This window comes from Acartia tonsa, chromosome 2 (assembly GCF_053477335.1).
Source record: "Acartia tonsa isolate MP-2025a chromosome 2, ASM5347733v1, whole genome shotgun sequence".
Classification (NCBI taxonomy): domain Eukaryota; kingdom Metazoa; phylum Arthropoda; class Copepoda; order Calanoida; family Acartiidae; genus Acartia; species Acartia tonsa.
Genome location: NC_137261.1, coordinates 8,248,840 through 8,320,928, shown reverse-complemented (window position 1 = coordinate 8,320,928; position 72,089 = coordinate 8,248,840). Strand labels below are relative to the sequence as shown.

At 30.7% G+C, this 72,089-nt stretch overlaps 2 protein-coding genes across 2 annotated transcripts; both read left to right on the top strand.

The window, feature by feature from the left end:
• Positions 1-39,566: 39,566 nt before the first annotated feature.
• Positions 39,567-54,492, top strand: LOC145312383 (uncharacterized). Its single transcript, XM_080151620.1, has 8 exons — positions 39,567-39,605; positions 40,364-40,448; positions 42,901-42,947; positions 44,463-44,583; positions 47,106-47,160; positions 48,434-48,507; positions 49,037-49,109; positions 54,360-54,492. The coding sequence occupies exons 1-8, from the start codon at positions 39,567-39,569 to the stop codon at positions 54,490-54,492; spliced, it is 627 nt and encodes a 208-aa protein (XP_080007746.1).
• Positions 54,493-55,065: 573 nt separating this feature from the next.
• On the top strand, positions 55,066-66,756 carry LOC145312380 (uncharacterized). The gene is made up of 21 exons (XM_080151619.1): positions 55,066-55,204; positions 55,715-55,836; positions 56,681-56,829; positions 57,621-57,733; positions 58,010-58,095; positions 58,460-58,509; positions 58,922-58,993; positions 59,194-59,334; positions 59,517-59,582; positions 60,452-60,506; positions 60,785-60,832; positions 60,965-61,041; positions 61,368-61,429; positions 61,658-61,749; positions 62,323-62,428; positions 63,116-63,253; positions 63,518-63,577; positions 64,032-64,120; positions 64,581-64,704; positions 65,656-65,823; positions 66,283-66,756. Exons 2-21 carry the CDS (start codon positions 55,718-55,720, stop codon positions 66,379-66,381), a joined length of 1,914 nt encoding a protein of 637 aa, XP_080007745.1. The 5' UTR covers positions 55,066-55,204; positions 55,715-55,717; the 3' UTR covers positions 66,382-66,756.
• Positions 66,757-72,089: the final 5,333 nt, after the last annotated feature.

Genomic DNA, 72,089 nt, shown 5'->3' with positions numbered 1-72,089 from the left:
AAGCAACAAAGCTACTCTTTAAGTGTTTGTTCTGTCATGTCCGTGTGTTGCCTTTTTTTGTTAGAAGAGCAGATAATTAACTTGTCTGGATTATTACCCTTGTCTCAAAAAGATGGCAGCTGAAAAAAATGGTGGCTGCCGAGCCCTGTAATTATCTTTTTTGTAATACACTTGAGTAATTTCTTTTACATTTAAATTTGAACCTAAAATACAAATACTTTGAAGCTAGACTATTTACTAGTTTCCAGTTAGTCAAAGCTAACCACAATAAGCCAATATAGTTATCATACAAAGTTGCTAAATAAATGTAAAATTATCCTATAATAAATGTCTATAATGAAACGTAGTAAGCAGTTGATAAATATAACAAAAAAGTTTTTTAAAAGCTAGGTTTGGTTTATTGAAGGTTTTAGACTATTTTCTTTATATGTACATATATTTATTTCTTAATGACGGTTATATTTTATGAATTTGCTTAAATGTATGAGAACCCAAACGGAAGTATTTAAGTTAACATGGAATTATACTTAGGCTAAATAACATACTAACTAATAGCATTATAAATAAATATAAGTATATTGTATAACTTCATGTGAATATACCAAAATTTCTTAGTTTCAAGAATTAAACGAATGTCAATTATGACCATAAGTAGCACAGCAATAATAAGGTATCAATATTCAAGAAATAGTTACAGAAAAGTACAGTGATTGTTGTTAAATCTTTTAATATGTCATTAAATATTTTATTAGATGTCAAGCAATTCCAGTTTTCCCAGTTATAGAAAAGATGAACTGTTATATAACATTGCAAAATTGCTGCCGGTTGCGCTCCTAGCATCCAATAACATAAAAAAAGCTTAAAACCATCTTTAGGCCAAAATATAAAAATAAAGTAGCCTAAAACTATCCCAAGACCGCTGTGAAGATTCCCTTAAATCAATAAGTTATGCAGTTATGGAAATTATAAGCTTTAAACTAAATAATCTTTATTCTTTGTATAATAGGATAAGTTTAATGGGTTTTGCTCGAATGTTTTGTTAAATTCAAACTGCAATTATGCAAAAAAAACCTGCAATTTTTCTCGTGGTTTGAATATTTTATTTATTCTTTTTTTTCTCATGTACTGAAAATAAAATATGCTTTAAAATTAGACTGATCATAAACAAAAAAGTAGGTACAAACGTAGATAATTTTTATATGCATTTCAAATTAATTTCTATATATACATAATTCATTGAAAAAGGTCTATAAAGTCAAAGTTTAAATTTGTTAGGGGGGGGGGGGGGTGAGAGGTATTAGATGAAATTCCTTCAAAATAAAGTATCAAACATGGATCAAATGATATCAAGTGCTGATAAAAGAATCTAAATTGTTTTAAGTTCTTTAAGAATTTGGAAAGTATCTTCTAGCTCAATTGTAAAACTGGAAGATTTATAAACCTTAAAATAAATTCCTGGCTTGCCTGCGGGCTTTCCTCAAACATATAACTATATGTCACATAACCTTGGACACACAAAATATAAAACCTAGGACCTGTACTTAAGTTGTGTGTGTCTGTATGTGCTTGTGAAAATATAATCTTGATTATTAAGAATGCTCTAAAAGTCATTAGGAAATTTGTATCTCTTATTTTTATCTGAAGTCGAAATTTACAATTTAATTATGTTTCAAATTAATATCTCGCCCTTGTTGAAAACCAATGTCATTTTTATTATTTGATAAAATTTTGTTATTCTTTTTTATAAACTAGCGGCTTCGCCCCTAGCATCTAGGGGCTTTGCCCCATGAGGTATACCAAACAACAAGAAAAAATAAATAAAAAATTGGAGGTGACCCCACTATTTCGATTTAAAAAATTTGAAAAAATGAGAGGGACTTTTTGTTTTTTGTGTCCCATCCCCCAAGAAAATAGCCTAAAACCACCACTGGACCAGTAGGTATTTTCCCTGAAGAGTATAATAAAATCGGTTCAGTGGTTACCGAGATCTTGAGGGACAGACGGACGGACAGACCGACATAAAGCTACTTTGTATTATAGATATTTAGTTGGAAAAACTAATCAGATGATAAAATGTCAAAATCTTCAATAATATTTGCTAATAAATTAAATGATAGTATGAAACTTTATCTGACTGTCTGACCTTGGGAAAGAAAAATATGATGAATTTGTTTTTCTTTTCCTAGATTCTATTCTGTAGAAATGAAGGAAGTTAAGATAAAGGGTATCAGAGTGAAAAAATGAATAACTTTAACCTATGGATAAAGCATCATTAATATCTTCAAACTGATTTTTATGGAAAGAATATGCAAAATATGTTGTATAATTCTATCAAGGCACTACGGCCTAAATTGGCTAATTTTAAACCGGTCTTAAGATCTTAAATAGCAACGGAGTCAATCCCTCCACTAGGATAAAGTATGTTTAGTAAGTGAAGTTCTGATAAACAGATTTATTCTTCTCAACAATCCATGAGACAGTTATGCAAAAAAATAAAATACAATTACAGAATAGTAAACATTAATTAACATAAAAATGCAGATACCTTTAGATTGACTATTCTTTAGTATTAGATCAATTAAGATCACAGTAGAAGGTTCAAATTAAAAAAATAAGATCATATCTTTGTTGGGACATATCTTAATGGAATTTGTCCAAACCAGCCATAATAAAGTCAAATATCATAAAATGACAGTAACAAACACTAAACCTTAAAATTATTTTATTCGGCTTTGAATTGAATATCAAATACTTATACCTATTTTCTCCCATCTTAAAGAACTAAATGACTAGTTGGCAATAATATAAAATCTATGTTACGCATGAGAGTTTTTCTAAATCTTCTGTTGCTTCATCCTCTGTTATCTAATATAAGTTTAAAATGTCGTTGTAAAATACTAAATGCTCTTTCCAGTGTTATTAATTCTATTGCAAGTTTTATAACTTGGATAGAAGGTTTTGCATAACATTATACAAATTCTTTTTCACCCTAGGGGAATTCATCATGGTCCTGCCTTAAAGTGCCTCTACAACCTGACAAAAATAATAAGATCAATTGTTTAGAATAGTTACGAAACACATGAAAAGATTTAAAGTTTTGTGTTGACCCTTACAGGATAGTAGCTAAATTTGCTTTTAAAATCAAAATATATATAGTTCCCCAGTTTGTTTTTTCTTTCTTTTTATACTATTAATTCATCTTAATTGTTTATTTGTTTAAATTTAGTTTTACAAAAATTTATTATTATTCTAGCCAAGATTAATTTGTTGTGTTGTATTAATGTATGAACATCTAAAACTAATACTTCCAGGTTTATACAGGGAAGATAAGTTTTTTAATATTTAAATTCAGTACTTTATTAAGTACACAAAAAATATGTTTTAACATAATAAGACCTCTATATTCCCAAACTTGTTTAACTTAAAGATTAATTTAATTGTGTAAAACTAAAATTATTTTCCAAATAATAGTTTTCATATAACCCTTTAAAAGTAATCATTATCCTTTCTTATCTAATTGCAAATAATGCTTAACGTAAAATAACTTCAACTGTCCATTCCAAGGGTGAATTAGATTAGGTAATATATATTTAGGAAGGGAGGGGACATTGCGCTGTTTAATACACTGGTACCCATAGTTTTATAATAACTTTTTTCCCTCTTTGTTGTCTCAACAGTTTGGAGACTTTTAATGAATTTTAATTGGTTGGTTCATTACGTTGAGTGTCCAAACGTTTTAACAACTAATTGTAATTTACAGAAGGGGTATTTTGTTTTTAATCATTTGAAATTTCATCAATTTATCGCTCATTGTCCTGTTCATTTAGATCACTGTTACATATTAAGGAACAAAATGACTGCAGCTTCTGTGAATGATGATTTGATTCAAACATGTGACAGCTGCTATGGGCGAAAAACTTGCATCTTGTCTGCTACAATTTAAGGTTTTTTTTCTAGTTGGTTGTCTTAGAATAACTATATTTTATAAATAGATTGGGGTTTAAATTTAAACTTTTATCTAGGTCCAAGTTAATATCACAGGATATTGAATGAAAAAGTTTAGTTAAGCCACTATACGGTAAACCTGGTTTTTACAACAAGATTAAATTTAATATCTTTTTGTTGCAAAGCTGCTCTATATGATGGTTAGTTCGCTTATTGGCATCATTTTGGTAAAATGTTGATTTATTGTAAAATTTAGCGTTATTGAAACTTTAAAAAAATAGGATTGGTAATATCACATAGTATCGTCTGAAATAGTAAACAAGTTCTAAGATCAGATTTCTGAGTTAAAATTTCAGATTTATTTTCTATGGATCAATATTAATTGTCATTTTTCTTTGAAATGTACGTTTTTAGTTCTAAGAGTTATAAGAAGATGGATAAAAGTGAGAATTATTTAGGCAAAAATTGCATAATCAATTCAAGCAAAGTCAATCAAATTATTTTTTGAGGTAAGAACAGAGATTGACAGCAAACGATAAATTATTCTTCTCCGAATGTATATTCGCCGAAGTTTTATGATAATTCCTGGTAATTTCATTTTTAGAATAGGGGATTGATAATCCATATATTACTACTTAGATGTTTCGCTTCAGATTTTCATGTACTCTGAAAAAGTGATGCTTGCAGCTGGCTAATACAACGATAATCCCCATCCACCCCATTTACCCTATCCCCTCCCTCTTACTAGACGAACTGACTACTAAATGAGAACATACATATTATAGATGTATATTAGCAAGCAAAATTGACGACAAATTTCTCCCTGTCAATATATCCACGTATATCCTATATCCATTGGATTGGTATATAATTAAATCTGTATTGTCCCCTCTTGCCCTGATGAATAACAGCAAAATAGAAATCCATTTACAAATGCAATTAAAAAAAAAATAGACACAAATTTTGTAGACAGAGGTAAAGTTTTCAAATAAAAATGTGCAAAGCTGCAATTTAAAAACATTTTCCATTATGAAATTGAAAAGTTTGTTGGCATAGGATTGAATATTGTATGATTGGACCTTTCCATCCATAAATCAAGAGATAGTTTTGTTTTTAGTCTTTCAAAAATGTATGGATTTTCTAGTATGGCTTCGAAACCGATTAATATCCGCTGGATTAACACCGATTCTGAGCCATAATGAAAAATCAAGTATCGTATCGTGTAATAGACAAAAACTAGTAAGATGAAAAAGCAAAATATTAATACCAGTCTTGTTTCCGGTGCAAACAACACCAGATTTAATCTTATAATTATCGTTTTACTATCCGCGGAAAGTTGTCTACAATTGGATGCGATAAATTACTTATCTGCTTTTTGAGTCAAGATTATACATTTAGTGAGTAAAGGGCGACAATTAGAAAGGACTATCGAGCAAAGCATCTCTATTTTAAATTCATAAAAATATAGCACATCCAATTTAATCATCTTTTATCTAAACAATTTTTGGTTTAATATTTATATTGTTTTTATCTTTCATTATTTCTTTATTCAAAAGTCAATTTTTGCGTAAATAAAAATAGACTTTAAATCTAATTTTAATTTGCTAGAATTAAAATTAAAATTTATTCTATGTTTTGTGAGTTGAACGATGACAATTTCATGTTAAAAGAAATAACCATACTTTTTTTTATAAATAATGGAAATAACTTTATTGTAGAATGGAATTTTTTTATAGTTGACCTATCTACCTGAAAATAGCATGAAACCTACCAAGAGTCATGTAAAGTTCTATGAAAATAAACCAATTCCTAAAATATACAAAATTTTTTTATAGAAGAGTAGAGTGTTAAGAAAAATGTTATAAAAAAGCCTATATTAATTGAATATCTAGGTTTCACAATTTCAGTACTTAAAATAAAAGTTTTTAAAAAATTATTTGAAAAAATACTAAATCATTTTTCGAAAGCTATCGTTACAAATACATAAAATAGAATTCTCAAGAATTCAGTAGTTACCAGGGATTTTAGGTAATAAGACAATCGACAATAAATTTATTTATATGATGATAAACAAAATTACCCCTTCTGTAGATTGAAATTGTAGGTTGAAAAGTTTGGATGCTACAAGTTTGAAACCAACCAATTTAATTTAATAAAAGCATCTAAAGTTTTGAGAGTATAAAAAGATAACGAAGATGTAAAACTTTGGGTACCAGTATAATTCACAGTCCAATGTCCCCTTCCTCCCTGGTTTTATCCCCTTAATAAAATCTATTTTTCCCCCCATTAGGAAAGCCTACCCTCTGTGCGCGCCCCCAAGTACATGATAAATCTTTGTAAAGTATTTCAGAAGTTGAAACTCCATAAACATAAACTTTTATTGACTAAAGCTTTCAAAAATGTTGTCAATTCCTTTGTAAATTGTGTGACAATGTAAGTGTTTGTGTATGTTTGTGTGGGTATGTGTGTGAGTGTGTGTTTTGGCTCGGGCCTGCTGGACTTCAATCTAAGCTGTGAGCTTGCAATATTTTCACATTCTATTGGATACTTTCATCAAGTTTATAAATTACTTCATTTAAAAGAAAATTCCTTGCACTCAAAGTCTTATCTATTACAAATGCATTTTAAACTTAGCCATTTCAATTGCTTATTAAATGATTTTTTTGAACTTTATAATCATAGCTTACAATAATTTTTATGTCTCTCTTTTATTTGGTATTAGATTTCCTAATAATCAAAAAATAGATAATCTGTACTTTTTTCTCATCTTTTTTTTTGCATAATTGGTGGTGGTATGCGTGTGAGGGAATGTAAATACAAAAATATGTGGGATACTTTCAGCAGGGGTCTTCAAGGGGGGGGGGGCAGGGGGATAGTTTGCAGTGATAATGAAATGCACACTGCAAAACGCTTTGTCATTCAAACGCACATACACACACACACACACACTTCCACACAGACACAAACTCACTGTTACACACACCAAATGTTTTGACACAAAAAGGCACAAACAAACATTTTCAAATACAAAGTGTCTTAAAATTATTTTTTATTGTTAATTCTTTTGTGATGACTTTTTTTTCTTAAGTCTGTTGTATGGTTTATAATATAGTCGACGAGCTATTTGTGGCTTTCCTTTAACTTATGTTGGTCTAAGTTTGTGCCTTTAGGCTTTTAAGAATTGTTAATATACACGCATGCGACGAATGAAAATAAAATGCACTAAACAAAATTTGCATTCATATTAGGATGGTTCTCTTATAATCTCTACTAGTGGCTTCGCCCTATGAGGTAATGGAAAGCCAACCATCCTATAAGATTTTTTTTAGAGTTATATGGTGCAGTGGGGTTCCCCCAACCCAATTACTGGTTTTTGTTTACAAAAAAAAATTTCAACTTGGAAATGGAGATTTTTTTTTTTTTGGGGGGGGGGGTGTCGCACTCCCCAAGAAAACCACTTAAAACCACTAGAGGACCAGTAGGTATATTCTCTAGAGAAGATATTAAGAGTAGAGCCCAATTTGTTTAGCAGTTACTGAGATTTTATAAAAAATGTAAATACTTTTTTTTTTGGGGGGGGGGGTGTTTTTTTTAACTTTTGTGGGGGTTGGAGGTGTCCTATCCAAGAAAATAGCTTAAAACCACCAGAGGACCAATATGTATATACCCTGAAGAGTAAAATCCGATCGGTTCAGTAGTTACCGAGATCTTAAGCTTCAGACGGACGGACAGACAGACATCAAGCTACTTTGTATTATAGATTACCCTTACTAAAATAATTACAAAAATAATGATAACTGCTGTTTTTAGATATATTGAAAACAATTTTTTGAGAACACCCTTTAAAGCCCACTTATCTATCTCGTTCAAACATAATTGATTTCCCTCGTTTTTCCTGCAAAAAACTGTTCAATTGTATTTGAATATCAGTTCAAATCACACATCCTTTGAGTTAAAACAAGAAAATATTGTATGTTAGTTTGCGTTTGCCTAGCAAGATCTTTAAAAAAGGCCGGAAAGAAATAATCACAACTGTAAGGGTATGATGACTCGGGTACATGTCCTCTTCACGTCACTTTGAACATACTCTGCATTTTTAATTGCAGTGTAACGCGCTCAATCGCCCAGGGTAAAACTCATCATACAACCAACTCTTTGATTGCACGACCTTCGTCTGAGAAGTCATAACTGTGCATGGTAATGAGTTGCACCTGTTTTAGGGCCAAGGCATTCTCCCCACTCTAACTATTTGTGTCGCCTATTGCTGTTTCGACCAAGAACAAGGAGTATTATGTTATATCGTAGAAAACTTATTGAAAATATTTGGACAGATAAAGAGTACCTTTATCAATGATCTGAAGGATGGGCATTCTTTGATAATTGATGGACACTGTTACGTTGTACAATCTAATCAAGATGTTGTCATTTTCCTTTCATATCTTTCTAGGAGCAAAAATAGTATCATATATAGTATGTATGCTTCAAACATAAGGAATCAATGGGATATTTGATAAGCAACAAGGATAACAACATTCATAAGTAGCGCAGCACAAAAAATATAGGAATGGACAAACAGACAAAGTTAGTTGTAGAACAGAAAGGAATAAAGTAAAATATGCAAAAACTCAAAGAAAATCACAAAACTTAAGGCTCATGTCTTTTGAAGCATGATCGACTGACAGACAGACAATATACAACTAGATGCGCAGTGTGCAAAGACAGACTGACTGACAAACAGACTGACAAACAATATTAATTAAAAAGTAGCTTTGCTACTAAAAAAGGGAATGAGTGAAAAAATAGGGAAAATGTATACACAATGTACTTTTGAACACATATTAACGTATTATGAAACTGAAAGTAGATTTGCTACCCAATAGAAAGAAAAATGAATATGAGTAAAAAGAAAATTGATATAAAGTTTGTAATTTGAATAATAGAATGCAGCTGATACCAACAACGAAATTAATTCGAGAAAAAAATCACGAAACCTATACGTAATTTCAGCTGTCGTTCGGGGTCAACACATAGTAGAATTTACTACCTCTACACCTACCACCCAAATATTATTTTAGATTTATTTCGCTTGTTGGTTATACCTTATTCCTGAAATAAGATGCATAGCATATTAATCAATGTCGTACTTGACATGGACGCATGGCAAGGCTCACTAGAAAATATGTAAAAAGAGTAAGAGTTTAATTTATCATTAAATTGAGCTGATCTTTTCGGCTGTTTATCAGTGTGGACCTTTCGGCTTTTAGACCATTGCTGTTAGCTTTAAACCCCCCCTAAGAGGACAGTGGCTCAGAAGCTCGTATTTAGTACTAGGGATTTTTATGGGTGTTTTTTTTCATTCGCTTTAAATGTGCGTTTTAAAGGAGCTTTTTATTTGTATTGAGGTTTTTTTGACGAATCAATGCGACTAATTTTTTTAATTTGTCTGAAATGTTTTTCTATAGGCGAATTGCAAAGGTTAATGCCATTCAGATAGAATTTAATCCATATCATATACTACTTGTATTTCAATAAAGGTATACTATGTTTTGATTACTTTTAATTTATAAGAAAACTATTTTTGGTCCACAAAAAAGTGTTTTACTCAAGCTTGAAGTAATGCAACCTTTATGTATTTGACAGCGTATGCGCCCGTATCATCTATGGGCTATGTATCCCAATGGGTAATAAGGGGACAGGAAATAGCATAAAACCATCCTGGGACATATGTAAAGCTTTCATTAAAGAATAGCTCAATTGGTTCAATAGTAACCAAAATCTTAATCTGCAGACAAAAAACCTTATTACTTTTCATAATAGCCAATAGGGTAAGAGTGATTCTAAATGGCAAACAAATGTTGGATATGACATTATTAACAATAAAATAATTATGTCCTGCTTCCATGCGTATTAAAAAGAGTCAAATTGAGTAGAATTATGGCTAAATACAACTAAACTCTTGTTTATGTTTTTAAATAAAATTACACGTATTGTATTTAATAGAATTTTTGGGTCATGTGAAAAAACGAAGTTGCGGGTTTCGTCGTATTTTCACAGTAGCTTTTGAAAGCATATTTTAGGTTAGGTAAGGTTATTGCCCCGCAGAGTTAGGCAATTGGCCCCGTAGGGTTAGAGCCCTCCGCATGGGCTAGGAGAAAAGCTACTGTGAAAATATGACGAAACCCGCAACTCCGTCTCCTTCACATGAACTTAATTTATTTTTAAATTTGAGAGTTTCCTTTAAATACCTCTCTTTAACATATACATATGATATTGAGATATAAATTTTATTTGCAGAGTAAGACAAATTTCCAGTATTGAATCTCAACCTTAATATGCAAATTTGAACAGATTTTTTATTACTTGGATCTTACACCAGATTATCATGTACTCTAATAAAGTAAAAACCCATAGCTTACTAAAATAACGATCCCCCCATTCACCCTATTTACCCCATCCCCTTCCATCCTACGAACTGACCAATAAGCGATGACCATGTTAGCAGCCTAAATCGACGACTGTTTTTCCCCTGTCATAATGTCCATGTATATTCTATATTTATTCAAATTTATTACCATTTACCAATGACGAAATTTTGTGTGGGTTGTCCCCCCCCCCTCTTTCTCAAAATGGGACTACAATTCTCAGTGAAAAAAACAATCACAAGATTAGGATTTAAATCTCGGCCAAATACACGTTAAGATTAAAAGCCGGCAATACACTGCTGCTTTATTAGGCGCATGTTGTTACTAAATGTAAAATAGGCCAACTATTTACCATACAAGAACTTACAGACAATGTTTCATAATTAAATTGTTTAAAATAGTAAAACTAATAATGTAAAGATCTCTTTAGATAGGTTGATCTGTAATGATAAACGTTCTTAATTATTAAAAAAAAAGAATATTTCAATTCAAAATCAGTTAGGTTTGCAATCTTAAGATGTGTTAAATACACAAATTTTGCGTGAGAAAGTTTTTCCACCTCTTTATTTGATACGAAAAAGATATAGTAAAGAAAAGTTTCAAAGTTAAATAAACTTTCTGCAACAAGTTTCACTTAATTAAAGGGACTCTTGATGTGCTTTTTTTATCAAAGATTTTGGGTATAGTTTTTTCCACGACATCCCTCCATAAGGGGCGATTAGTCGTATTTTTAAAATGGCTTTTTATAGGTTATTTTTGGATAGGTTAGGTTATATTGTGTTAGGTGATTGCCCCACAGGGTTAGGTAATTGGCCCCGCAGGATTAGAGCCCCCCGCAGGGGCTAGAAATAGGAGAAAAGCTACTGTGAAAAATACGAAGAATGGAGGGATGTCGTGGAAAGGACTATACCCAAGATTTTTAATTTAGTAAAAATGTAAAAAAGTTAATGTGTTCAGTCAAATTTATTTAAAAACATTCCATCCTGATTAACATTTCATTTTGTAATGCGGCTGCCGACCCCTGTAAATTTTTCTATAGTAAACAAATTAACCTTAAACTAGGGATGACAACATAAAATTGCTTAAAAACAGGACATTTTTTAGGAGGTATTGACTTTATAGATGCTTCGATTCTAATATTATATCTTGTTAAGTCCCGTGAATCATATTTCCAAATATCAGATGAATAGGATAATGATATCATACAAAAAGTTGTTGTTAAAAAATGTATGTACGGACATTCTGATAACGATTGTAGAGTTGCTTTAAATCGTACCTCAATATTACATGAATCAGCATGCAACTTAAAGGACAATTCTAACATGCCTAAATTCAAAATTAACAATAAGAGTTATCCGGTCACAGACGGACTTACTCTAATTATAGAAAAACTTCTCGCTATAAACAATTAGTGTACGTTTAACTTAAGCAAAGTAATTAACTGAATTTCGGAATTATTTTTTTTTTCAAAACGGGGAGGGGGGAGGATAAGTTACTGAGCTTAAGTATGCACTTTGATGGAAATGGTAAAGAAAACAATTTCATTTGACAATTATAACTTTTAGAGTAACATCGCTAGTAAAGACAAAGAAATCTAAAATAGAATGACTTGGTTAAAAAATGTGCAAAATTCCATTTCTCTCTCTCATTCTCTCTCTCTCTCTCTCTCTCTCTCTCTCTATCTCTATCTCATCTCCTTTCTCTCTCTCTTTCTTCTTCTCTCCTTTTCTTTCTCCCACATGCTCTTTTACAAATTAGATAATTAATGGACTTCATTTCTTTTGCAAAATTATGGCTGAAATTTTTTTTCTTAATTTCATTTCCAAGTGCAAAGTTAGGAATAGAAAATATAATTAATACCATTTCAAGCAAGATTTTAAAACCAAGCTATTTTTTTGGAAATGTAAAAAGTAGGGTTGGGCCGGATATCCGGTGTGGCCGGATATCCGGCCGGATATCCGGCCATTTTCAATATCCGGCCGGATACCGGATATTGAAACTATCCGGCCGGATATCCGGCTCTATAATTTTTTATACTTTACACCAAAAATCTCTGCTTTTTAAAATCTTAAATGGCTATAATTTTCTTATTATTGAAGCTAGAAGAACATTTTTTCTGAATAAGTTTAACTTTATGTAAATTTATATAAGATTTCTGAAGAAATTTTTTTTTTACTACTTTAATATCTGGTAATTTGGCCGGTTATCCGGCCGGATATCCGGTAATTTGGCCGGATAACCGGATATTTGCCGGATATCCGGCCAACGTTGGATATCCGGCCGGTTACCGGATATCCGGCATCTGAAATCAGCCGGATATCCGGTATCCGGTATCCGGCCAAAAAAGTATCCGGCCCAACCCTAGTAAAAAGTAGGTATTTGGTTTCCCAAAACTGCTTATAAAGAAATCTTTTCTGAAACATTTATTATGTACTTTGTACTTTGATTGCATTTGAGATTATTTTTTTAAATAAAATATTTTAGTTAGAAAGGGATATGACAGCGATAAATTAAATATTACCACAATTCAAAAATTCAAATAAAAAAAAAACATTTGTCAAAAATTGGTTGTTCCTGTTTTTTTGGTTTCTCTACTCTAAATCTTAATAGCACGCGTCTGACATAAAAGAGTAACCGTTTTAAACGTCTTTGTGCCTTTAGAGGTAAATATTAAGAAGAAAAAAAAGGATATCAATTCAAGCCACCCTCTCTAATAATTTCAAAACAGGAACTTTTGAAGAAATAATAAGTATGCTTTCATTTTGACAACAGTTTTCAAAGCAAAGGCTTTTTCCATAATTAGGGTCTGCACGACCGTCCGTCCGTAGGTCACAGTTAGCTCTTTTCTTTAATTAGGCAGGATAGAACTGTCCCTTAGATTCGAACTTTGGAATATGATTCCTGTAAGAATTAGGTACGAGGTAAAGCTAAGCAACTCCATTATAAAGCAATATAATGTAATTCTTAAAATATAATTCTTTATTTACACGGTTTGCTTACAAATTTATATGTATTTTAATTTGTATTTAAAACTTTAAATTAGTATTCTACAATTTAAATGTTCTTCGCTTTATGGATGATGTCATTCCTTATTAGAATAGAAATTATAGTAGTACAAATAGGACTCATATAAAATTTCTATCGTATTATATAAAGTACCAAGTTTTTTTTTGTCTGAAGTTTAAGATTTTTATTACTATTGAAATTACTGAATCCCTCTTTTCAGGATAGCTTCATATAGGTCCCATTATGGTTTTAGAGTACTTTTTTAGATTTAAGCCTTTGGGTGGTCTAGACAAATTTTTGTGCCCTTTTCGTACCCCTTTGAAAACAGATTCCCTAGCGCTAGGGGCGCAGTCGCTAATAAACTATAATTTAAATGAAATCCCTTAGAAACAAAGTATTAATCATGATATTGTGAATAATAAAATTAACTAAATAAATATTGCAACTAAATGAAATAAAGTTTCAACAATTTAAACTTTTTCTAATAACAATTGCATTTTATTGGCAGCAAATTGCATAAACATCTTATGTAAATTTAATCATTATTTAAATGATTATGCAAGTTTTTAATTTAAATTTAAATACTTTAATGTTTAAGTTTTTAGTGAAAAAAACAATTCTTAATCAATAAACCTATTTCCAGTATTATTTTGATACCAACTAATATGCTGTGATGGAGACCCTTTTCGTCTGCTAGCAAATTGCTTTCTGTTTTTTTTGTAGCAGTGTTTATATTTTCGAGGTTAATGTCTAACACAAAATTGGTAGAGGGTTCCAACTTCCCATTCTTTGGGTAGAATTACATATAGCTCATGGCCCTCTATTCTTTTACTTGATTTTACTTGAAGATTCTTTACAGCGATGTATCCTTATACTAAAGTAACAGGATGTTTGTCTGTGTGTCTGCACCAAAGGATCTCGCTAACTGCTGAACCGATCGGGTTCTCCTTAACAAGGTAGCTTCTCATAGGTCCCAGGAAGGTTTATAACTATTTTGGGGGAGGGTACCACCAGCCTCCCAAGAGAAATCACAATAAAATCGAAAAAAATTTAAATGTTTCCGCCGCATAATGTCGCTAGCTTAGTCGCGCTGCGTAGAGACATGAATTTAACAGCTGATAACATAGACAAATTATTTTTCAAATTAGATACTTAAATAAGAAAAAATCTAAATGCCACTAGAGGCTCTAGGGGCGTAACAGTATAATTGAAATAAAAAGATAAATAAAGTTTGAGGAAATTTTGTTGATATTTTGTACATAAAGTTTGTAACTGAATTTGAAGTTAGAATTGAAAGTGGGCTTGAAAACCTTTTAAACATGAAAAAGCTTTTATTGTTTTCACACACATGTTTGTATTGTATACTAGTGAATGGGTGTTGCAGGCACCACCTAAAGAATTGTATTTTATTGTCTTATCCCTGAATATTAATCTTTTTCTTCCAATGTCCTATCCCTGAATATTAATCTCTTTTTTTCATTGTCTTATCTCTCTCTCCTTCTCTCTCTTTCTCTCTCTAAATATTAAGATACTACACATAAAGATTACTACGACTTTATTTTTTCATTTTTTAAAGATTCTAATATTTTTTATTTCAAATTATCATCGCTAGTATCAAATTATGTTAAAAGTAATTTTTTTTTTGTTTACTATTTAATAAATTCAAAATTTCTATTTTATGAATAGAAATTTAATACAAAATTTAATAAAAAAATGAATTTATTCTTCATAGAGTAAAATAATGGGTCTTATCGTTCTGGTCAATAAGAGTTTATTATGGATTATTGGAGCACTATGAGTACTAAACACTCTACTATTGGAAGACTCGAGCTCATATATAGACGTTTATTTTCTATATAGACCTGTCATGGATCTTAATGCAATAAAGCAGGCCGTTTTGTAAATGTTAAAAATTGGAAGATTTCATTAAATAAAAGTTATCGCGGATATACTTAGTAAATAATACATATGAGCATGCTCTTTCAAAGTCAAACTGTATGCTAATATTTATAGTAGTTGAGAATGTATTATTTTGATATTATGTTTAATATTTATAGACCATAGTTATAAAATTATTCATACGACTATAATATTTTTATGAGACATGTAGTCCTTCATTTAAAAATTGTTGAAAACTTTTTTAAAAAGTTGACACCTAATAGTGGATATGCAATAGCCTTATCAAAGAAATAAATTAGGTTTTGTGATTTTTCAACAACAAAAAATACATCTAAATAGAAAAATTTGAAAAATTGAATATTTAAATTTGCAACTGTCTATGCCAAAACAAGTGCCCTTTTAAATAGCGAAACATTATGAGGTAAATAAAATTCCGATAAAAAAATTACGAATGAAAGAAAATACGATCAAACCAAATACGGACAAAAATACTTCATTCAATCGTCGTTTTCAATTTTGACTGATTGTAAATTATGAGTTGTCATAAATTATTTCTTTCATTGTCCCCTCCCTAACAAAAACTGAATGATAAAGAATATCTTAATGTTGATTTTTTTTGCCTCAGACCATATTTCCAATCCCCCTATAATAGCCTAAACCAATGGAAAACTCCCCTGTTCGGTCTAGCAGTTTGAGATATCCTATAAAGTCCTTATATCATATAATGTATTTTTGAATAGAAATATAATCTATTATTGGATATAATTGTTTCTGTTTATTTTTCATGGCACATTTTTGTTCTCGTTTTTGTATTAACCTTAGTTTTCTTCTCTTTCCTTTTTTTTAATAAGTGCAACTCTTTTTTGCACCTTAAGTACAAACAATACGCATGAAATCCTATTTCATACTCTGAAGAAAAGGAAAGGTGGATATTTATTTAAACTTATTCTACAATTTTATATTTGCTGGAAACAGTACCAAAACAAAGCTTCTAAAAATCTAAAATCTTGGAATTGGGTACAGAAACTCTACTGTAAAATTTCTATAATTAAATATTTTAATAAACGCCTTTTTTCTACCCTTTCTCCAATTCCTATTTTGGTATTATTAAGTGAAGTAAGGTTGAGTTTTGCACAGTTATGACTAACAGACAAAGGTCGTACAATCAAAGGGATAATTGTCTGTTGGGTAATCCATCGGACGCAAAGACGCTTTACACCGCAATTATTAAAAGCGGAGCCTGTTTCAAGGTGTATGCTTGAGCCCAAATAAACTCCTCGCCCCAAGAGGTAATTTTAGGTAAGGGTGAGTTTGAAAATTTAAGACTATTTCATCTTGCGAGCTTGATGTTCTACCTAACGTTTAAGTAAATAAATACTACTACTATTGAAAGACAAATAAATGGCATAAAACAAGCTTGTAGTAGACTTAAATGTTTTTCATTCTTGCAGTTTTTCCTTTGTTTGAAAACTGAATAAATTTAATGTAAATGTAAATATTGGAATGAATTTTATGAATGAAAACTATATTTAATTATGTTTTTACAATATGGATGTAAATTATATTTTTTTTAATATTTGCTTTTGTTAAGGGCAAAAAGGTATATTTTAGTAAGAGTGGTGTGCGACAAATGCTTCAACCAGTTGCAAATTAAGAAAGAATGTGTAATTATATGTAGTCTAGAGGCTTTGTAATTTGGTTTTGCTATAAATATATTCAAACTTTCTTATAAGTGAAAAAAGTGAATATTATCTTACAAACAAACAAAAACATATTACATTATCGTAAATTTACATTTTCTACTTATACTATTTCTGTTTAATATTTTAGTTGTTTGCTACACATATTTTTAAAACTTTCTTGTATAAAAATTGACTGTTTTTCAGAAAGAACTATTTGAAAATATTCATTTTATGTCCAGGAATTTCTTGAGTTTATTCATTTAATTTTATCATTTACCAATAATGTTAATACTTATTTCTCGCATCGTATTATAAACGGCTTTTCGCGGATATAGAATAGTTTTTTCTCGTATGGATGAGAACCGGTTCCTATCCACCGGATTCGAATAATAACGAGAAATTACTTTCCCTATTTTATATTAATAGATTTGGTGGATCATGGAAAGAAAACAAAGTCATTCCTAAATTAGGACAGAAGTCACCTTCCTAGGAAGGACATAAGTAGCCTTCCTTAAGTGAGAATTTGTTAGATGAAGGGCATAACATGCCTCCCTTAACAAAGATTTTGCAAGATTGAGGACATAAGTAGCCTCCCTTCACCTCACAAAACCTAGCTTTTTGATTCTTCACATAGCAAAATCTTGCATAAAATTGGTTTTTGGTCCATCACATAGCAAAATATTGGAAAACTTAGCTTTTCTGTCCTTCACATAGCTAATTCTTGCAAAACATAGCAAATTCTTACAAAACATAGCAAATTCTTGCAAAACATAGCAAATTCTTGCAAAACATAGCAAATTCTTGGAAAACTTAGCTTTTCTGTCCTTCACATAGCTAATTCTTGCAAAACATAGCAAATTCTTACAAAACATAGCAAATTCTTGCAAAACATAGCAAATTCTTACAAAACATAGCAAATTCTTACAAAACATAGCAAATTCTTACAAAACATAGCAAATTCTTACAAAAAATAGCAAATTCTTACAAAACATAGCAAATTCTTGCAAATTCTAGCAAATTCTTACAAAACATAGCAAATTCTTACAAAACATAGCAAATTTTTGCACAACATAGCAAATTCTTACAAAACATAGCAAATTCTTGCAAAACATAGCAAATTCTTACAAAACATAGCAAATTCTTAGAAAACTTAGCTTTTCTGTCCTTCACATAGCAAATTCTTGCAAAGCATAGCAAATTCTGGCAAAACATAGCAAATTCTTGCAAAACATAGCAAATTCTTGGAAAACTTAGCTTTTATGTCCTTCAAATAGCTAATTCTTGCAAAACATAGCAAATTCTTACAAAACATAGCAAATTCTTGCAAAACATTGCAAATTCTTACAAAACATAGCAAATCCTTGCAAAACATAGCAAATTCTTGCAAAACATAGCATATTCTTGCAAAACATAGCAAATTCTTGCAAAACATAGCAAATTCTTGGAAAACTTAGCTTTTCTGTCCTTCACATAGCTAATTCTTGCAAAACATAGCAAATTCTTGGAAAACTTAGCTTTTCTGTCCTTCACATAGCAAATTCTTGGAAAACTTAGCTTTTCTGTCCTTCACATAGCTAATTCTTGCAAAACATAGCAAATTCTTACAAAACATAGCAAATTCTTGCAAAACTTAGCAAATTCTTACAAAACATAGCAAATTCTTGCAAAACATAGCAAATTCTGCAAAACATAGCAAATTCTTGCAAAACATAGCAAATTCTTGCAAAACATAGCAAATTCTTGGAAAACTTAGCTTTTCTGTCCTTCACATAGCTAATTCTTGCATAACATAGCAAATTCTTACAAAACATAGCAAATTCTTGCAAAACATAGCAAATTCTTACAAAACATAGCAAATTCTTGCAAAACATAGCAAATTCTGCAAAACATAGCAAATTCTTGCAAAACATAGCAAATTCTTGCAAAACATAGCAAATTCTTGCAAAACATAGCAAATTCTTGGAAAACTTAGCTTTTCAGTCCTTCACATAGCAAATTCTTGCAAAACATAGCATATTCTTACAAAACATAGCAAATTCTTGCAAAAAATAGCAAATTCTTGGAAAACTTAGCTTTTCTGTTCTTCACATAGCTAATTCTTGCAAAACATAGCAAATTCTTGGAAAACTTAGCTTTTCTGTCCTTCACATAGCTAATTCTTGCAAAACATAGCAAATTCTTACAAAACATAGCAAATTCTTACAAAACATAGCAAATTCTTACAAAACATAGCAAATTCTTACAAAACATAGCAAATATTTGCACAACATAGCAAATTCTTACAAAACATAGCAAATTCTTGCAAAACATAGCAAATTCTTACAAAACATAGCAAATTCTTAGAAAACTTAGCTTTTCTGTCCTTCACATAGCAAATTCTTGCAAAACATAGCAAATTTTTACTAAACATAGCTAATTCTTGCAAAACATAGCAAATTCTTGGAAAACTTAGCTTTTCTGTCCTTCACATAGCTAATTCTTGCAAAACATAGCAAATGCTTACAAAACATAGCAAATTCTTGCAAATTATAGCAAATTCTTACAAAACATAGCAAATTCTTGCAAAACATAGCAAATTCTTACAAAACATAGCAAATTCTTGCAAAACATAGCAAATTCTTGCAAAACATAGCAAATTCTTACAAATCATAGCTAATTCTTGCAAAACATAGCAAATGCTTACAAAACATAGCAAATTCTTGCAAATTATAGCAAATTCTTACAAAACATAGCAAATTCTTGCAAAACATAGCAAATTCTTACAAAACATAGCAAATTCTTGCAAAACATAGCAAATTCTTGCAAAACATAGCAAATTCTTGGAAAACTTAGCTTTTCTGTCCTTCACATAGCTAATTCTTGCAAAACATAGCAAATTCTTACAAAACATAGCAAATTCTTGCAAAACATAGCAAATTCTTACAAAACATAGCAAATTCTTGCAAAACATAGCAAATTCTTACAAAACATAGCGAATTCTTGCAAAACATAGCAAATTCTTGCAAAACATAGCAAACTCTTGGAAAACTTAGCTTTTCTGTCCTTTACATAGCTAATTCTTGCAAAACATAGCAAATTCTTACAAAACATAGCAAATTCTTGCAAAACATAGCAAATTCTTACAAAACATAGCAAATTCTTACAAAACATAGCAAATTCTTACAAAACATAGCAAATTCTTGCAAAACATAGCAAATTCTTACAAAACATAGCAAATTCTTACAAAACATAGCAAACTCTCGCAATAGGGGTCCCAAACTCAAAAACAAATTTTCAGCGCGATCCGACCACCGGTTCTTGAGATACAGTGACCTGGTGTCCTTGTTACTGACGGTAAGATTTGGGAAATGGTTCGAATCCTTAGTAAATTTGGCTAAGTCTAAGTTTTGACACTTTTGAATATTTTCGACCTGGTGTCCTCTCAGTAGGTACGCTTGGTGTCACCTTGGTATTTTTTCTTAAAAAATTTGACTAAGTGTCAAAATATTTTTGGACTTAGCCAAATTTACTAAGGATTCGAACCATTTCCCAAATCCTACCATCGGTACCAAGGACACCAGGTCACCGTATCTCAAGAACCGGTTGTCGGATCGCGCTGAAAATTCGTTTTTGAGTTTGGGACCCTTATTGCAAGAATTTGCTATGTTTTGTAAGAATTTGCTATGTCTTGCAAGAATTTGCTATGTTTTGTAAGAATTTGCTATTTTTTGCAAGAATTAGCTATGTGAAGGACAGAAAAGCTAAGTTTTCCAAGAATTTGCTATGTTTTGCAAGAATTAGCTATGTGAAGGACAGAAAAGCTAAGTTTTCCAAGAATTTGCTATTTTTTGCAAGAATTTGCTATGTTTTGTAAGAATATGCTATGTTTTGCAAGAATTTGCTATGTGAAGGACAGAAAAGCTAAGTTTTCCAAGAATTTGCTATGTTTTGCAAGAATTAGCTATGTGAAGGACAGAAAAGCTAAGTTTTCCAAGAATTTGCTATGTTTTGCAAGAATTTGCTATGTTTTGCAAGAATTTGCTATGTTTTGCAAGAATTTGCTATGTTTTGCAGAATTTGCTATGTTTTGCAAGAATTTGCTATGTTTTGTAAGAATTTGCTATGTTTTGCAAGAATTTGCTATGTTTTGTAAGAATTTGCTATGTTATGCAAGAATTAGCTATGTGAAGGACAGAAAAGCTAAGTTTTCCAAGAATTTGCTATGTTTTGCAAGAATTTGCTATGTTTTGCAAGAATTTGCTATGTTTTGCAGAATTTGCTATGTTTTGCAAGAATTTGCTATGTTTTGTAAGAATTTGCTATGTTTTGCAAGAATTTGCTATGTTTTGTAAGAATTTGCTATGTTTTGCAAGAATTAGCTATGTGAAGGACAGAAAAGCTAAGTTTTCCAAGAATTTGCTATGTGAAGGACAGAAAAGCTAAGTTTTCCAAGAATTTGCTATGTTTTCCAAGAATTTGCTATGTTTTGCAAGAATTTGCTATGTTTTGCAAGAATATGCTATGTTTTGCAAGAATTTGCTATGTTTTGCAAGGATTTGCTATGTTTTGTAAGAATTTGCAATGTTTTGCAAGAATTTGCTATGTTTTGTAAGAATTTGCTATGTTTTGCAAGAATTAGCTATTTGAAGGACATAAAAGCTAAGTTTTCCAAGAATTTGCTATGTTTTGCAAGAATTTGCTATGTTTTGCCAGAATTTGCTATGTTTTGCAAGAATTTGCTATGTGAAGGACAGAAAAGCTAAGTTTTCCAAGAATTTGCTATGTTTTGCAAGAATTTGCTATGTTTTGCAAGAATTTGCTATGTTTTGCAAGAATTTGCTATATTTTGTAAGAATTTGCTATATTTTGCAAGAATTTGCTATGTGAAGGACAGAAAAGCTAAGTTTTCCAAGAATTTGCTATGTTTTGCAAGAATTTGCTATGTTATGCAAGAATTTGCTATGTTTTGCAAGAATTTGCTATGTTTTGCAAGAATTTGCTATGTGTTGCTAGAATTTGCTATGTTTTGCAAGAATTTGCTATGATTTGCAAGAATTTGCTATGTGAAGGACAGAAAAGCTATGTTTTGTGAGGTTTTGCAATGTGAAGGACAGAAAAGCTAAGTTTTTCAAGATGAAGGACATAAGCAGCCTTCCTAATGTAAGAATTTGTCAGACAAAGGACATAAGTCACCTCCCTTAAGTTAGATTTTGTTAGATGAAGGACATAAGTAGCCTTCCTTAGATCAATTTCCAGTGACTTCTGTCCTAATTAGGAATGACTTTGTTTTCTTTCCATGATCCGATTTGGTTTATCTATACCCTTTCATCCTAATACACAGCCTCCAATAAGTCAAGATTTCACAGCCTTTGCATTTTCAGAAATAAATTGAAAATAATGGGGAAGGAGGTAGTTTTTTTGGTAATGAATGATTGTCAACTTTAGCTAAGTTATATTAGGTTTATGGTAGCCCTACAGAGTTAAAACAATGTAGATATAGGCCCCACAGGGTTAGCCCTAAAAAAAATAAGAAATGTGAAGAAACTTAATTGGTAAGAATTTTTTTGGTTTCAATAAAGTTATTTTTTTCCCTTTATCAACTAAAGCTAAATATATTTTATGAAAATATCTGTTCCATATACAAAAGAAAAAAAAGTATATAATACTAAACATAAATTGCTGTGACGTCCCCTAGAGACTTCATTTAAATCTGAAATAAGATATCTCAAGTTTACGATATGGTTCTTTTTACCCACATACACCAGGTATACAATAGTTTCCGCATAATTGCAAGTCCAGAGGCACTAAAGTAATATAGACAGACAATAGCTTCAATAATATCAAAGCTGTATGAAAAAAGCTATATATACATCATTGCTAAAAGCGAAAACAGAAAAAGAGTATATAATAAAAATTGGATCACCAGTTATAAGTTAGATCAGTGCTTAATGATATGATTAATGTATAAGTATTACTCCGCTGTGTTTATATATCCGATGCAATTAGCTGATTTCAAGGACCCAATACAAAATCGGGACAAGGTTCACGCTCTATGGGCAGAGTCGCATATAGATTATGCCTCTCTATTCTTTTACTTTAATGATTATATAACTTTTAAAGGCAAGTAAACGGGAAGGTCAATTTTATGCAATTGTAAAAAGTTTGAGTATCTTATAAGTTTAATGATGCGTAAGTGATGTTTCACCTATACACAGAAGCAGGCCACATAAGTTTTATCCTAGTTGAACAACACACAAAAATAAATACAAAACAAGGACAATGGAATTACATCTCCATGAGTAACGCAGTAACAACAATTCAATGACATTTTTAAAATACATAGGGGCCAAAAATAAGAATCTACAAGCAGACAGTGAAAATATGAAAATTCTAAGAAAGAAAATCAATTAGTGTTTAAGATCCGCTATTTCACAAAAAAAAGAGTTGACCCATAAGTAACTCTACCCGCGAATTGGGTCTTTGAATATCAGCTCATAGTGTCAGAAATATAAACACAGCTACAAAAGAGCAGAAAGTAGTTGTCTGGATTTTACATCAATGTTTATAAATTTATTTTTGATTCATTGTACAGCACAAAATGTTAGTAAAGTGAAGCTGCGCTGCTAACTAGAATGTGACAATGCACAGCAGTATAGATGTGACACATTTTCACGGTCATATATTTGTTCATATAACAAAGTTAATCTTTAAGTCATGTGAGTAGGCTTTCATGTCGGCAAATACACTATGACTTGGAATCAAACACACAGTAATGAATATATAATATAGGTGGATAATATGACGGGGATATTGTTGTCACTTAAGGTTGCTTGCATGGTACTCATTTATTGGTCAATTCGTTAATCCAGTAGAAGTAGAAGGGGTGGGGTAAAAGGGGTGGATGAGGGTATTATTATTTTAGCCTGCTTTGAGTTTCATTTTTTTAGAGAATATAAAAATCTGGTGTAACATCCAAGTAATAGTGGGTCCATTCACACAGTAATATATGTTAGTTTAACTTTTTTAAAAAGTAAGTACAAAAAGAACAAATTTTGGGCAAATATTTTACACAGCAGAACCAGCGATCAGTTAAAATCAATGTTCCTTGATTGGTTGGTCCAAACTTTATCAATGATTGTTAACCCACCGAAGGGGTAATATTGTTTATCATTATTAAAGGTATGCATCAATTTGTCAAACTAGATTAAAGGGTGTTAAAAAAAAACGATCGCTTCACTCTTTTCAATATAAACCTTACGGTTTTGGTAAAAAACTAACAAAAAATGACCCATTTCATGTTCAAGGAATGACAATGAGAAAACACTAATGAATTTTGATTTCTACTCACCTCTCCTGAGCACTACAGCTCGATTCCTAGCCCTTGTGGATAATTTTTCCTTACATGGAGGAGAGTGCATATTTTATTACAAATTTTTACAGTTTTGTCTTTTTTTAAAAAGAGTAAACTGTCAAAAGTACATGAAATATTTTATATAGACCCCATAATGTTCAGAGTTTTCGATGGGGCCTATAAAGACCTTTCTATGGACGCCTTAAACAGATTTCTAACTCAATTCTTGCCAATTTGACATAAAAAAGACAGAACCATCAAACATTGAGACACGAAGGCTCTGTCTTAAAAAAAAAAAAAACTGTCTTGAGTACTTAAAATCTTGTAGATAGACCCCATAATGTTAAGAATTTCGGATGGGGCATGTCAAGAACTTTCTATAGACACCTTAACCAGGTTTCTAACACAATCTTAGACATTTTGGCATCAAAAAGAAAGATCTGTCAAACATCAAGAACTAGAGATACCGTCATGTCTCAATGTTTGATGCCGATGGGTCTGTCTTTTTTATGCCAAATTGGCTAGGATTGAGTTATAAACCTGGTTAAGGTGTCTATAGAAAGGTCTTTACATGCCCCATCAAAAACTATAAACATTATGGGGTCTATCTACAAGATTTCTAGTATTTAAGACGATTTGTTAATTGTTAATCTCCATGTAAGGAAAAATTCTCCACTAGGGCTAGGACTCGAGCTGTAGTGCTCAGGAGAGGAAAGTAGAAATCAAAATCAATAATGTTTTCTAATTGTCATTGCTTCGACATGATTTGGGTCATTTTTTGTTAGTTTTTTACTAAAACTGTAGGGTTTATATTGAAAAGAGTAAAGCGATCATTTCTTTTTAACACCCTTTATGGCTGATTTTGTACATGTTTAAGGGCAAAGTCAATAATTCAATTATTATATTGTTTTATATTATATCAAATATACAGATTCACGGAAAATAAAGATATTCGCAAGATGGTAAAAGGAGTCAATATCAATAGTGCCATACTTTTCCTCAGATAAATAGATTGTTACAAATTAAGTTTTAAAAATATCTTAACTGATGATTCTATACAAAAGTAGCGATGATAGAGATCTTGTGAGCTTCTGGGTATATGTTTTTAAAAGCAAAGCTTTTCTATATTTAAAGTCGGTCCGTCCGTCCGTCCGTACGTCCGTCCGTAACGGATAGCTTTTTTTCGTTAATTTAGGCATGTTAGAATTGTCCTATCGATTTTAAATTTTGCATGGTGATTCCTTTAGTAGTAAGTTACGATTTAGAAAGCGTAGCAACTCTATAATCATTACCAAAATTTCCGTACGTCCATTTTAAATATGTTGATTTTTTTTACCTTTTTAACAACAAATTTTTATGTGATCTAATCATCCGATTGATCTGATTTTTGGTATATTTATTCCTGGGACAACAAAGTATAATGTTATAAGCGAAGCAACTCTATACTTAAGTCCTAAATATGTAAGTATGTCCATGAACATTATCCTGTATAAAGCAGTTTTTCAACAAATTTACTTACAATTTTGCTTCGACTCTTATACATTTATATTCTAATTATTTAACTTTCATAGTTTCAAACGCTAGTCATAAAAGTAAAGTAAAACTATACAAAATTTGACAGTCAATTTGACTTATTTGACTTGACTTATGTAGAATAAATTCGCAAAAAATTCTAAATAAACCTATAGCTTAATTTTACTACTAGCAACCTTTTTGTTACCGCTAGGAAATTTTTTTTCGCTGATAAACTATCATATGATTTATTTTAATAAAAGTGCCTATAATATAAACAGCCAGCACGTAGTAAGGATTGTTTTAGCTAAACATTGGAATGTGTTCTTTTTGTCACCCTTCAAAAATTAGGCAACTATTTCAATCATTCTACTTCCCTTAATAGTCTTTAGTAGAGTAATTTTGTAAGGATTGATGCATATTTTTTTTTAAAAGGCATAAAAGGAGTCACCCTGTATGTTTGTGTGTTTTGTTCTTATGTTCTATTCCTCAACCTGATGCCAAATTACCACCAAACATCAAAACAGTTATACATAACGATGCACAGTGGAAATGGAGGAAATCATTATCCAGTTTAGCGTTAAAACCGATTGGATTGAAGCATAACCAGTTCTCGACCATACTGAAAAATCATGTATAGCATCGTATTACACGATAAAAATTAGAATTTATGTGACTAATACTCGTTGTGCTAGCCCCGAGGGGCCGAATCTTAATCTTAATATTTTTCATCTAAAATTTGCGGATAGCTGTCTATAATGCGATGTGATAAACAACTATTTAAACTTTTAAGAAAACTACCAGGATTGAAATAAAAATTCCATACATTATGTACCTAACATATTAGTTAGGTTTTTATTTTATTATTTGTTGAAAATTTTCTTTAAAACGACGCTTTACTTTATTTTTCAGTATAGCTTAGAGCCGGTTCTAATCCAGCGGATATTAATCGGTTTCGAAGCCATACTGGAAAACATGTTACAAAATGTAATATTACTGTAATATTAAGAGAAAATGAATGTATTATTATCAATTATGTTGAACAAAGAATAGGAAATTGATACAATTATATACGTGATTTACATTTATATAATATACATGTCATCATATATAGTAATAGATATATTATTACTTGGATCTTACTCAAGATTTTCATGTTCTCTAATAAAGTGAAACTGGCAGCGGGTTAAAATAACGATTTCCTCTTCCATCCAATTCCCCAATCCCCTCCACATCTACTAAAAAAATGAACTAACCAATAAACGAGTTTTATGTTAGCAAGCGAAATTGACGAAAATTTTACCTGTCTTAATAATATCCACTTATATTCTACATCCATTTTTATATAGTATAAATGCACTTTAAAATAAGTTGTTATCCAAAAGAAGCCCAGCAAAAATGAGCTTAAAACATATTTTAAAAAAGGATTTTTTTAAAAGTATAACAATTATGTTAGAAGACTTAAATACTTTTATGGAATAAATAATGTTAATTTTAATCGTCCTTTCATACACAAGGAAACTTTGATTGTTATTTTGTTAGTTCTCTGAAATTAAAAATACACAAGTTGTACTACGTATGGGATAACGGTTGTATGTAACCGATGTAAACGGTCATATGACAAACGCAGGAGTCCCAAACGCAGGAGTGGACAAACGCAGGAGTGGACACTTAACCTAACCTAACCTATTTTAGACCTTCTTTTAGGTTTTTTTAATGCCTAACCCCTGAGGGGGGATTATTTTTACATTCATATCTTAACCTAACCTAATCTGTATAGAAATACTTAATTAAATTAATATTTTACCACTCCTGCGTTTGTCCACTACTGCGTTTGTCCACTCCTGCGTTTGGGACTCCTGCATTTGTCCTAGAACCATGTAAACGATATACTTGTAAAGTAGCATCGCATGTATATAATATATTTTTTTAGAGTGGCGTTTACAGGATGATGTGTGTATTTTTGCTTTTGCAGTACTTCACAGCTGTATTCACCTATTCTTCATTTTATTTTTCCATAACAACACGAGCATAACCACGAACTCTACTGTAATGCTTAATTATACAGGATTCTAGGAACTATATTAAAGCATATTGAGGGCAACTTGTACATTTATTTAACTGATATTACCATACCCGGACCAAGGATTAAGAGACTTGGCTTTGTTTCTAAACTTTTGACAATAAAGATTAAAAAAAGCATACAATCTTTTTCTAAAAACTAAAGACTTCTTAGGGGGGCTTTGGTACGGATGGAAGTGCATCCAAAAAAAATTACTTAACCAACCTAAAACATATACTAAGCTTTCGTGAAAAGCAAATTAAATCGGCGTTACACAAAAAAAATATTACTAGTTTATGGTGATTTGAAGAAAATGGTTCAACATTTAGGCTATTCTTTATGTAGGTATATTATTCTTTACGATGCTACAAATTCATTACAGCATTTTAATATAATACTGTATGTTTCATTTACTTCAGAAGAAAATGTTACTAATGTAGCAAATTAATTTCATTAAGTACTTAATAATTGGCAAAACGCAACGTATAACTAGAAGGAAGGGAGGGGATATTGGACTGTAAATTACATTGATACTTATTAGTTTTATTTCTCATTAGTTGGCTTAAAACGTTAGAATTTTCCCATCAATAATTTTAATATACAGAAGGTGTATGTTCATCGTAATCGGGGATGTGCAACAGATTATCGTCCACTGTTTTATCCCTAAAGCTTCCTGGTAATTAATCAATTATGTTCATTAGTGGCGTAGCATCACTGAAGTAACAATATTTATACAAGAAAAAAGAACAGTAAACTGCAATAAAGTTTTAGTTAAGAAGTTCTTGTTTCATGTTTATTAAATTAAGTCCTGACTTCCTTCTGACGTACTGACGAAAGATCTTTATATCCATCTCAAACCAACCACATTCCCTTCAATCTTAGATGCCATTTACCATTGGCTTTATGAGTAGGACAAGTTTTTATGTTTATAAAAGACAAAGGATCCTTCAATCTATTTGCCAAAGACCCCTGTGTATATTCCGACAATTGAGATTAATTAGAGTGCCTATAAAAAAAGATGATGTCAATTAAAGTGTAAAGAATAAATAAGTAACATAGTTATTTTATAAGATTTGGTGGTTCCAGGACAAACGCAGGAGTCCCAAACGTCGGAGTGGACAAACGCAGGAGTGTTAAAATATTAATTTTATTAAGTATTTATATACAGATTAGGTTAGGTTAAGATATGAATGTACAAATAAGCCCCCCGCAGGGGTTAGACATTTAAAAAAAACCTATAAGATGGTCTAGAATAGGTAAGGTTAGGTTAAGTGTCCACACCGACTTTTGTCCACTTCGACGTTTAGAACTCTTGCGTTTGTCGTATAGTTTATAGGGAGCTAAGTAAATCCAACCAAGGCTGTTTACGCTTATGATCGGATAGAGTGATGGGGTAACGGATAATACACCGTTATTATAGAAAACTGTTTTGTTGAGTAAATGACATATTAATAATCGAAGGTCTCATTTCAAATATATAAAGGGTGTATGATTAGTCTAAACATTAGTCGTCTCACTTCTTTGGCATCTGAGGTTAAAGGTTAATAAAATGAGTATTCTTTATTTTGTAGTGCATGAACTATTCAATTTTTTCTTGTAAAACGTTTTACATACAAAATAAAAGCACAAGCTAGCATGATCTTTTTATTTTCTAGAAAAACAAAGTGAATTAAATATTAAACTTGAAAAATTAACTAATTTAAGTTAAAAAAACAAGGAATACCATTCCTATAAGGTGCGTTCCGAATAAACAAAAACATAAAATATATTCTGCTATGTTTTTTTTCTATTTAAATAAAATCAATGACTCCTTTAAATAAAATTGAACAGAGAATAATAGTTTCAGGTTCGATTTTCAAAAATTCAAATTTGATTTTCTTGTGGAGAGTCTTGTTAATTGATAAAAAGTATGTTTGTCCCTATACTAAAACTATTTTTTTATGTGCTAGAAGAACTAATTTCAAAAATATGAAAGGATACATTAAGCAATACTGCTATAAACCAGTTTTAACAATAGATGTTTATATATTCAATTTTGAACGAAAATTACAGGATATATTTTGTATTATAATCCTAATTGACTAGTTTAAGTCCTATTTTGCATAAAAGTATGTCACATACTTTGCCCAGTACTTGTATACAATAGATGTTTTATATTAGAGGAACATATATTTATTCCCCTTTATTGGACACAACCCAATCTTTCCCGATTTTGTATAATTTTTACGGAACACGATTCCAGTGACGTCATATTTTTCTTTCCCGAAAAAGAGAAGGGGGGAAGAAAAAAAGAGATGGGAGAAAAGGGGGTTTTCCTCATCTCTTTTGAAGAGATTTTCTTCCCCCCTTCCCTTTTTCGGGAAAGAAAAATATGACGTCACTGGAATCGTGTTCCGTAAAAATTATACAAAATCGGGAAAGATTGGGTTGTGTCCTTTATTGGCAAGCTTTTCTATGAATATTCTACATCCTTACTTTCGAAATGTAGAGCTCTGATGGCTTTTTAAGACACGAAGATTTCTAAAATATTATGGTATAATTGAAAAAGGGTAGCAAATCTATAATTTTTACCAAACTTTCCGTATTTTCTTTTTAATTATGTTAATATTAAGCTATTATAAGTATTTTTTTTATGTTATATTGAGTATTTAAAGAAACAGATTAAAAAGTGACTTCTAATCTAAAAATTGACATGGCCCTTGAGTATGGCAGATGTCCCTTATTAATGTGTAAAATTACTTAACATAGTAGTTATATTATGGATTAATTTACCATTTTTTACTTAACAAAGCATATTAGGGAGAAAGAAAAAATATCCGATAAACAAACCTACAACCACCCTCCCAATTATTTGCTAACCCAGCATAAATAAACAGGTGTTATATACAACGTGCTTTTTTTTAATTTAACAAACGGCTGGCAGTTCAGACAATTTACCTATATTATTATAACCTGAATTAAAAGATCTAAAAGAAATCGTTGCTTACCAATTCAAAAAGTGCATAATAAATACTTTTGTTACATTAACAAAAAAAACATTGTATTAATCAAGAGCTGTCTACCTTCCACAGATTTTGTATGTGTCTAGTTTAATGTGTCAATATTGAACAGAGAAAAGTTTATAATTTTTGCTCCCCTCTTTACCCAAATTTTAGCCGACTAAACCACCTTAGTACGAAGAATAGTTTAGATTATTTTAGATCTATATGATAATGTTAAAATATCTATGAACCAAGTAATATCCAAACTAACTGATAGAAATATCATCTCCAAAAAGTTCGCAAATTGGTACAAAATAATAAATATTTCACAAATTGGGCTGGAGGGGGGGAGGAAGCGTGTATTTCACCTCCTTACGTGGGAACCAAAACTAAAAAGATTTAACAACTCTAAATATGAAGCTCTATGTTATTCTTGTGAGGGAAAGTTTAAATTAACTCTGAAACCGCCACTTTTGTGAGAAAATTGATTTAAAAGTTGAATGATAATGTATAAGATGTTGCCATTTAGATATGTATACATTTCAGTCGAATAACCTATATAACCAAATCACTAGGATGTATGTGTGCATGTCTACTCGGATAAGTAATTTTAAGGAGCTTTATATTTGTCATGGGCAGGTATAAAGCTGTTTTAAGGGCTTTATTTTTCGTTTGTATCTATTTAAGTCTTAGATAAATGGATATGCAGATTCTTATATTATTGGGGTTAACCAATAGATACAAAAAAGAGGTTTCCTACAGATAATTACAAGTGTTTTGTTAAAGTCAAACTGCATATTATTCGACATAAATGTACACACAAATTTTAATTTAGAAAATGTAAAGTTTATATAGCAAAAAACTTATGTTTTGTATGAGTGAGCCCTTTCTCAGCTTCTCTCCTTCCTCTCTTTTTCTTTTTCTCTCACCCTCTCTCTATATCTTTCTCTCTCTCTCTCTCTTTCTCTCTCTCTCTCTCTCTCTCTCATAGTGTATTGAATGTTTGGCTATTTTGAAATTAGTTTGCAAATTTTGTATCAATAGGAAGTTTAGAATTAGATTAAAATTATGTATGTATACTTGTATACTACACTATACCACATTTATATTATACAAAGGATGTAGAATATACGTGAATGTTATAGCAGGGAAAAAGTTGTCGTCAATTTAGCTTGCTAACATGGATTTCATTTGTTGGTTTATACAGTACGAGGGGAGGGGATTGGGTAAAGGGAATGGAAGGGGAAAATCGTTCTTTTAGCCAGCATTTTCTTTCACTTAATTAGAAAATATGAAAATCTGGTGTAAGATCCAAGTAATAATATATCCATTATAATATTTCTATATGTATGTTAGTTTTAAAATTATCCATGTTCATATCAGAAACATAGTTTTTCAATCATATAGATATTAAAGTAAATCAAATGTTTTTGATAAAATTATAAACAAGAAGCAAGGGCACTGAGATCAATATTCTAAACAAGGATGACAATACCTAATAATTACCAAAGCACAGGGTAAGGCTTAATTGTAAAATACTATGCTCATGATATTGTGATTTATCGTCCTAGGAATCAATATTAAAAAAAATTATTGAGTGCTACTTATGGATATAATAATTTTTTTGAAGATATATCAATCAAAATCAATGCTAAAAGTTTATTTTATGTTTTGTGGAAAAGATGTCAAAAGTTTATTCAATTAAATATGACTTTCATATATTTTGTTTTTTTACAGTTTGGGACATAAAATCAAATAATGCCTCATCAAAATAAAATGTTAAAGGAGATTCTCAAGCATTTCATTAACCATCTAAGAATTGAAAATTTATCGATATATTATTACTTAGATGTTGCACCAGATTTTCATGTACTTTGATAAAGTGATGCTCTCGGCTCCACCTTCATAACCCCATTCCCTCCCCTCCTACTGGATAAACAAAGTTGCCAATAAATGAAGTCCATATTTGTACGCTAAATTGACATCAAATTTCCCACTGTCAATATATCCATTTATATCTTATATCCATTTGAAAATAATATTTCTATTACCATTCAAAGGTTTGGTGATTTTTAATGGTAGAATTAATTTTTCAGGGCTTAGATATCACATCTCGCAACTATCAAATTAATGTTATGTCACTTACAAAATTAGTAACCTACTTTTTTTATGGCATCTTATCAAATATCTGGATTATTTTTAAGAATGAAAATGGAAGGTGCCAAGCCATGGGAAGGTTTATACTAAAGTAACACCCACTTCTCTTGGACAATTAATATTATCTTATCTTCTAAGCCAATCATAATATATTTGTGATGCTTGTATTTCTAACAGCCAAACGGTGGAACGTATAGATTATGCAAAGTTATCTCGTAGTGCAAATAAATACGCCAAAAAATATTTATTTTAGGTTTTTTTCCTTTGCATCATTGGATCTTCGTTATTACAGATTATTGATAGGCCTTCTTATGCCGCATAACACGGTGTCCGGGATGACTTGAACGTTTATACATAGATTTTGGATATAATCGTTACCAGGAACATTTTACCGTGAACTACACTAGATCCGAATTATTGTTACTCCTATCAGACAAACAATATTCTGTATTCCAAATAAAAGAATAAAATTCAATAGGCGAAAATGCCTCTTTCAAAATTTATGACAAAAGACCTCTTAAAATGTAGACTTGACAAAAAAAACTGTACATAAAATTCTTAGCAAATAGAAATGAGGAAAATTTCTATAGCAAAATTTGTATAAAAGCAAAAAATACTTAAAAGTTAGAAAAAAGGAAGCCTGGAAAACTCGAAACAATTGTGGGATATATTAAAAGAAAACAATTGGCCTAAACTTGCGTCAAACCAAACTCATTGCTTTGCTGAAAACATTATAATTAGACGCTATATATATTATGATAATTAAGAATTTTTTATATTCTATTGATCTACCCCAGTGTTCTCACATATTTTTTTAGTGTTATTAGATTTCATTTTCTCGTATTCATTCGAATCGAACCGGGCCTCATCCATACGAAACAACTATGTCTAGCATCGTATTATATCCAGCTTTCTACGAATATAAAAATGTACAAACATAAGATTAAAGCCAGTTTTTAGCCCTTACCTTCGGCACCTCGGGGTTAAAAAAACTGGTTTTAATCTTATAATTATACATTCTTTTTCCGCGGAAAGCTGTTTATAATACGATGCGAGAAATAACTATTACCGTATTTTGATCTATCCCTATATCCTAAAAATTGAGAATTTTGAGGGATATTATAATGTATGATTAGACGCCATTATAAATCATTTAGGACCCCATTAAAGAATACATTATTTATAATCAGGCTTATAGAAATATATGTATTTTGAATATATTAATCCATGACATAAAACCTTCCTTGTATAACATGATCCCAGCAGAAAATAGGCTAAAAGGTATTTTTTTAATATAAACTAACATAGGCGCTCCCAGCAACTAGAAGCTCTATATTTAAAGGGAAGTAAAAAAGCCTAAAACCATATCTTTTCCTACATGAAGATTCCCTTAAAAGGAGAACTCAATCAGGTCAGTAGATATTGGAATCTGAAGCTTCAGACAAAAAAACCTCACTACTTTATCTAATAGGATGTTATTTCAAATTACATTTTATTTCATATTTAACCTTTTTTATCTTTTAACAATTTGGTGATGAAATACGTATTGTATGTATGCTAATAAAGCTCTTGTGCTCAGTTTACCTTCCCCAAACAGTTTTTATTTCTTTTTCATATTTCTAACAATTATTTATTTTATTATACTAAATCACAAAAACGTTTACTATTTTCCTTATAGAATTAAAGCAGCACAAAAAGTATATTGTATAACAAAAATTAAATAAATAAATATGATTATTTGTAATGATGAATGTGAGGGTGAGAAGTTTCTGCTTTATAGAAATACTTAATGTAATAATGGATGAACCTAGAATATACATGGATATAATTGACAGGGGAGAAAAATTGTCGTCAACTTAGGTTGCTATCATGAATATCACTTATGGGCAGTTTGTTCATCCAGAAGGAGGGGAGGAGATGTAGATAAAGAGTAAATGATAATCTGGAGTAAGATCCAAGTCATAGTAAATCCATTAATACAATTTACCACCCCAAATAGTGTTACTACAAGGATGACAAGATCCATAAACGATCAAACAAATATGGAGAAAAAAATATTAAAGAATTTGCAGAAAATTGTTATTTAAGAAGCCTCTCTTTAATTCACTTTAACAGTCCGTCCATCAGTACAGTCGTCAGTTCGCCAGAACGATTGTAACGCTGGGGTGAAAAACATTTATTTAGCTGTTATTTCAAACAGACCGCTGATTTTTTGTGAAGATTTCCACCATTGCGTTTTTGGCTCGTCTGTTCGTTCATTTTCACAAAAGAGTCATTTCATTAAATCAGAAACAGAAGGCTGAATTTCCTGACCAACAAGTATCTACTCTCTAATTAACTTGGTCCGTCAATCTGTCTGTAATTCTCTGGAGGACCTCATATTTCTTAGCTACTATTGTGGATAGGTGACTAAATTTTGTTGTGACTATTTTTAAGTTAAATAAGCGTAAACCTTATAACTCACTTGGTCCGTTTTTAAATCTGTAAGTCTCTTGCAATTTATCACATATATTTTCTTGGCTGTTATTAAAGATACTGGGCAAAACTTTTGATGCTGTGAGTATTGGTGCAAAAAATATGACGTAACAAAAAAAATTAGCCAATGTGAGGCCGTTATTGTCCAATGGTAAAATTTATAGTGGCCTCTCATTGGCTAATTTTTTTTGTTACGTCATATTTTTTGCACCAATACACACAGCATCAAAACTTTTTATTTAAAGATTTCGATGAGCTTGTACATTTGTATGTTATTTTCACGTTTATTTTTGTTAAATAATCTTCGCTACTTATGGATGTTATCATTCTATGTGTTACGTTATTTGTAATACAATACAATACAATACAAACAGACTAATACTATGGAAAAGTTTTGGTTTTAATAATTTTTCCCTATTATGTGTACATTAGAGGGGGCTAATTGATTCGCATTAATGTATAAAATATTATCCATGTAAAACATAAAAGGAATGTACCGTTTAACTATGCTTTTTTTGGTAGAGAAGCTACTCTAAAATTCGCTTTGTCTGTCCGTCAGTCCGTCCTTATTGCTATGGGACAAATTTAACTTACACAGTTGCTAATAAAGCTCGACCTATGATTTTTCATATATAACATCCATAGCAGTTTAACTGCTCTAAAGCAGCCTTTCAGCCGCTTTTATTTTTTTGCTGGTTAGAACATATCTTTGGTGTTTTTAGTCCGAAATTTTTGTGGGATGTAATGTACATGAGCGAAACTGGCCCCCATATCTTTATAATAACGTAACAGGATGTCTGTCTGTACCGAAGAATCTCGCTAAACATTAAACCGAATTTTTTAACTATTCTTTATTTTACGTTCATATACATCAACACAACAAAGACATATAAAATAATAATAGAATAAAAAACATTTAAAGTGCCACTAGAGACCTCTAGGGGCGTATCCGCTGGTGATATAATAATTGATATAATTTCTTTTAGTTATTATGCCAAATTAAGTATGTTGTTTTAATGTCTTTAAAATAATTAGTAATTTTGATAATATGTCAGTTTCGACCACTTTTACAAATTGCCACATATAGTCGATTATTGTTAATGATGCCATTTTAAAAACGGCATGCCATTAATATTTCAGCTATGACTACTTTAAAGAAACAGCAAAACACTTATTGTTTAGAAAGATCTCGTAATTTCACCTTGAAAAATTCTGGTCAGATTTTGAGATACTAAGAAAGATATGTATTATGTAGCCAAACAAATCTACAGTTCCCCTAATTTTTCGTCGTTCAAATTATTATCGAGAGGGGGAGAGTTGTAACCCACCAAACCACTGTTTGAGCAAAGACTCCAAAAGCTTGAGAGGAAGTGGTTCACCAAGGTAATTCATAATATTTTCGTAATTCTTCAAAGATGCTGTGAGTATTGGTGCAAAAAATATGACGTAACAAAAAAAATTAGCCAATGAGAGGCCGTTATTGACCAATGGTAAAATTTATAGTGGACTCTCAATGGCTATTTTTTTTTGTTACGTCATATTTTTTGTACCAATACTCACAGCATCTTCTTCAAATTATTTTCGAGATGGGGAGAGTTGTAACCCGCAAAACCACTGTTTGAGCAAAGACTTAAGATGATTGTGGGGAGATTAGGTTGCCAAGGTAATCATAACATTTTTGTAAGTCTTCAAATAACGACGACCTTCAACCTATCATTGCACCTTTCTTCTATTTTTTTTTGCCAGTTTGGAGAATAATATTCAATTTCTATAAATGCTGATCTTAGATATGGAAAAGTCCGCCATCGCCTGGAAATTGTCTACAAATGGTTTTTAATATTTGGATGTTATATAGCTAAGTTTAACTATACTATCCAGATTCTAATATTACGTTCATCAGAAAAAATTAGAAAACATAAAAAAGCACGAATTACAGACTAAAAAACGTGGATACAATCATCAGACATAGTGAGGATGACTAAGCTTTTTAGAACGAGGTTTGATGTTAAAAAATAAGAGCATGTAAAAGGAGGAAATTGATATATGTATTAATAACAAGTATAAATATTTCTAAAGGGAGAAGCTTGGAAGTTATGGATTATTTAAATATATACATTTAAAAATCATATGATTAGAAAAATTATAACATACAAAAATTGTTATTGAAAAAATAATGAAGCAGCATGTTTTGGATAGAAGTACCGACTCTCTTGTAACGATTATAGGAATCATCGTGCAAAGTAAATAGATAGAACACGCCTAAGATCAATCCAATGTGTATAAACAGACAGACTTACGGAATTATAGAAAAGCTTAACTTTCTACAAACATGTAGTTTGGTCAATGAAATAATTCCCCCTGTCTACCATGTACAAAATATATATCAAAATACGCAAACTTCTCTTTCTTATTAATAGCAAAGCTATGTTACATTATATTTTAAGGCCTATACGTAAGTTTGTTTTTAAGACATACCGGCGAAACAACGTTATAATCATTACTAAACTTTTATATGTTGATATTTCTTTAGCTAGTTTCATGCTAATTTCTAGGACGATCAAACAAGATCACTATGCTTAGCATTTTTAAATTTATTAAAAAGACACGCACGTCTTTATTCAATTTAATAAATATTGTCATCCTTGCTTTTTAAAATAAATTTCCCTCTTTTGCCTTTCCGTCAACACACACACACACACACACACACACACCCACACACATACACACACACACACACACACACACAAACATAATGACATACAAAACAGCCTTTCTTGATTCAGTGTTCCAAATAAAAACCGGGTTGATGTTATTGTTATAATATATAGTCATTAGTCATAACCTACATTTATAATTAGTTTTAAGTTTATGAATGTTTTCAAGCTCCAAATTGGTTAGAAGGTTATAATAAAGCTTTGAAGTTTGGTTATTAGTTATTATTTAAATCATTTATATGTTTCAAATGCCTTCTTTAAGTCAAAGTAACGATAATGTTATCATTTTTAGAAATCTTTAACTCACGACCGTTTAATAGCAAATACACCTAGTTATAAAGCTGAAATAGATAAGGCTTTTACGTTTATCAATCTTCAACTTTTGAAGAAAAAAAACTTTGTTATTTGTTCTAGGGTTCAGAGCTCGATGGGCACTTTTGGGGAAAGCAACTTAATTTTTTCATACTGGTATTTACAGTATTTTTTAATATGATCCTAGTTTTATTTTCCTTTATTTTCACTTTGAAAAATTATTATATTTTTTTATTTAGGTGCATATTTTTCTAATTTCCATTAAAAAAATTATGCATAAAAAGATAAATAGAAAAATACTTGACTCCAGGAAAGGAGGTAATAATACCGGTTAAATTAATTTATATTTTCCATATTTTCTTTTTAAATTAAACATAGTTTCACACAAAATAATTAGACGGAAGAATAGTTCATTTTTGTTTGTCATCCCCATTCCCCCTGCATCCCTGCAAGCCTTGGATATTATGAAATGTTAAGTTTTGAGTCAGTTGTTTGTGGAACACTGCAATGAAACAATAATTACAAAACTTTTTATTAACTTCTAACACTAAATAAAGTTGATATTTCTTACCTTATTTACTTTCTTTGTCTTAATTTAATTATTTCATTTGTAGCATATGCTCTTATAATATCCGCACTTTGTGTAGATGATAGTTTTTGTTCCTTAGTAGATTTTTGAATATTTCAAAACATAAACATATTACAGTTATCTTTTTTTAATTTATACAACTTTTCTTCTCAAAATTTCAATAAATTTTTATATTTAAAAGCGTTAATCCACATCGAACAGTATTCATGACAGAAACTTGATTTAAATTTAAAGTATAAACTATATTTTTTTAAGATGAAAATATCTAAATAAGTATTGTCGGAAAATTTATCAAACTTTGCCTAAGAACTCCTTAATCTATGGAGTAACAAGGATGATAACATTCATAAGTAGCGAAGTAAAGAAAATATTGTTTGACACAAAAGTGAATTATCAAGTGAAAAAGAAAAGCAAGGACATAAGGATTAAAGATATTAAGAATATAAGCGGCTGAGTAATTCATATTTCCCCCATAGCGTTATGGAATGCATGACTGACAGAGGGCTGACTGATGGACAGGCATAGTGAACTATAGAAATCGCTACTAAAAATGTGAAAAGCGTAGCAACTATGCAATATTTAAACTAAAGTTAGTACGTCCATTTTCAATCAATTGTTCTTTTAGCTGTTTTACACATTTTACATAATAGATTTATCTTACGATCTTGAATTGGAAAACAGGTATTCCTAGTATTATAAGAATCAAGATGCAAACAATTTCGTTTGCATTAATCTTTCTGTATTTTACATTAATTATAATCTAATATTCTAATTCTTACTAACCATTAGTCTGATTTGTGGAGCTTTTCTTTAAGGATATTACCGTCAATCGATTTTTTTTATTTCAGAACGATGTAATTGTAAAAATGTTCCATTATTTGAGTGGTCAAAAGTTTTGAGCTATCATGTGAAAAAGCAATGATAATGTAAATTAATGATGGCAGTTGCAACTGGAAAAGAGTTGGCTATTCAGGAAAAAATACTTTTTTTTACACAATAAACTCTTAACGCACTTTTAAATTTCAAGTTTCTTCTACGAAATTTTTCTATAGTTGACTTCATACCTCCGAACTAAAGAGATAAAAAAGTTTGCTTATGATAATTTGAAATTTCGTCAAAGGTAAAAATAAAAATTATTTCCACAATTTACATTTGTACTTAGTCTTAATAAACAAAAAAACAATCTTAATAAAATTACTATCAAATATCAGTTTTCATACCATCAACTCTGACTTACCTATAAAATAATGATTGTCCAAAAAAGTACTTTTTCGCAGGATGCCAGAATTGACCTGGAAAAGGCCCTAAAACTGCCAAACATTGTAAAATCTGGAAGCTTTAACTTCAGAAAATCTGTGACAGGTAAAAACAAATTTGTGTAGCAAAAATCATATTAATATCAGCCAGCTAGAAATTGGAAATTGTTTGCGTAAACTTAGATAAAAAAAATCATTTTTGTTTGCCCTGACCTATAACTTATGCGAACGGCCATAAAACCTTACGAGAAATATATGTACAGGGTGTCTAAAAAAACTGTGTTTTACTGTTTTAAGAATCAATCAGTAGGAATATAAAAAAAATAATTATATATTCTTATTCTCTATAAAAACATGGATCAATTTTATAAAAAGGTGTTTTGTAATAATAATAGCGCTTTTTAGAGCTTAAAGAATTCAAAATGTATGTACATATGTTACTTTATTCCTGTAGAATTTAGGGCTATATCATTCAACTAAATTCTTTTTACTTGAAACCGACATTAAACGAAATATTATTAAAATAACATTTAAACAAGGATGACAACATCCATAAAAGCGAAGCACTGAAACGATTGGACAAACGGACATTAACACTTGTATAGTGTTAGAACTTAATTATCATAATATAAATTTATAAGAGTCAAAGCAAAATTGTAAGTAAATTTGTTGTAAAACAGCTTGATACAGGATAATTTTTATGGACATACTTACATTTTTAGGACTTGATTATAGAGTTGCTTCGCTTATTACATTATACTTTGTTGTCCCAGGAATCAATATACCAAAAATCAGATCAATCCGATGATTTGATCACATAAAAATTTGTTGTTAAAAAAGTAAAAAAATCAACATGTTTAAAATGGACGTACGGACATTTTGGTAATGACTATAGAGTTGCTACGCTTTCTAAATCGTACCTAACTACTAAAGGAATCACCATGCAAAATTTGAAATCGATAGGACAATTCTAACATGCCTAAATTAACGGGAAAAGCTATCCGTTACGGACGTACGGACAGACCCTCCCTAATTATAGAAAAGCTTCGCTTTAAAAATTTTAAATGCTTATTTTTGTCCGTTTGTCCAATCGTTTCAGTGCTTCGCTTTTATGGATGTTGTCATCCTTGTTTAAATGTTATTTTAATAATATTTCGTTGAGCATGCTTTAATGTCGGTTTAAAAATTTTAAATGCTTATTTTTAAAAGCGAAGCTTTTCTATAATTAGGGTAGGTCCGTCCGTACGTCCGAACGTCCGTACGTCCGTAACGGATAGCTTTTTTCGTTAATTTAGGCATGTTAGAATTGTCCTATCGATTTCAAATTTTGCATGGTGATTCCTTTAATAGTTAGGTACGATTTAGAAAGCGTAGCAACTTTATAATCATCACCAAAATGTCCGTACGTCCATTTTAAACATGTTGATTTTTTTAAATTTTTTAACAACAAATTTTTATGTGATCTGATCATCCGATTGATCTGATTTTTGGTGTATTGATTCCTGGGACAACAAAGTATAATGTAATAAGCGGAGCAACTCTATAATCAAGTCCTGAAAATGTAAGTATGTCCATAAAAATTATCCTGAATCAAGCTGTTTTTCAACAAATTTACTTACAATTTTGCGTTGACTCTTATACATTTATATTTTGATTATTCAGTTCTGACACTATACAAGTATAAATGTCCGTTTGTCCTACCGTTTCTGTGCTTCGCTTTTATGGATGTTGTCATCCTTGTTACAGAACAAATGATTAACTATATTCTTGCTTTAATTATGATTCAATGTGATAGTTATATTCGTTCCTCCTTCCCCCTTCCCCCCCTTTAATCTCATTATTCCTTTTGATTGACATATTAACTCATAACAAGTAATTAAAGAAAAAGCCTGTTAAGCGACAATTTTGAATTAAGATAAGTTACTAGTTTCATTCTTCAATCCGCACAGTATTATAAGAGATTCCTTACTAAAAATGACTTTGCCATAGAGAAATAGAAAAAACTAAATTATGAAGAACCTAAAAAAATCTTTGCATGTTGCCAAAAAAAGAAACATGTAAAAAATCTCAAATGGGGACATTTATTACTTTAAAATTGTACTTTTCAACCTATATGTTGAAAAATAAATGAGTTATTTGATTATAATGTTATCACAGTTTTGGCATCAGTCATTTTTACCCTACATGTACCTATCAGTACAGCCGCATTTTTAGAGATATCGAAAAACACCTTAAGCAAATGTTATGTACATTTTTACAGAGAATATAAACCTATAATCATTTTTTTCATGCTCCTTCTGTAAAATGCAGTTTTTTTAGACACATTGTATAAACATCTATTCTTAATTATGAAACCAATATCTTTATTCTAAAGTAAAAAATAATAAAACTTTTCAATATGATTAAAGTTTTTCATTGTCTATTGTTCAAAAAAAACTAAAACTTATTTAGAATGTTTGTTCATTTTTATTTTCAATAAGCTAGGTTAGGTTTGTGAATTTAAACGTTATTTTGATTATTACTTATTATTTATCTATCTAAAATAAGATTGTTTTCAGTTGGAAAAGATGATTTTGGAAATTCGTATTACAAAAATGGGGTTCAGGTCAGTGTTGCTTATCTAACGTAAAAATTATAGCTAATCTATAAAAAAGTAGTGTAAAGTAATTTCATGTTTTTTTTTTCATTATCACTATAGTTTGATATTTTATTGTGTTAATTACGCTTGTCTTTAAATAAAATACAATTTATTTACAGTATGGACTTTAAGTGACTTGCCAGTTTAACCAACAACAAATCTAAATTTTCTGTAATTTTAAGTTAAATTAAAAGTCTGAATCACGGCCCGCACGTATGATCAACTGCTTGATTTAAGTGATTTTTAAAATCCTATCGCCTAAAAATCAATACTACTTGCATCATAGACGTCCAAGGATGGGGTATACCCATCAAAACCCCCATCAAACGTTAAAATCTTTATTTTACACCTTAAAATAATAAAATAAGATTAGCTCAATTATTCTTTTGAAACCCCTCATTTTACCCAACTCAAATAAAAAGCTCAGACGTTCCTGCTTCGTATTTGATGATTCTAGTTTATTGATCATTTATATAATCATATTTGATTGTTGATCAAGTTTTGCCTCTTTTTTTTTCTAGTTATCAAAGTTATTACATTGATTGTAAAACTTTATTGATTTTGCATTTTGGCACTATATCTTTTTTTGAGTTTTAGAGGATCAACACCCCTCCTAGTGTAATAAGTCAGTGGTGTTTCACACATTTGTTGCTTGCCTCTTGCTTATCTTGAAGTTAAAACTATCAAGATCCTTCTATTTACTTTTTTTTTATTTTATAATATCAAAAGAAAATATCTGACTGCATAAAAGATGGGGAGGTTTTTAAAATGACCTATTACAGTAAATATGGAGAAATGGGGGGGGGGAGGGGGTTGGTACCTACAAAATACAAGACACTACCTGCATTTCTTAATAAGTACTTTCAATGCATTTGTTTATTTTCATGTTTTAATAGATTATGATGCCTTACAAGGATGATAACAATTAAAAGTAGCGAAGTAAACATTTTGTTAATCATTAATAAATGTTATAAATCTTTTTAATAATAATAAATTACTAAGAATCTATCATAATTATTTATTTGCACCTCACATTTGTTTGGAGCAAAGCAACTCTACCACTATATTGACTTGATAATACATAGTAAATAGCCTAAGAATGTATGCAAGGTAAAAATTATAAAGGAATAATAAGAATATTGCTTCTAAAAACTGTTTGTTTTGTATCATTAAGTAAATGAACCTTTTTTTGAGCATTTGTAAAACTCGAGAAAGACCTTACTTCAAATAATATATACTGATCAATACTAGACCCTCTGATGGACTATGCTTGATAATTAATTGCCCAATATTACTTTTACATCTGACTCTTCACAAAAAATTTTAACCGTCAATCTTGAACACCAAGTTTACCCTTAAGGTTAGCTTACATACTGACGTTTCAAATTATAGAGTAATTTCGCTACTATTAATGTTAAAATCAAACGAGGTTAAATTTTGCCATTGGTACCTAGCTCTTGTTTTAGTATCCTCTAAATTTAGGAGCTGCAGAAAATTCAGGAACGCGATAAATCTGAATTTCGGACACTGCTGCTCAATAGGAAAAAGTTTTCCAGCGTCCAGATGGCAAACGCACAAAAGACTTTGTTACAACAACATAAAGGTATTTTTTTTTAACTGTAAGCAGCGTAGCTTATATAAATGTATCTGTTTGTTGGTTTGAATTATAAATTAATAGTAAATCTACTTTTAAAAACGCGTCCTGAATAAAGACATTAAAAGGGTGCAACTTATTATCATGCACAGTTATGTATTCCAGACAAAGGTCGTGATTAAGGAGTTGGTTGTCTGTTAGGTGTTACTTAACTTAATTCCTTGGGTGTTTGAACAAAACAGGAGAGATTGGTTCCTCTTTTTTATCCTAGGATGTTGGACCTGACGTTAAAGTAAATCTATGCAATCAATGTATTTAAGCGTTCTTACTCTCCTAAAAAGTTTTCTGATTATTGATTAAAACCTATTTAGTGATATATTGTGATATTTTTCTTATACTAGCCTAACAGATGGAAATTCTCTTTTGATTGTTATACATTTATATTTTTGATTGACCCTACTTAAAATGTTTATAGTTAACTAATTGCATTAGACTCAGACGAGAACTTTAATTGAGTTTACTGAATTATCAATCCTTGGGAGTTTATTTTGCCCCACCATTTATAAACACTCTAAAAAACTCTAAAACTAGAATTAATTAATATTAATAGCAAACAAAAAAAAATTTAAAAAACATCTTAAATCCCCCCTATACAAAAAGAAGGTTTTATCTCAATTTAAAGATATATTTGTTAACATTTTATTAATTTGTAATTTAAAAATTGAAATGTTCTTTTGTTTGTAGTTTTTCTTAGAGTGTGGTCAATAGGCTGCACTATAATTTATTATAACTTTTCTATAACTCTAAACAATTATTATTATATCGAACAAAACAAAAGTTTATATAGCTCCGCAAAATTATATACCACGGCCACGTAAAGTTTTAATTAGCGAGGATACTCTATAATTCACTGTATCTGTCCGTCAGTCTGTAAAGCATATAGGGAAATGAGATTACTAAGCCGCTAATAAAGCTAGACCTTTGATTTTCAAAATATTTGTGAGTAATAGTATCAAAAAAAAATTTCCCGTCGATATATATGTTCATGATGAAAGGACAAATAGCTTTTATATATTTCTTATTTTCTTGATAATTCACTTTGTCTCAATCCATTTTTTTGTGCTTCGCCACTTATGAATATTGTAATACTTGTTATTTTTTATTTAATTATATAAATAACTTTTGAACGGATCTCACTTTGTACTCAATGTTTGTTATTCTCTGGATGTTATATTATTTCATTCCTATATATCCTGCCTGTAAAAGTGGCCAGGAAATTCCTATTTATTAATCACTACGAAATATTAAATAATTCTTAATATTTTGTCATTAAAGGATGGTTATAAAACATATAATTTTTGTGAATTTACAGACCTTAAATTAGTCAATTTTGATAGAATTATGTGTCAAAAAGAAAGGCTTTGAAAAGTTGGGAAATCATGAGAAATGTGTTTATCAATGTTAATATTAGATTAAGAGTCTGTGTTTTATTTGAGACAGACAAAGAAGTATTGGGGTTGTGGTATTATATCAAAGGAAAACATTTTTATGCGGTTTTCCTTGTTTTATTTTGGCAATAATAAACATTATTTATATATTTTTAAAGGCATATTCTAATTTTTCAAACCTAAATTACTATTTTAATTAATTAACAAGACAGAATTTTACACATAAGACTTTGGAGAGAATACTCTTTACTGCCCATTGTCCTATCGCTAAACTTCTGCGAGATTGTTATTATTATGGTTTATATGGACTTTCTGGGATCTATTATTCAGTTGCTTCGCTTTAAAGATCGTATCTAACTGTTACAGGAATCATCATTCAAAGTTTGAAATCGATAGGACAATTCTTACATACATAAATCAACGGAAAGAGCTAACCGTGATGTACTTTAGGACGGAAGTACAGACAATAATTATTAAGAAGCTTAGATTTTAACAAATATTGATTCTTTTATTTTTTGATTTTCCTTGTTTTGTATGAAGTTAATAGTTACTCTAGACTATAAATTCAAAATGAATATTGTTTGGTTTATATTATGTATTAAATTATACTATGTTTTTAAATTATTTTTCATGTTTTACGTGAAACATGCAATAAACCCTTGTCGCTTCAGGTTCATGTTATTTAACATAATTATTTTCTTCGGCATATAACATACATAGTATATTTTGAAAATAGTTGTTCGAGGATACAACAGTAAAATTCATCTTTTCTTTGGTGGGGACTAAATTTACATAGTAAACTTTTAGTATATACAGACAATCTAACCGAAATATTGAAATGGTATAGGTAATTTACAGTTAGAGAATATCAGTAGTACATACTCCACAGTACATGCGCATTTTTTAAATACATTAAGAGTAGATTTTAAACATGGATGATCTAAAAAGTATAGTTTCCACAGACCGTTAAGAAGCTTAAATATTTTTGATTTTTTTTATTGTTTCATTTTTCTATATGAAACTATAGGAAAGTATAACAAATTATTTCTATAAGCTTTATAATATTCAATTTTTGTTTGTTAGATTTCTGGATTGAGGGCTCCAAGAAACTTTTACAAACTTCTGATGATTTGACAAGGTAGGCCAATACTATTCTGTTTTTCCATAGATAATGGAATAAAAAAGGCATAGAAATTAAAAAAAGTTTTAAAATATTAGAAAAAATCAATTTAAATTTTTTTGCCATTAGCCTATAAATTTAAACTAGTCCCGTTTAAAAAAACATTTGATTCTAAAATAGAAAGATAGGCTTAGGTAATTTAGACATTTGTGGGGGATATAATTCACCAGAGTTTACATTTGTAAAGTTATTTCCACAATACTTACATAGATATGTTATTAGTTGGATATTGCACCAGATTTTCATTTACTCTGATTACGATATCCATCCTACACCTGTTTACCCCATCCCCTCCTACTAGATGAACGAACTGAGGTGGATTCTTAAAACAATTTTGCCCCACTAATCGCTTAGTGGGGCAAAATTGTTTTCGTGAAAAATCCTCCAAAATATGGACCTCATTTAAAGTCCAGAGGTGGATTTATAAAAAAAGTTTGCCCCACTAATCGCTTAGTGGGGCAAAATTGTTTTCGTGATAAATCAACTAAAATCACATAAAAAATCTACAAAAATCAAATAAAATCTTATGTTCATAACCCTTCTATGATTTTGTTTATTTTTTTTTGTAGATTTTTAATGTGATTTTAGTTGATTTATCACGAAAACAATTTTGCCCCACTAAGCGATTAGTGGGGCAAACTTTTTTTATAAATCCACCTCTGGACTTTAAATGAGGTCCATATTTGAAAGCTATATTTACGAATAATTTTTCCCTGTCAATATATCCACGTCTTAAATTAATTTTTATATATGTATGAATAGTGTATTCAGCGCATCAAATACTTTAATATAGTCAAAGTAACATTAACTAACTGTTTATTTGGAATTTACTATTTAACAATTTTATTCTGCGGATACTTTACAAGTAAAGCATACTTTTCTCCTTCTATCTAAAACGCGTAATATTAGCTTGTCAATTGAAAATACATTTGTTGATTATATTTAAATTTATTGAAGTTAATTTTTCTTTTGTATGTTAACTATTGGTTTTACGCTACTTATGGAGAATTTTTTTTATTTTTACACGGAACACTAAAAAGATCTGCAAATTAACACAATATTTTATTTTTCATTTGTTGGAGTATTGGCCACAGCTATACATTGGCTACGCTAATCTCGCTAGCGTAACACATTCCAATGATTTTGATAGTAGTGGAAACCTTATTGTTATACATAGTTTTTGTCAGCAAAAAAAACTTAAGATTATTTTGATATGGCTGTACATATTTAGATGGTTAGAGGGTTGTGTTGATAGACTATCCTGCAACGTCCTGGTTTCTGATCCGGAGAAGAAAGCAATTATAGGTAAATGTTCTTAAACTATTTTTAATTTTATTTTTTCACTATTTTCGCGCTATTGGAGAAAAGTGGTTTCCTCGGTCTTTAAGAAATGAAATTTTATGACGTATGTGCATCGTATGCTAATTCTGTTGTCATGTCTGTTGATCATGCTTCAAAAGAGATAAACCTGATTAATATAATTATCGTGATTTCTTTTTCTTAAGATTTTGCATATTTTCACTTTTCTTTCCTTTGTTATGACAACCAAATATCTGCTCTTTAACTTACTTTTTTTAATTAAATGATTTTTTATGCTTCGCTACTTACGGATGTCATCCTTGTTAATTCTTAATGTAGTAAATATTGCTGGTATTAGTTTGGTGAATTAATTGTGATGTCTAATAAAATGTTGCCTCGCTCAGACAACCAATCATTTTGATTTATCATCTTTGTCTGAAGGTCCTAAATTTGCAACTCATTTACAAATACAATTTACGATTGCGCATCATTTTTTAAAAATGACAATCAATTTATATTTATATTTTTCTGCCAGGTATAGCATGTGAGTGGAAAAGGAATCAGGATTACCGTCTCAACATGGTCACTGCCTTAGAAACAACAACAAGGTACATTTTTTAATAGAATCAATTTGATACTTTGGTCGATAATTTTCCATCGTAGCGACTGTTTTAAGATTGTTAATTTTTCATATACATATTATATACACAATTTCAGGTACTTTTGAAAACACTTTAATCATTCTCATTTTTTAAAAACAAAGCATTTTTGCATGTGGCTTTAAAAAGGGCCACGGGTGTTTTAACAGAAGAAGAGATATTTGCTCCCCTTAGTTATCCTTTGTTATCAAACATAAACATAAACATATTTAATTGGGCATTAAAATTTAAACATAGTCATAAAATCAAAAAAAATATAAGATACAAATACAATTAAAATTACTATAACAATAAACAACCTAAATCCTAATCAGTTCTGACCAGGTAACCATGAATAGATCACTATGGATCTGTCTACTTTGTCCAAGAATATTAAACAAAAATTGGACCTCTGACCCCTGTTAAAAAAAATATTAAACTAAAAGTTTATAAACTGAACCTATAAGTTATAATTTATAAGCTTAATTACCTTTTAAATGCATAAAATAATGAAAAGTATAAAAATATTATTTAATTTGAATGTAAATAAAAGAACCACATTATGCTCGTTTCATGATTCCTTACTTGCTGTGTTATTACAAAATAGTATAATAATTTTGGATTTTTTAAAGTGAGTTTTCTGTGAACAATCTAGAAACCTATTTTTTTTTCTAGACAACCACTTATTATAATAATTTCTGTCAAAAAAGGTTCACTTTTTTGGAAAATAAATATAGGATTAAAAAATATAGAAAAACTTTACTTTTAGAAATTAAATCTAATAAAAAAAATCTAACTTATTTGTATAATATTTCATTTTTGCAATCATACTTTTTTCCTTTTGTTTATTTTCTAAAAAAATAGCTTTTTACTTTGAAAAAACTTTAATAACATGGAAAAGCATAAAAAAAAGATATTTAAAAATTTGAATATTTTGTTGTTTTATGGTAGGATTGTAAAGCCTATGAGTTTAATGCGGACATATTAAAAGTATAATGTATAGTTATACATAGATAAGGGTAAATATTCAATAATTTTATCTATCTATTTCATCTAATTTTATTTTAACCAGTGGCTTCTCCCATAGCATCTAGGGCTCTATAAGTGAGAGGGGATTATACAATGAAAATGATCAAAGAGGTTTACCCTTTCCCCTCCCCCTTTATACACCTCCGCGGTTTTTTTATATATGAACATTATTGGTCTTCTTTTACTAAATGTTTATATGTTTTTCCCCAACGAAAAGGCTAAAATAAGAATTGTATGCAAAAATTATAAAATGAATAAACATTACATGATTCAAACGGATTGAAATTACTGAACAAATATCCCTTTTTATGATTATGTACATAGGTATAATATAGTGCATTGTTTATAATAATGTTCTTTAGTTACTTTTCAGTGATAGATCAATCATGTTCCCGCCTCAGTTATAATATTCTGCAAGTCTTTATTCAAATTATATTCTACATAAACTTGAGTGGGTTTATTATTACACTATACTATCCCCCCCTATTTTTTTTTTTTTTTTTGCAGAAGATTTTCTAGGTCCTTTATTTTTTTTTGCAGAAGATTTCCTAGGTCCTTTATTTTTTTTTGCAGAAGATTTCCTTGGTCCTTTACGAATTTCACCTTAATTTTTTTTTATCACCTCTTGGGGCAAAGCCCCTAGAGGCTAGGGGCGAAGCCGCTAGTATTATAATAAACCATCAAATTTTCTATTAAAAAAAGATGTGATTAAAAACAGTGAAAAACAAAAAAAAATCCCTTTTTAAAGCGGCTCTGGTCCGGCTTCATACAAAAATTCTTGCTGACAGGAACCGTCTCCCGCATCTACTTCGGCTTCGGTTCAATATTGATAGGATGCGCCGTTTTTTTGATCGGCTCTATTCCGGCTTCACTTCTGGTTCATATTTACCAATTAAGAGAACAAACATGAAAATATAATAAACTAGAAATGCCTGGATGTACCATTATTGTTTCCTTCTGTTATAATACATTATTGATATTGCTTCTTATAGCTATTCTTTCATAGCGTATTGGTATGATATGAGAGAATGGGGTACGAAGATCAGTGGTTCAATTCTTGTTGTTAAAATAAACATTTTTTATTTCCTTTAAAAAAAATTTAATTTTTTATTAAATAAATAAAATAAAACTAAAACTAATTTTGAAAAGTCACTTAAAATCTTTAAAAAAGCAATTTTAAAAAAAAATGTTGCCAAGCCTCGAACCGACTTCCTTGGCCCTAAATATTCTAAAGAATATTTCTTTTTATGACATTGTAAACAATATCGGTAATTAATAAAATAAAACTAATTTTGAAGGCTCTTAATATCTTTAAAAAGGTAATTAAAAAAAAATTATCGCCAAGCCTCGAACCGACTTCCATGGCCCTATTTATTTTAAAGAATACTTTATAGTAATTGTTTAAATTAACAATATATGAAAACTTTCCTCTTTAGCTCAGTGGATAAGTTTTCATTGTTAATATTTTATCCAAGCAGTCTGAAGCACCTAAGATCGAAACCACTTCGGGGATTTAAAAAATATTTTTATCTTTATAGAGAGAGAAAGAGAAAGAAAGATATTGTTGTGTGGAGAGGGGGGGGGGGGTAATTTTTTCCAGAATGATTTCTCCTGGGTGGTGTTACCCTCTTCCAAAATAGTTAGAAACCTTCCCAGAACCTATGATAAGCTACCCTGTAAAGGAGAACCATATGGGTTTAGGGGTTAGCGAGATCCTTTGTCACAAACAAACAGACAGACAAATAAACATTCTGTTACTTCATTATATGGATGATAGCTTTAATAGTTTAATATACATGCGGGCAATAGAACTGGAATTCTTGATAAGTTACGTGGGGGGTTTTGAACCGGCGACCTATAAGCTTTGAGGGATACTTAATATTATAGGAGGCAAGAGAGAGAGAGAGAGAGAGAGAGAGAGAGAAATTCGTAGGTTGCGTAATTTTCAATCATCAGCGACCGTTTAAACGGATATAAAAATCTAAATTTTATAAAGTAACAGGATATTTGTCTGTGTGTTTGTATGTTTGGAGGGTAGGGCGAGTAATATAATAGTTATTTAAAGCATCGTATTATTAACTATTATTATATAACACTGGCTTTAATCTGTAATGATTGTGCATTTTTATATTCATAGAAAACTGGATATAATAAGATGTTAAATATATTTTTCAGTCTGTTATGTTAAACAAAAAATTTTTTTTTAAATTAATGTCTCTGCCTGGAGTTGATCTTGGATAACCACGACCTTAGCCTTACAACGTACCCCTGTGCCACAAAAGCCACATTAATAACAAACAAAAATTGGTCATTTTTTTACAACCCAAAACAAAATTAATAATGGGGATTAATCAACCCTTCTTTTTCTTCCATTGTTCTTTCCTTGAACTTTCCTTGAATATTAATATTTTTCTTCCATTGTCTTTTACCCTACTATTAATCTTTTTCTTCCATTTTCCAATCCCCGACTATTAATCTCTGAATATTATAAGAGGGGATAGAAATTGAAATTATTATAATAGCTAAAACTATTACGCCGATATTAAATTACACCAAATTTTTGTTAAAAATATTGTTATAAGAGCTAAAAAACGTTCCGCCGACATTAAAATACTCTTTTGTTTTAATTTAAATTAATCTAATAATTTTTACAAAGACGACATTAAGTAGGTATAATTTTTAAACATGTTGATTATTGAATCAACACCCCAACATGTGTAATTTCTTGCCGCGTCAAATTTTTAGAAATTAACCCGCTTACACTAAAATATAATAGTTTAAATAGATGACCGTTATGAAAACATGTGAAATTTTAAAGTATACTATAAGACATAAATTTTTTTATACATTGTCTAATTTTGAAAATGATTCTTGGTGTCCTCCATAGCTCAGTGGGAAAGTAGTGGTGACTGTTTATCATGATCGAGCGTTTAATTCCCGGATCTGATTTGTTTTTTTTTCAGTTCGTTTCCTTGTCTACCTTGGATGCGAGTTCAAGACTTGCGAAAAACAAATTTTAAAAAATAGCTTTTTGATATTTTAAGTGACTGTTAATACAATGTAAATAAGTAAACTTTTACCAAATATTACTTGTTATATCAGAGAGTGAAAATGATATTTAGTGTTTGGGTAGTTTCGAACTGACAACCTTCCGACTTGAATAGAAGTTAAACAAAAAAATATTTAAATTAGTCTTAGTTAAAAATTTATAGATCAATCACAGAGATTTGTACACGTGATGTTTCCATTAATAAGCAAGTACGATAACCACAATACCAAGAACACCAGTATAAATATGTAAAATTAATTACAATAGTGGGGAGGGGGGAGGAGGGGTTTACTGAACCGGCATCTATGGCCTTTGTAGTTTAGCGAGAGAGGGAGAGATAGATAGATAGATAAAAAAATCACAGAGGTTTCGTGAATTTTATTTTGGGAGGTGAGGGGAGACATAAGGAGGAAATGGGGAAGGAAGAACATATGAAGTGGGATGGATTTATAATAATAGTATAGTTTTTTTTACAAAAACTTAATTTTCTCACAAATCATGAGTTATTTTTTATAATAGAAATGATGCAATTTATAATAATAAAACATTTTTTGAATAATAAAAGTTGCATTATCGGATAGTCACGGAGGTTTCGTGAATATGCCAGAATGTAAAGTAGGGAGGTTTGGTGAGAAAAAAATCACCAAACCTCCAAATTTTTTTATGAAATAAAAACTTTGAGGTTTCGTGAATAATACTTTTTTTTACTACATTTTCTTTTTTTACATCCAATCACCGAAGTTTCGTGTAGCTCATATATAGAACGCAAGTCTTCTTATCCGGTTAACCCGGGTTCTAATCTTCTCCGAGAGGGGCGGGCTTTTTATCAATGTTAAAAATTGGAAGATTTTATTAAATAAAAGTTGTCGCAAATATAGGTATTAAATGATAATTTATTTTAATCTGAATGAAGCAATGAAGCAAACAAGGGGGACAAATGTTCCAACGCTTAGCCGAACTATGCCGATTTACATCATATTAAATTCTTCTAATATGACGTCAATCGAGATATTTTGGACCAAGCTTTGTAATAGTTGGCTACTTTTTTTGGAGACACTATTAGATGCTATATATGAATTCAAAATTGTAGACTAATAGATTTATCTTTCAACAGCCAATAAATTTATCAAATTTTTTTTCAGAGTGTCCCAAGCTGTCCTGAAGGGCAAGGGTCGAACCCGCCAACGCCAAGAATTCCACAGGGATGTTCATACTTTTTATCAAAACTTTATTATTTTAAAAGTGTTCTACAGTCCTAAAAACGCATTAAAATGATTCTTTAAAAAAAACTATGTAGGACCTCTCATAGTGTCTCAACCATGACACTTTGGTTGAGTGTGACTTCCGAATTAGCGGGAAGTTCTAGAGATCTTGTTGACGTACACACAAACCCCCAATACCAGGAACCATCAAGTTTCAACAGCAGGTTTGATTATAGATTTATTGAGGCAACTATTTCAAAGTCCTGAAGTTCTTATGGTTTCAAGCCCCTGGTATACTAGGGTCGTTCACGCACTATGAGACCAATGATAGGCCCAACTTTGTTCTCCGAAATCTTCACACACTCACATATCATTCAAAAGTAACGAACGTGGACGCATCAAAATATAAACAATCCATGCCGCGTCTCTTTAGAAAAGGAAAGTCAAACAAGACGACATTTGCGCTTAATTTGGGATAATGAATAAGGAATTAATTTCGATCTTGATAAACACAAAGCTTCCTCGAAAAGAGGTTAAGACACATAGGATTTAAACTTATATGTGTTTCTTGCAAAAAATAAGTGTTTATTCATTGCTTAACTTTAAAATCATTTTTTAAAAACAAATTGTATGAACATTTATTGTACAGGGCCAAAGCAAAAGTGAGTTCTTTGCGGTGTCTGATCAAAGAGGGGCTGGAGGCATTAAATGAACAGGCAGACTTCAAACTGGCGGAGATCAAGAATGAAGACCTTCAGGATAAACTTAGCATTAATTGTCTACAGGTATTTTACATAACTTTAAACTGTTCAACCAGTGTGAAAATTATCATAAAAAAGACAGACTATATTATTTTCCTTCTGGCTTTACAACATTAATATTCTAAAAAAATATAACAAAATATTTTGCTACAAGCATCATTCGCCTCTTTTTAAGAAAATACTTTTTTAAAAATTTACTTTCAATCTTTTTGAGACACAATAAGATAACTAGAATCAGATTCCTTTATTCAAACAAACCTTAACAGACACTATTCTTATAATAAAGTAACAAGATGTAGTTCTCCTTTACAGGGTAGCTTCTCATAGGTCCTGGGAAGGTTTATAACTATTTTGAGGGAGGGTACCACCACCCTCTCATAATAAATCGGCCCTAGAAAAAACCCAACTCCCCCAAAAATAATTTTACTTCTTAAAACGAAAATGTAAATTGTTATGTCGAATTCAAGTGTTCCTTTGTCACTAGGGGCGTAGCCGCTAGTATGTAGATAAGTAACTCATGATATTTGTATTTAGAAAATGAGCAGTGTAGATGGAGGCCATCAGGGGGCAATTTGCATGGAGAGTGATAATCCAGCAAATAATCAAAATATAAATAATATGACCTCGCCAGATCTCAGCAGTGATTCAGGATTTAGGTATGTTTTCTTTGGAAATTAAAAACTTTGTGGTAAAATCACAATAGAAAAAAAGAAAACAATTGCTAGAACTAAGAAAAAAGACATTGATATTTTGCAAAGCTTTCCATTACTTCATTTAGTCACAACATAAGGTAATTAATATAGAAATGTATAAGTGGACAAACCCCAAACTGTCCCAGTTTTGAGCAAGACGATTCTAGTTACATCATATACGTTTCGGGAAAGAAAAAGGGAAGGGGGGAAGAAAATCTCTTCAAAAGAGATGGGAGAAAAGGGAAGAGATTTTCTTCCCCCCTTCCCTTTTTATATGACGTCACAGAAATCGTCTTGCTCAAAACTGGGACAGTTTGGGAATGGGGTTTGTCGTATAAGTGTATTAGTTGATATTCAACAATCGCTTATAATTACACAGATACACACATAGGAGGAAGTTATTTTGTTGAAATATATAAGTCTTGTAAAGAATGTAAATACAATAACCCGCGACTGTGTAATTAGAGAATGCCTTGACCCAAAACAGGCGCACATCATTCCCATATATAGTTAGGACTTACAGAAAAAGGTCGTGAAATCAAATGTTTGGATGGCTTAAGGGCGTGTGACATGACCATACAATCATGCACAGCAATTAAGCAAGATTTCATTCAGAGAGCACCAAATATAAGATGTTGTGGTGTATCCCATTTTTATAGGCTATTTTCAGGCTATATAGATAAAATACTTGACTTTGTTACTTTAACTCTGCGTTTGGATCATCCCACAGCGCCAGTCCTGCTTACCAAGAATGGCCCACACGTCCTTTCATATTCCTCCTTCCGCTTGTTATTTTATTTTAATCTAGGACACATTCTGATGCAGAGAGCAGCCAAAAAGATGAAAAAAGATCTCTAATTGATAACTCCACTGATGATAACACAAAATCATTTGAAATTGGTCATTACAATACAACTGAAATAGTGGAGAGAAATGAGATCTTGGATTCTAACAAAGGTTCATTTGGAAATTGTAATAGCAAAACTACTCTTATTTCCATATGTCTGTCCGTCTGTAAAACTTTGGTTGAAAATGAAAGAGCATCCAGTATACAACTTACTTTGTAGGTTGGTCATGCTACAAAAGACATATATGTACATTTATCTATCTATTTATATATATATGTATATATATAGGTTTTGTGATTCTCTACCATTCTTCTATCTTTTCTTCCTCTCTATCTTTTAAGCTCACTTTATTCTATTATTTTTGTGCTTTGCTTCTTATGGATGTGTCTTGTACCTAGAATACTAGCGGCTTCGCCCCTAGCCTCTGGGGATCAGGGAAATCTTAAAAAAAAAAAAAAAAAAAAGTTAAAAAAAGGAATAAGGAAATCTTCAAAAAAAATGGGGTGGGATTTTTTGTTTTTTGGGGGGTTGGGGGTGTCCCACCCCCCCAAGAAAATAACCTAAAACCACCACAGGACCAGTAGGTATATTCCCTGAAGAGTAGAATCCGATCGGTTCAGTGGTTACCGAGATTTTAAGGGACGGACGGACAGACAGACAGTAATCATTCTACTTTGTATTATAGATTAAAATTTTCCTGTTTGTCTTTTTACATTTCGCCAGCCACTGAACAAATTGAGTTATCTATAGTAGGAAAGCTTTATATAGTTCCAGATATGGTTTGAATTATATGTCTTGGGATGGTTTGGGCTAATCTTAATCCTTCTTCTACAGACATCTAAACTCCTTAGGGTGCAGTCACTTAAAATAGGCTATTACAAATTCTTTAAATTATTTTAGATGATCAAGATATAGAATCCGGGGGAGAAGAGGAATATGATTCTTATGATTCATATGATGAGGAAATTCATACATTAACCATATTTACGTCTTTAGATTATTGTATTAATACTGTATTTGTCCAAGGAGGAAGGCGGAAAATACACTAGTACCCAAAGTATGGCTTAATAACTTTATTATAACTTGATTGGTTGATACCAACTACAAACCTAAAGTGCACAAATTTCCCCACCAATAATTATAATCTGAAGTGTAATATATAATTTTGTCTATTGCAACTGGGGGTGTACAAAAAATCAATCATTTTAGTCATAACCCTTAAGATCATGGTTTATATCTTACATGAAAGTATAATAAGAATTAATTTTAAATTATGTATGAATTAAAAGGAGGAGGAACAGAGACAAATCATAACAGCTGTAGTGAAACCATCACCATATGCTGAACTTGAAAAATATTTCAATCAACCAAGAAGGTATAAAATATTATTATATGAAAAGTGAAAATAAAATAAGAATACTACATTAGTCATGTATGTTGGTCAGTCTCATCTACTATTAATCACCTAAATACAGTAGAGCTATAGCTATGGCCAGCGAGATTAGTAAAAGTAGCAAGAAACAAAAAATAAAATAAAAATTAGCAGCTAAGCAAACAGTCTATACCATCAATATTCTTTTCTCGGTTAATTCATATACAATGAAGTGCATTTTATAATTTCAACCTTATTTTTTTTAAAAATTTGATTATTATTATCAACTATAAAATGGGGAAAAGGTTCATTTTCAGTATGAAATTAATTATGTCAAGTTGATTTTAACAAAACATTGAATTTTTAGATGGGAGATATTTGATATAGAAGAGGTGGATGAAGATTCTCTATCCCCAGGTCTTTACACAAAACAGCAATGGATGCAATACTATAACGCCCAATGGTGGATATTAGGTTTAATAAAATACAACAGACAACCAACTCTTTGATTGCACGACCTTTGTCTGAAAAGTCCTAACTGTGCATGGTATGAGTTACGTCTGTTTATGGGCCAAGGCATTCCCCTTACTATAACTATTGATGTTGCGTACTTGACATAGCAGAAGCAGGAACCATTTTAACGTCTTTATCTGACGACGAGTGGGTTATTTTGTATCATAAAATTGCTTGATGAGTAGGTCAACTTCGTGCTTTATAAAACTGGCCCCAAAGAAAAAATTTAGTTTTCAATCAAATATTCAAAATCAATTATTTTTTTATTCAAAAACTATATTAATTTTTGCTGTTCTGTAAAATAATTTTTTACCAGATATATTTTCTCCAATTAACACGCATAGAACTGGATTCAATGACAATACAGAACATTTAACAGAACACACAGGTAAGACTAGGATTCATAAGTTACTGAACTGGCTATACCCCCTTATTTTTCAAATAAATTAAAAAATAAGATGGAGGGGTTTTAATGCCTTACCACTGTGATCGGCCCAAACCTAGCGGGGCTACATAATATAAACACCTTTTACTTTATCCCCTTTATTTACAGGCACTATAAAATGCTTCCAATTATTGTTTTGTTAGATACGAGTAACCTAATGAACCTGACCTCGTCCTGTTTCTCTCCCTCCAGGTCTCCCTTGCACCAGAAGCAGTGTGACCAGATGAAGCTTGTTCACCTGGCTGACGATAAAAACTTTCCTACACTCAAAGAATCTATGGATTGTAAGTTTTCTTTAAACCTTTCTTAACATTTACTGTTTTTAATTATCTGAGCTTGTAATATTGTACCATTTTTATTTTCTAATTTTTATTAATATCATTATGAATATTCCATTTAAAACTAAACAATACAGATTGCTTTAATTTTCTGAATGTTATGTGATTTATGGAGTTGATATTTACAGATGAGTGTAGAAGAAGATTAAGCGAAGAGAAAATACAAGAATTAGACTCAACTTACAAAGCATTAGGTCGGTGTTATATTTAGTTGCTAGCGGCTACGCCCCTAGGGGCTCAGGGACATGGGAAGTACGGAGGAGTTGAATTAGACCACCCCCCCCCCCCAATTTTTGCATTTTATTTTTTATTGGAGGCGGTTTCTCTTTGGAGGATGGTGGTATTATCCCCTTAATTAGTTATAAACCTTTTTAATATTTGTTGTTTAGATTAAATTTTAGTTTGTTATCAAACTAATTTTAAGAAACCTTTTTGAGTTTATGATAAACAAAATTTATGTTTAAAATACAATGATTAATTTCTACTTTTCCTTATTTACTTTTAATTATCCAATAATTGATTATGCGAAATGGTTTTATCATTAAAACGATTGACGTTTTTCTTAACCAAAAAATGCAATTAAACTGCAATAATTCTTCTTAGTTAATGCAAAATCATTACAAAAAAATTATGGATTAATTCTAAAAATAGTATTTGATTGAAAAGTTTTAAAAATTAGCTTTAATAAGTGGATAACGCATGATATTTTCTGCAAATGGATTTATTGGGCTTTATTTTGTTAATAATTTAAAACTGTTGTGTCGTAATTTCAAAACATAGATTAATTTGGGAAAAAGGTTCGTCATAACTTTTTCGTAAAATATTAGGCAAAAATCTCTAATAATCACAGAAGATAGTGTGTCAGTCATGAACCATTGAATTAAATACCTAATTGTCGATAAAACAAACTTTTTTATTTTTATTTATATTAATATTCCTCCTATTATAGTGGTCATGAATATTCATAAATACTATTCCATTATATTTATTATGTCTAATATATAATTGAAGAACCTAAAACTGTAACTAGAACAAAAGTAATTAAATTTGTATTTGTGTTTAGAGACTCATTACAGAGAAAAGTACAGACTTCTGCTAGAAAAGTTACAAATTCAGAGGTAACAAAACCTATTTCATATTCCCACAAAATGCTAAGTTTTATTTATAAGCGCTTCGCCTCTCTTATAGAGGGGTCCTGAATTCGATGGGGATTGTGGTAGGGGAAAAAATGGAGAACTGTATCAGTTTAGTGGTTAGCAAACAACAAAATAAGATCACTGATTGTTTAATTGAACATCTAGCAGTTTTTTATAATCATAAAAATCTCTAATATAAGTTACTGAAAAAATATATATCCAATTTAGCTTTATACATATAAATAATAATACCTTTCTAGGAGAAAACGACCATTAAAACTGACAGAAGAAACAGAAAATACGATAAGGTAAAAATACTTTTATTTATTTTTGATTGAAACCACAAGCTTCAGAAGTATCTAGTATACTATTATTATTTTATTTTGACTTATTGTCATCTAGTAAAGTTTCAAGTTAATCGGACGATTTTAAAATTGTAGAACTGTGAAAGACGTGTATACTTTCTCCCATCCCAACTATACAACACTATGGACAGATATGGTCAAAAGATTGACAGGTATACTTATGTCAAATCTTTGTTGAGTTCAAAATGTCGAAAAGTAAAATCTGTTTAGTTACTTTATATTTTCCTTAATCAGTTTGTCTGAAATGTTTTGAAGAACCTTTATTTATGAAGCTGTTTTCCACCATTATGCTAAAAGGCACGAACATACAATCAAATTCATTTAAAATTTAAACTATTTATTTATTAATTTAATAGGTTAAATCACAAACAAAATATGAATTATACATATTTATTCAGACATTAAAATTGTTTCGTGCATGTTTGCACTCTTCAGATGTTAATATAAAACTCTTCATGTCAAACTTTTCATAATTTAGGTATCCGAACGGATGAGCTAAAAATTTATGATCTCTGGCTACAAGAAGAAGACTTCATTTTGGTAGATTTTTAATTAATATTTTCACTCATTATGTGTTTTATAAAGCTTAAGTTGTTAAAATTTATAAAAAAAATAAACAACAAAACAAATTATTATAGATAATTACTTTGTTAAGTAAAAATCGTCAAAGTTGAAAAAGGTTAAATACCTTTTAATCATCATCCTTTTTTTATAATTTACAAATATAATTTAAATTTTAAAACATGTTCTTAAAATAATTATCTGTAGGCAAGTCTTGAATCTTGTCGAAGAGACCTACGGCGAGAAGAAAATAAGCTGCAAGGAAGAGTCAGCAAGGTTGCTAACTGGTTGGCAGACAGGTATAATACATATATGGATAGATAATAGATTTATTATTACTTCGATCTTACACCAGACTCTCGTGTACTCTAATAAAGTGAAACTTGTAGCTGGTTAAAATACGATCCCCCAATCTAACCCCTGCACTGCACATCATCCTCTCTCCTCCTACTGGATGAACGAACTGACCAATAAATGAGTTCCACAAAAGCAACCCAAATACAAACAAATTACCTGTCATATCAACGTATATTCTATATCCGTTGGATAGAGATAGATCTGTTGATGAGTTTGAAGAGCGTTTATTTTTAGAATACTGACATAAAGACTACATTACAACATTTTAAATGAAACTGAAACTAGCTGTAAACTACAATTAGTTCAAAAAGCAAAATATATTTGGGGAGGAAAGTATCCATACGATTTGTTGTGTTTAATGGTTTGTTAAGGCCAGTAAAATACAAAAAGAATCTTTAAAATACATAAAACATAAGCAATGTTTTCTGAACTTCTACTATGATAAACTGTATATGCCTATATCACTATCACATACAAATAAAACGCACAACATATATAAATAAAATTATATTAAGAGATAAAAAAGCTGAAGAGTGGAAGGCAGAACGGCAAGGACAAATGATCTTATGTAGGAGATTAAGACAAGAATTACAAGTTAAGAAGAAGTTCAAAGACATTCAGGTATTTTTATGAATGGTTAGTTAGATAGATAGACAGGGGCGCCCAAGCTTTTTTTTTGGAGGGGGGGAAAAAAATTTTAAGGGGGTGGGGTAATTCGTTTTTTGGGGGGGGGAGTAAAATGACGCGCGAAGCGCGCCGATAATTTTTGTACCCCCCCCCCAAATTTTTTACCCCGGGGGTAAAATTTGCTTGGGGGGGGGGGGTAATTACCCCCCCTGAAATCTGTTGGCAGGGGTAAATTTAGCGAAGCGCGCAAAAATTTTTTTTATTAGAGATTTTTTATTTTGGGGGGGTATTTACTCCCCCAAAATTGTTTGGGGAGGGGGTAAATACCCCCTCCTAAATGGTTGGGGGTGCCTACGGCACCCCCAGGGTAGGGGTAAATTTTAAATGGGAGGGGTAAAGTGAAAAAATTTTTGGGGGTGCCTACAGCACCCCCAAAATCGTTTGGGGGGGGGGGTAATCGACCCATTACCCCCCCCCCCCTTGGACGTCTATGTAGATAGATATTAGAGATGAATATTTAGTCTACTGCAAGATAAAAGGTGGATTTTTAAAATAGACAAACAAAACTTTTCGTCTCCTAGAAATTCCTTTTTGAGGAAGACAGATTATTTTGTCGATATATTGATTATCTAAGTTCATCTATCTATTTTTTTATTATTGATTCATGCTTGTTTTTACAAGGAGCTGGCAAATAGGCAAGCAGAGGAGGATAGGGCTAGGGCTGAAGCCATGAGAAAAGAAAAACTTGAAAGGGAAAGAAATTTTGAGCTACAAAGAACCAGAGAAGCTGTGTTGGAGTGGAGGAAAAATAAAATACAAGTAAATATAACAATTGATTCTTCAAATCATGGCGGCTCTAATTATACATATATCTGGCATGTTTCTGAGTAAAATAAATCAGCAAGCCGCAAGTAAAAGTTTTACAATTCAAAGCATATATACAAACAGGAGAGAGTTTTGGAAAAGAAGCATTTTGTGGTTATTAAATCAACAGAAGTTTCTAATCTCTTAAGTTTTGATTAAATCAAAAACTAGACCCTTGTTGTAAAATTCATTTTTATTTCTAAAAAATATTTTGCTTAGGTACAAAATTTAGCAAAACTAGAGCTAGAAGATGAAGTAAGAACTATTTTAAGAATGAAGGTAAACATTATTAACTTAATATTTCAACTTCAGCTATCTGTTCATAAATTATATTATATTTACATTGAATTAACTAAAAGACTTCGTTGATTTCACTGAAAGTCCACCCAAAACAAACTTTTGAAAAACGTGTACAAAAATTTAAATATTTAATGGATTTTAAAATAGAACGTTTTTGTAGCTGTAATTGGTGCCCTAGGAAAAGGATGTCACTACTTTTGGCCTACCTATTCTATTGACGTCAAGAAATACCCTTTCTTTTTCCCTTTGCTATGACGTAAATAGAATAGGTAGGCAAAAAACTGTGACATCTACCAGGGAGTCACTACCCCCCATTTTCCTAGGGCACTAATTACAGCTACAAAAACGTTTTATTTTACAATCCATTAAATATTTAGATTTTTGTATTAAAAATGTATGGTTTGCAATGATTCAATTTAATAAATATATTAAGATTCTTGATGGGAAAAAGAAAGAAGAACGAGTAAAGTTTAGAAGAGATCAGGAGGAAATGAAAAAAGTTGAAAGACTCGAGGCTATCAGGTGAATTTCAATTGATAATTTTTTTCTTCTATGAAGTTAAAAAGATAGGAAGGATAAAGTTCATGAAAGATTAAAATAGATTCAATGAAATTCAAGCTAAAATAAACAAATGATTCACAGGTTAGGTTCGTCTGTTAACTATTTTTTTTCATTTTTCTACTGATCTGAATAGATAGCTAGCTATGTCATTTTATATACACTTTTCTTGAAACTACTAAGTATATTTTTGATTTTAAAACAATGTATGTTAACATTCAATATGTATAAGAAAGGTATCCTATTTGAATGATAAACATACCTAGTTGTGATAGGTATGTTAGTACATGATTCAATCAAATAACTTAATTTGATTTAAATGTTTAAAGCTTTTTTGATTTCATTATGATTGATTATTTGTTCACAAAACTCATTTTTCTTTTTATTATTACTATTTTACTAAGAAACTTTTTTTACTTTACAGGGAAGCTGAGCATGAAGAACTTGAGAAAGAAAGCAGGCTTGATAAACTTAGGCTCTTTGCAAGAAAGAGGCTAGGTGTTCATACTCTTCCACCTGATAAAGACAGATTTACTTATCTTACCCAGGTAAGGTTTATAATAGTGTTTAGTAAGCTTATAAATAGGTTATTTGTAAGTATGATACTAGGTGTACATATACTTCCACCTGATAAAGATAGATATACTTATCTTACCCAGGTAAGTTTTATAATAGGGAAGGTAAGCTTATAAAAAGGTTATTTGTATGTATGATACTAGGTGTACATACACTTTAACCTGATAAAGATAGATTTACTTATCTTACCCAGGTAAGTTTTATAATAGGGTAGGTAAGCTTATAAATAGGTTATTTGTAAGTATGATACTAGGTGTACAATTACTTCCACCTGATAAAAATAGATTTACTTATCTTACCCAGGTAAGTTTTATAATAGGGTAGGTAAGCTTATAAATAGGTTATTTGTAAGTATGATACTAGGTGTACATACACTTCCACCTCATAAAGGTAGATTTCCTTATCTTACCCAGCTAAGTTTTATAAAAGGGTAGGTAAGCTTATATTTAGGTTATTTGTACAATTACATACACTTCCACCTCATAAGGGTAGATTTACTTATCTTACCCAGGTAAGTTTTATAATAGGGTAGGTAAGCTTATAAATAGGTTATTTGTAAGTATGATACTAGGTGTACATACATACACTTCAACCTGATAAAGATAGATTTATTTGTCTTACCCAGGTAAGATTTATAAAAGGGCAGGTAATTTTACAAATAGAATTTATAAGTAAGATACTGGGTGTGTCAACCACAAGAGGCCGAAGACCTGGGCTTACAAAACTGATATTAATTTTATCATTTTTATTTAAGTTTTCGTTGGAAATTGTCTGATATATTTACAATGCTTTACATGATTTTTTTAGTATGGCTAACAACCGGTTCTAATCCAGCAAGTATTAACCTGTTTCAAAGCCATACTGAAAAAAACCTTATTCCGCTCCTAAAAGAAATATTTTGTATTTATTCATAATCATTTCAGTCATTTACCGCAAAACGTGAGGGGACAGACTTGACCGAGATCCCCATCCTGCAGCCCCTGTTCCCGCAGGCAAGCTACACAGATGAACAGATTACTAGGGACGCCAGAATTACTCTGGAGAATGAGTTAAGAAGCAGGGGACTTCTTAAAAATACTTATGCTATACAAGTAAGATTTGATGTTGTGTTTTGAAAGTTCGAAATAAAGTAAGATTTTACCAATATTTCACAAATGTTTTTTTAGAGTTTCTATTAAAAATGACAATTCTACTCGTGAATTTAATTAGATAATAGTTATTTATCTCATCGTATTAGATACAAATGAAAAGTTATAGATTTAAAGCGTGTTAGCCCCGAGGGGCCGAACGTCCGGTCTAATAAATTTGGTATTAATTTTATGATTTTAATTTAAATATTCTTGGAAAATTGTCTGTAATTCGATTCTACAAATGATTTTTAGTATGGCTAAAACCGGTTCTAATCCACCGGTTGTTAATCGGTTTCGAAGCCATACTGGAAATATTCTTGCAGTTGTTTCCTTGGAGCTTATTGAGTCTTATTACAAAGTTTCGTGATTAGAATTCTTTAAAAGTTTATCACCAAACCTCTGAAATCTATATTTTCCTAGAAAATTCTGGAGATGCCAGGTCCTGGAAAATCCCGTCCTGATACAAAGTCAACTCTGTCCATTGGCAGGTCCGTGTCTGCTGTTACTTTTGCAGAATAATATAAATATAAAACAAATAATAGAATTATTATCTTTTTTTTGAGGAAAAAATACTCAATAAAAGCATTTTAAACTGATTTGAAAACAATAAGATTTAAATTTTTGTCTATCTAAAAAAGTATTTATAACTATTTCTGAAAAAATGGTCTAAAAATCTTTCTCTTGCAATTTCTGATTTTTAAATATATAAAAATAAATACTTTATGTTCCATTTATTTAAAATTGGCAATCAAAATCAAAATGAAGTTTGTTTCGGCTGTTATTCATGTTCTGTTATATTGTTTATTTAGGTATAAGTTTTTAAGACACAATTTTTATATTGTAAATACATATTATTACTTATAATTAGAATAAATATATATTTTTGTTAAAAAATCCTTTATTTTCTTTATTTAATTTGGAGTTTAACCTTCCTTTGCTATCAATTAGTCAATTAGTCAATTAGTTCTGTCATATTAAAGATATTTTATTTCAAACTAAAACTATCAAATGATATTTTTTTTTGTCAAGAAGATAAGGCTAACATAAAATGCTGGCTCAATTGGTTTTTCTTTCTAGGGAAGCTTTGCATTTACATTTACATTTCTTGGGGTTGTTTTTCTTCCATGCACCCTCCCTCGAGGGCGAAGCACCTAGTACTTAATTATTGTGGAAAAGGGAGGTGGCAAGACAAAAGATCGTACCTGGCGAAAAAAACAATAAAAACATTATATTTTTCCTAATAAGTGAATTTTTGATCACTAAAAGCCTCTAGAGAGAAAATAACCACCTCAAGACATTTATAATGCTTCCCTTAAAATAACAAAACCTTACTTCATCATGTTGTAAGATATAAAATATAGGAACCCAATGATTGATAAATGTGTATGGTGCTACTAATTTAACCCCATCCTTGCGCACGCATAGTGTAACTAATCTATAATTGTATAATTGTGCCTATACTACTTAGCAAGGAAACTGTGATAGGTAAATAGTAATGCATTATATTTATACATATTTAAGTACATCTTATACAAGTATAGAAATTAGAATGTAACGACGAGGAATACCCCCCCCCCTCATTATTTAAAAATATAAAGATAAGGCAGGGGGTTTCTTTTTCTTTTTGTCTAATCCCTGCGGAGTCTCTGACCCTGCAAGGCCTACACCTTCGGAACTTTAACCCTGCAGAGCTACCCAATATAACCAAACCTAACCCAAAGCAAAACATAAAAACATTTCTCCTCTTATTTGCAATAAATTTCAAAATCATGGGGAGGATTTTTCTGTGCTTAAAAAGAACTTTGAGGGAAACCACTGTGACTAAATACTTTTCCAAATAGATAGAACTTGGTTTATTATATGAACAGAGTGTTATAGCTGCTTCTTATCTTTTTAAAAATATTCCTTAAAACAATTAAAAATTAAATAAAAGTTATTGAGAAAGGAATTTAATGGGTTTTGCTAAAATTTAGAACTTGGCGGCATTCATGAAATATTCCTTATTAAAGCAGTACTATTTTCATAATTGTCCCTGTAAAAAAAAAAAAAACTAGGTTTAGCTAATATGTGTAATCTGTTGAACTGCAAGATAACTCCCTATTAAGGCAGTGTGCAGAAATTAGCGTAAGCTGTAATTAAAGTGCACCATGATACATAATTATACAAATATAATTATTGTTTATCAGTAGCATGGCACACAGATATATTGCAGTTTGTATGGAGTCTAGTGGAACTAATAATTATGGATAAATGCACAATAAAAACATGGTAAAGAGTGCATCGCCCCTAGAGTCAAAGAGCTCTACCTATACCCGGAAAAATAGTTTTGACATTTGATGTTAAACCTAAAAATTTTTAAGTCATATTATATTGAATAATGTTGGTTGTAGATAATAATTGACATGTTTGCCCCACACAAGGATGTATTATCATTTATCTTTCACACAAAATAACAAATAATTAATCAAGAAAGTTAATCCCAGATGTTATATGATCTCTTGTGTGCTTGGTGTCGCTTCGGGTTCTAGACCTCTTCAGGCACCTTCAAACAAACTATCCGTCTTATTATTGCATTGTAGAGCACCCATTCGCAAGATAGATAACCAACCCTTTGTTTGAACGAGCTTTGTCTTTAAGTCCTAACTGTGCATTGCACTTGTTTATGGATAAAGGCATTCCCAATACTTTTTCTACCAATATCATGCGCCTGACTTTGTAGCTGTAGGTACCAAATTAACGTTTCTAGTATCCGAGACATTTTAACTTATTGCCAGGAAGGTTAAGGTTTATACTGGAGGCATGATAAGGATGTTTTCTGCAAGGGGAAAAAGCAACTCGTTTATGTAGAGTAAGGCCATGTTATTGATTAAATAATCATACCTCAAATAACAAAACAAAGATAAATTTGTTTTTGATTATTTAGATTTTACACTTGAATAAAATTTAGCTGTTTGTATGGGACACTGGTGTATATAGTTGTAATCAATGATTACCATTTTAAACCATTCATTGTGATTCTTCATCATTTAGTAAATTAGCAGATGTGCCAATTAGGTCATCTTTACGGGTTTCATGTTTTTAATCAATGAGCTTTTGTAAAAAGGGAAAAGCCATTGGATATTAGATTAACATACAACTAGTTATTTTTTTCAATATGGTCACATCCTTATACTAAACTAACAGGATGTATATGTGTTTGTGTGTCTGTACCGAAGGATACAGGGTAGATTCTCATGGGTTCTAGGAAGATTTATAACTATTTTGGGGGAGGGTAAAACCACCCTCCCAAGAGAAATGACAAAAAAATCGAAATTTTAAAAAATATATGGGAGACTTCAACGTAACATAAAGCAGAATCGTAACATAAAGTAGTAACGTAGAGACTTTAACAAACAAAAACATTAAAAGTGCCACTAGGGGCGTAGCCGCTAGTATTACATAAAACGTGAAATATGAAATCAAAAATAAATCTTATATCATCAAATAAAATTAAATAAAAGTTTTGAAACGATTTTAATAGGATTTATTCAGATTTATATTAGTTGGTAAAATCAGTTTCCTGGTATTATAATTATCTATCTATCTATTTATCTATTTATTTATTTATCTAACTATCTATCTATCTATCTATCTATCTATCTATCTATGTCCTGCCTTCCATGAGCACCCCAGAGGTGCAGGACTGGCTCTCGCTACCCCCTTTTTAATTATTGAAGGCGGGGTTCTCCAAGACACAACCTGGTAACTTAATTATTAAGCATAGGTGTATTATGGCATGATATTAGGGTACAAAAACTCCCTGGTACAAAAAAAAAAGAAAGGGGGGAAAGGAAAACAGGGATAAAAACTCCCCCAACACCATGAACCCATGCTTAATGATCAGATTACCATAGGTCAGATTTTACAACAATATAAATAACTTTTTTTTAATGATTCTGAGCCCAATTTATTTTCATTAAAAAATAAGAACATTTTATTGTTGCTTTAACCTCCCCATGTGTCTTAGACCTATTTCCTTTCAGGGAGGAAGGGTATTAGACCTTATTCATTACCCATTCCCTTCCTCCCTGATATGAAGGGTTATTTACCCTTCATATATTTGTCTGTAAAAATCCCTAAACTTGAGAATAATAACAATGGTATTATTCTCATAATTATCGTTATATAAATATATTCCTATTAATATTAAGATAAATAATTCTAATATACCTATAAAGAAACTTATTCTAAATGATTCTCTTATATTTTGAAACAATAATTGTATAAATTCTAATGTTTCTTTGAGCAATATAATTTTGTCAAATAAATCCCCTACTAAAAATGGCAAAAATTCAAGAACTTTATCCAACAGAATAATAGAAAAATTTATAACAAATTCTGTTTTTGAACAAAAATTGGCTATTAAGACCTTTAGCCAAGTTATAATTTGTTCACTTTTCGATATATCTCTATAATAAAAATCAACTATATAATAATCATTAAATTGATTATTGTTAGTGTCATATCTATATCTAGTAACAATGCTATTAGGATTGTTATTAAATATATTCAAAATTTTCGTGTTAACGGTGTTATAGACAGTTGAAAACATTATAAAATGTTGTATAATGTTAATCCTTTAGCAGTTAAAATGCTACTGTGAGTATTGTTGTACTCCACGAGTCCTTAAATATAGGAAATATTAGCTTAGCCCCCCCCCCCCTCCACCCCCCAACCCATTAGATGAAAGGGGATATTTAAATTTTGTTGGATCACTTGTTGTTGTCATCCATGTTATTAGGAACAATAATTAAACAATAACAAAAGATTTGCGAAACGAGAAAACATGTCCATCATCTATAATACAAAGTAGCTTGATGTCTGTCCGTCCGTCTGTCTGTCTGTCCGTCCCTAAAGAACTCGGGAACCACTGAACTGATTGGATTCTACTCTTCATGGAATGTACCTACTGGTCCTCTGGTGGTTTTAGGCTATTTTCTTGGGGGGTGAGACACCCCTAACCCCCCCCCCCCAAAAAAAAAAAAAAAAAAATCCTCCCCAATTTTTAAAAAAAATTTGGTGGTTTCAGCACCATCAGTACTTAATTTTTTTAAATTAAGTCTTGGGGCAAAGCCCCTAGAGGCTAGGGGCAAAGCCACTAGTTAAAAATAAAATGCCAGCAGAAAAAGATTTCTTTGCTCACAATAGCCTGGCAGAAATTTGTAAAAATTTCTTTAGTGATATATTTCTCTCTAAAAAGGAATTTATTTCAATTTAAAACAATATTTTTTCTTCTGAATCAGCGTTTTGAAAAACGACGAACCAAAAATAATATTAAGACATCAAATTTAGGAATGTAATGCCCTAAATTCCTTATTTCGCGGGTTTATATCATTCAAACTTTCTTTGACAAGTGCAAATATGAGTAGCTTCATGGAAATAAATCATATTCTGCATAAATTATTTTTGTTAGTCCATATGAATAATAAAAGTAAAAGAAATTATGTCTGTCTGTACCAAAAGATCTCGGTAACCGTTGAACCGACATGATTTTCCTGTGCATTGTAGCTTCTTAAAAATCCTGGAAAGGTTAATAACAATTTATAACCTCTCTAGATAGACATAACTTTTTCCATAGCCTATACTATAAAGGAGAACCATATCGGTCGAGTTGTTAGCGAGATCTTAAGCTAAACACACACTGTTTCGACCTGTGATCGATCTACAACCCCCCCCCCCCAAAAAAAAACATCTTGGATGGACCAACACTCCAACTTGTAGATTAACTTTGCTAGAAAAAAATTGTGTCAAGTCTTGATTAAATTAAAGGGTCGAAATTCAACATAAATTTGTATAATTCTGAAATGTGTCATAAAAGAATTGGGGGTGCTTATTATATTATACAACTTCATAATCCTGCTAACTTTGATGCTTTAATTATACATGAGGGGTGGTCTTCAAATTTTGTTTGAAGGAGGGGGGGGGGGGGTTGGATTAGGGTTAGAGCCACTTATTTTGCCTGAAACCATTGCACCCACAGAAATCTGCCACTTTAGACCTACAAGGGTTTACAAATTATAAAGACATGTCAATTATTTGAAAATATCATTAGTTATTTTCATATTTGACAAAACAATACTTATGAATAATATTTAGGACTTCTTGTAATTGCTTCTATTAAATATGATTACAGTTACTTATTTCATCATATTATAGACTGCTTTCCGTAGGGACTAAATTGTCTTTTA

Bases quoted from the DNA above. Each gene is read 5' to 3' on its own strand.
- LOC145312383 (XM_080151620.1), top strand. From the start codon at position 39,567: ATGGAATGCATGACTGACAGAGGGCTGACTGATGGACAG. The intron at 48,508-49,036 runs GTAAATGTTCTT...TTTTTCTGCCAG, and splicing joins GGAGAAGAAAGCAATTATAG to GTATAGCATGTGAGTGGAAA. The intron at 49,110-54,359 runs GTACATTTTTTA...ATTTTTTTTCAG, and splicing joins GCCTTAGAAACAACAACAAG to AGTGTCCCAAGCTGTCCTGA.
- LOC145312380 (XM_080151619.1), top strand. From the start codon at position 55,718: ATGAGCAGTGTAGATGGAGGCCATCAGGGGGCAATTTGCATGGAGAGT. The intron at 58,096-58,459 runs GTATAAAATATT...TTGAATTTTTAG, and splicing joins TATTTCAATCAACCAAGAAG to ATGGGAGATATTTGATATAG. The intron at 62,429-63,115 runs GTATTTTTATGA...TGTTTTTACAAG, and splicing joins AGAAGTTCAAAGACATTCAG to GAGCTGGCAAATAGGCAAGC.